Genomic DNA, 70717 nt, shown 5'->3' with positions numbered 1-70717 from the left:
TCAGGTCATGATCCTAGGGTCCTGGGATCGAGCCCCTCACCCCTCCCACATAAAGCTCCCTGCTGGGCAGGGAGTCTGCTTCTCTTTCTCCCTCTGCCTGCCACTCCCCCTGCTTGTGTGCTCTCTCTGTCTCCTTCTTCCGAATAAATAAATAAAATCTTAAAAAGGGGGAGGGGGCATGGAGGTCTGAGTTAGCCGCCGTGGGGAGAGGGGAGATAAGGAGAGGTGACGGCATTGGCGGGGAGCGAGCCTAGATAACTCCTCTTCTGCTTACGATACCCAGTTCAGGAGGCGTCCTCGGCACCCACGCAGTACTGCCTACTTCTGGGGTCCGCAGAGACCAAGCAAACCTGCTCAGCTGCGCCCAGCTGGGAGCCCCGGGAGCAGCTTGCATCACCAGGGGAGGGGGGCTGGGCTGAGCAGCACCGCTGTCCAGATGGGGAGCCCAAGACCAAAGAGACCCCTCCGCTCCTGCCCTCTCTGGGCTGCTCAGACCCCTCTGCCTGGACCTTGGCTTCCCTTTCCCCCCGCGTGTCAGCCGCATCTCCTCCACTTGAGCCGCCCTCCTTGGCTGTCCTGACAGGCACGGACCGGCAGAACGCTCTGATTTAATCAGGGCTGCAGACGGGGTCCCCCCGCTGCCACGGCGTGTACTGCCCGAGGGCCAGGACGCTCAGATTAATTCGCAGGATGTCACAGACGCTGTTCTGCCGTGTTTGTCATCTTCCCCAGCCAGGTGTGAGGTTTCCCATGGCCCTAGACACAAGGCCTCGCCGTCCGCGCCCAGAGTGTCCACCCCCACCTCCCCACGGCCTTCACACAAATTGCCCCCAGCTCAGGAGAGGGGTTTGGGGTCAGACCCTACTTCAAATACCTGGATTTGGAATGGGAGAGAGAGAAGAGAGAGAAGAGAGAGAGAGAGAGGCTGGCCTGGGGGGCAGAAGATTGAGATCAGAGGTAGAATCTCAGGAGTCTGGGCTCCAGCCCAGGGGCACATTAAATTGCCCTGAGTCTCAGCCACATCCCCTGTCTTTTCCCTCCGCTTTCTACCTTCAGATCACAAAGTGGTCCCTGATCGCGTACTATATGCCAAGGTCTAGGGACACTCTGGGAATGAGGCGCGGTCCTACATTCAGGCAAGGTTCTCTGGGACTCAGTCTCCTCATCTGCAGAACGGGGCACCCTTGTCTCCCTGGATGTCTTCACGGGGCAATTCTGAGGGTGCTGGGATGTTGTTAATGTGGCCATAATGGGGAATCAGTGGAAAGAAGACCCAAAACAGAGTCAGGGGGTCTGGATTCAAGTCCCAGGCAGGCACCGCCCCTCCGAGAGCCTGTCTGTCCAGCTGAAAGATGGGGAGAGTATAAAGATTCCAATGATGAGCTCTTTGTCAAGCTCGGCTACAAGCCAGGCAGGTACTAAGCTAAGTGTGCTAAGCACTCTGCTTTATAGATATGGATTAAGTTGCGTCCCATCACCTCCCGTTTCCCAGACGAAAGAAGCGAAAACACAAAAGGTCAAATATCATGTTCAAGGTCACATAGTGTGGGTCCTGGAGCCAGGTACGAAGCCAGGTTGTCTAACTCTCTTAAGCCTCCGTGTCCCACTGCCTCTCACCACAGCTCAAACCCAGCCCAAAGGAGCACCTGCCGCATTCGTGGAAAACAAACATCTCCAGTGCTCCCTTGGAGTCCTCCGCAACCAGGTCTGATTTCTTCCATAAATTTCTTGGTATGTGTTTTTAGGTTTGTTGGTTTAAAATCAGACCGAGAACTGTCCCAGGGTAAATGCCTTACCTGCCTGGTCACGGTCCGCTGTGTCTCTCTTGTCAGGCAAGGGAGTTCCCCAAAGACAGGGCCTGTCTCTCCCCATCATTCTTGGAGTTCCTGGGGTGAGGACAGGGGGGGAGCTCCGATTTTCCCCTCAGGTTGGCACCTGCTTGTCCTTTGAGGACCAACCATTCCTAGAGACATCTGGTCTACCTCCCGAGGGGACCCCACCCACTCACTGACCTTCCCCATCGCCCTGGGAGAAATGAAACGCTCTTTCCTAAATTTGTGCCAGGGTTGGCTGAATGTGAGAAACCTAGAGCTGGGGGCCTGGGCTGCTAAAGTGCGAAGAGTTAATTCAATTAGTCAGGACGTGTGAAGCCCAGACGTCAGGCTTACCTGCAGCCAGAGCCCAGCAGGCTTCCGGCTGGACTTCCCACACCTGGGCCCGGGCTGCCCAGCACCTAGCTACCCCTCCTACCACCATAGTTTTCACTGACACAAAAGTAAGGCTCGGAAGATAAGCAAGTCCAACCCCGTCAGGACAGCGACGGCCTTACCCAAAGCCACTCAGCAAATCGCGCAGAGTCTGGCTTCAAACCCAGGATTTTCGACTCCAGCTCCAAGTTCTGCTTTTGCACGGGCCCTTGCCTCTGCCTGGAATGCTCTTCCCTTAGCTTTTTGCTTGGTTCCCTCTTTTTCATCCTTAAAGTCTCAGCTCAGGTCCTCAAGTCACCTTTCCTCAAGCCTAGTCCCAGCCCCCCCCCCACCCCCAGAAATTCCCACCCACTTCCCTGCTTGACTGGCCAGGAGCACTTCTCACCAGCGGACATTGTCTTGGCTACCAGTTACCATCCGTCTCTGCTTCTGGACTCTCAGCCCCGTGAAGGCAGGACATGGCTGGCGGCTGCCCCAGGTCCTCACCCAGCATGCAGCTGCCCCCGTATATCTTTGTGAAATGAATAAATGAAGGTCTGTGAAGACCCTAGTACCCTGCTACGTGGGACTCAGACCCTCCTCCTCAGCAATGGCGGGAGAGATAGCGGGGGGGACCGGCTGCAGACTGCTGCCCTCCCACAGCCCAGCTGTGGCTTCAGCCACCTCTGATTAGGCCCCAATTAATAGGGAGGCCTTTCAGCCATCAGCTTCCATTAGTCACTCAGCGTTCAGTTGTGAAGTCTGGCTAATGGCCAGTGGAGAAGGAAATCTGGGAGGTCTCAGCGGTGTGACTGTCTGAGCTCTGGCGGAAAGGCTGGGGGTGACATGGGGAAAGGGTACAGGAACCAAAGTCTAGGTGTGGTCAACAACCTGGAGTGTTGCTTCAGTCTTCTGTCCCAGGGCTGGGAGCTCACTCAGGAAGGTTCTTTAATGAAGAGTACATAGCAAGCAAGTGGGGCTCAGAGAGGTTAAGGAACTTACCCAAGGTCACACAGCAAGTGGATGGCAGAGGCAGGATTTAACTTCCAAAAGCCTGGCCCCAGGGTATGATGTTTTGAGAATGTTCTGTGCTCCCCTGGGTTCTAAAGCAGTTGTCGCAAGAGGTTACGGGGAAATTGTCCTCCCACAGGAACGTTTGGTGATGTGTTGCAAAGCCTAGAAAATGGACCAATCAAAGATCTTTGGATCTTTGATCCATTCCTTGATTCTCCTTCAGGAAATCTGTTTTAGGGGAGTGACGTGGTATGTGGACCATGATTTATGCGCAGTGATGCTCATCACAGAATTATTTACAACAGGGAGAATAAGAGAATGGTGGAATTAAATCTGAGGAAGGGTTACGCGGTCACCACGAATGACGTTTTGGAGAGTTTGCAAGAATACAGGAAGCAAAGGCTAACGTTGGGCAAAATACCAGGATTTGGGATGGCAAGTATGCCCATGAAGTGTTGTTCAACATCCCCAGTCCTTGGGGAAATGCAAGCAAAGGCCACGATGAGTTATCACTCCGTGCCTATTAAAACTGCTAAAATAAACAACAGGGACAATACCAAATGCTGGTGAAGATGATGAGAAACTGGATCTCTTGTACACGGCTGCTGGGAATGTAAAGTGGTACAGCCACTCCAGAAAATAGTTTGGCTGTCTCTTTAAAAGCTAAATATACACTTACCATACAACCCAGCAATTACCGTCCTGGGCATGTATCCCAGAGACATGAAAACTGATGCCCACAGAAAAACCTGCGCGCAAACGTTCATAGCAGCTTTATTTGCAATAGCCAAAGGTTTAAAATAGCCAAAACGTCTTTCTGTAGGTGAATGGTTAAACAAAGAAGAGTACATCATGCTCCCCAGGGAGAGAAAGGAATGAAGTATTGATAGAGGCAGCAACATGGGTGAATCTCTAGAGAATTATACTGAGTTAAAAAAAAAAAAAAAAGCCAAGCTCAAAAGGCCACATACTGCATGATTTCATTTATATAACATTTTCAAAATAACCCCGAATTATAGAGATGGAGAACAGAGGAGTGTTCGCGAGGGGTTTAGGGCTAGTGGGTGAGAGAGAGGTGGGTGTAGCACAAGGGAAATCTTTGTGTTCTGTACCTTGATTGCTGTGGTGGTTACGAGAACCATACAGCACAGTGCGCCCATATCAGTTTCCTGGCTTCACTCTTCCACCAGAGTTTACAGGTATAAGATATAACCAGTGCGGGGTATGGGGCAAAGGATACACAGAACCTCTCTGTCCTATCTTTGCAATTTCCTATGGATCTATAATTATTTCCAGATAAATTTATTTTTTAATTTTTCAAAATAATCTCTACACCCAGGGTGGGGCTCAGACTCACACCCCCTCAGTCTAGAGTTGCACGCTCTACCAAGTGAGCCAGCCAGGTGCTCCAAGAAGTTTTTTTCAAAGCAAGATTCAAAAGCACATATGGCATGATCTTCGTGTTGGAATGGTGGTTGTGGGGAACAGGGATCCCCCCTTCTATAGTGACACCCCAGGAAACTTGGAGCTCGGACCACGCGTCCTGTGGAAAGTGCTTTTCTTTCTTTTTTTAATTTTTTAAATTTTTAAAAAATATTTTATTTATTTATTTGACAGACAGAGATCACAAGGAGGCAGAAAGGAAGGGAAGCAGGCTCCCTGCTGAGCAAAGAGCCCGATGTGGGGCTCGATCCCAGGACCCTGAGATCATGACCTGAGCCGAAGGCAGACACTTAACCCACTGAGCCACCCAGGCACCCCATGGAAAGTGCTTTTCAATCATCTCCTTATCCCCACAATCTTCCCATGATATTGAAAGTTATTATCATCGCCATCTCACAGAAGAGGAAACTGAGTCACGGAGAATTTGCTTGCCTGTCCCAGGGGCAGAACAAAGACTTGAACTCAGAATATCTGTCTCTCAACGGCTTCCCACTGCCTTCCCTTTGGCCCGTGTGTGCCATTGGGTGGTGGTGTTTGTTTTCCTCTTTGTACATCTCTATATTTTCTCTAATAAGCATGTCTTACTGTAATAATCAGAAGAAAAAATAAGCAAACACTAGAAAGTGTTCCTTGGTGGGTTGCCTGTTTGTTCTGGAGCCCGTGGCCCACGTCTACAATTTCTGTCTCAAAGACACTCTATCCTGGCTGCTGGCACGATGAGACCCCCACGTCCCCCTTGCAGACAGTGGGCTCTGCAGTGAGAGACCCAGGTCTGCTCCACACCATCTCGGAGCCCTCAGGCAAGAGCTCAGTTTCCTCACCTACAAAATGGGAATCAGTAACACTTGCCACTTTTCAGGGCTGTTATGAAGACGGAGTGTGACGCTGTATCCTACCAAAGCTTATCGCAGACCTACTACGTGAGGACACTCCATCACTCGCAAACTGAACCCAAATTTCAGGAGCCGGCTCACGTCCCTCCTGGAACACAGCGCGGTAGAAGTAGCTAAGCAAACAACATCGCGATTGCTACTGTGTTGTTGTCTCTGGCTGGCTGGCTGCAGCCGAGTCCATGCAGACGGGCGCGGTGCCTTGGGAACTGGGCGGCCCCGGCGGGGGTGGTGGGGAGTGGAAATGGAGCCTCCCTGGGAATGGCAGCCCCAAAGGACGGAGGGGAACGCACTACAGCCGCAAGCCCCAAGGAGCCCAAAAGACCCCACTTCACCCGTCGGTTTGCCACACTAAGAATCGATTTTGAAGGGTGTTTCCCAGCAGCGGTCTGGCCTCCTGGTGTCCTTATTCATCTTACCCTGGCCGCCAGCCGCCTCCTGGCCAAACCCTCTCCACCCTCACCGCCTCCTGCATCTGGGAGCTCCAACAGGACTGAGATGGGAGGGCAGCTGGGGCAGGAAGCCGGTTCCCGTAAGCACCCCGACCCCCTCCACATCCCACCATGGGTCTGGATGCCAGCACCCCACCCACCCACCCCCTAACCCAGCCTCCACCAGCTGAGCCCCTTGGCAAGGCTGGGTCAGGAATGTCGCACCGAGGCCAGGGGACTCTTTCCCAGGCTGGGGCTTAGATGAGAGGGGTCCAGGCCAAGTGGCCAGAACTGGGGCTTCGGGGGGAGGAGAACTTCCTGCCCCCAAGGGGGAGACGAGACCACTGCCAGCTTCCCATGGCCGTCTCAGCTTTCACATGTTCTGAGGGAGTGTTCGGGAAGGGCAGGGATTAAGGCAGGGAATAGGGAGCTGTGCCCAGGGAAGATGGGAGAGGTCCCAGGGGGCAGGGGGAAGGGTATGGGGCAGAGGACACAGGCCACCTCTATCACTGACATGCTGTGCAACAGGCCGTGTCCCTCTCAGGGCCTCACTCCTCCGTCACATCCCAAGAGGGCTGGCCGAGCTGGTGTTACCCCACGGTGTTCACCGAGCACCCCCCCGCCCGGGAGCTAAGGGTCTGTGGGGAGGGCAGGCGTCAAAGGATTTCAGTAAGAGCAGCGGGACCAGGGAGGGAACAGACCTGAGAGGAAGGTCCAGGTGCCGTGGCTGGGAATGGCAGGAGGCAGGGCCTCCCTGGGGAACCGGGGTGGGCTTCCCTGAATGAGCTGGGGCTGGCCTGGTGGCCCAAAGGAGGGAGCGGTGTGGGTGGGACAGAGCATGACTCCTTCGAGGACGAGGACGCTGTGAGGGAGGGACAGCTGCTCCGTGGTGAGGATCAAAGGCTCCCGGAGCTGGCACGGGGCGGGTCCATCCCTGCGGGCGGTGATAGGGATTTTGATCGTTATCTTTAAACCAACCAGCAGCCACTGATGGTAAAGACAGGCTAAGGTCTGCATTTTTGAGAAGTTCCCACCCAGAACCCACATGGATAAACCAGACAAAAGAGGTGCTGCTGTGCCCGAGCCTGGTACCCCTCTTCTTCCCAGAAATGCCACTGGAGAACCCCAAGGCTCTGAGGAACCCAGTTTGGGAACCACCAGGCTGGACAACCTCTTAGTGCCCTTTTAGCACTGCCGTTCTAGGCTCTCTGAGGATTTTAAGACACCCCTAAGCAGCAACCTGCCCACACTAACACCCTCAGGCAAGGCTTTGGCCAAACCCCCACCCCACCCCACCCTCCCAGGAAGGCAGCTCACCAGCCCTCCAGCCCAAGACCTCCAGCAACAGTCTCCGGAAGAGGTCGGAGGAGAAGTGAGGGTGGGCGGTACCAAGTCAAGGTTGCTCCTTCAACTATGGGGTGGTCCTTTACCAGTACTCACATTAGCAACGTTTCCACCAACACCAACACCAGAGACGATGTTAGGACCAACACCAGTACTCACGTTAGTGATGTCTCGTACCAACACCGCCACCAGCAGTCATTGTTTCAGCCATTCCATCGTCCAGACCAACAGCACCAAAGCCAGTAACAATGTTAACATCACCATCGTCAACATCCACACCAACACCACAAGGACCAATGTTAATACCAACACTGATACCAGTAATCATGTTAACACCACCAACATCAACACCAGCAGGAACAATGTTAATACGAACACCAACACAGATACAAAGTCCAACACTATCACTAGTAATCATGTTAGCACCGCCATCATCAACCTCAATACCACCACCACCAGTAACAATGTTAACACCAACACCAACATAATGGCAATACCACCACCATTACCAGCAATCACGTTAGCACCGCCATCATCAACCTCAATACCAACACGAACGGTAACAATGTTAACACCAACATCGACAACAATACTGGCAATCATGTTAGCACCAGTGTCAACACCAGCCTCACCAGCAACAATGTTCACACCACTAATAACACCAATACCACTAACAATATTGTCAGCAGCGACACCACTAACTCCACCAGCAATAATGTTAGCATCGCCACTCACAACACCAATACCACCAGAAGTAATATTAGCACCAACGACACCAACATTAACGTCACGATCCCTGGTAATGACACAAAGCACAATCTCATCACCAGCACCAGTTACTTTCACACCACCAATACTAACAATACGATCCCTAACAACAACAACACTAATCACAGTGTTAACAGCAACACCATCCCGTCTACGCCATCAGTATCAACACCACCCATTCCGACACCAGTAACAAGAGCCTTGTCACTACCAACACTGCCCCCGTCACACCAGTAACACCATCTCCAATGCCCTATCACCATCACCAACAACAGCAAAAACTATCCCAACTACAGCCACTCCGACTACATCCACCCACCACCACCATCTTCTATGCTAATAGAAAACCCAACGATACCATTAACATCAACAGCACAAACCCCCATCAACACTCCCCAACCAGCAGCACTCCAGCTTTGTGCCAGACATGGTGCCAGGCGCTCTGCTCCCATGTTTTCAGTGACGGCTCATCCCAGCTCCCCACAGAACCCATAGTAACACCTCTGCTTTAACAAAGAAGACGGAGGCTCCAAAAGCTTATCCTCAGTGTGTTAGAGCAGGAATGCCAGCTCCCGACTCCCAGTCCAGTGCTCTCCCCACTGTATCCTTGTCCATCTCCTTGACCTGGAAAGGGCCCCCGAGCCTGCTCTTGGTGTTCTGTGAGGTTGGCTGGAAATCTCTCCTCCCTGGCACTTACTGGTTGCAAGGACTTAGGTGAGTTTCTATGTATCTCAGGGACTTTCTTTCCTCACCTGTCAAAAGGGGACAGGAAATCATTATGTTCCAGATTGGTAGAGAGACTCCCAAGATAGAGCAAGCCATCAGGCAGGGCACCCAGCACTCAGAAGTCACGGCATGGGTAGCAGCTGTTAGTTACTGTTATGAGGGTTGGCAAGGAAAAAACGGATGTTCTCATTCTGCAGATCGGGGCCCAAAGTTGTCCCATGCTGTTGGTAGCAACAATCGTAATAATAACCCCTGGTGCTCAGCGCATTGCCAGGTCGTGTCCTAAGTGTGGTGTGTCAGGAAATCGGGGTTCAGGAATGGTCGTTAATTCACGAGGAGGAAGGGGCAGAGGTGGGATTTGAACCCAGGCCATCAGTCTGGATCTGTGCTCCTGATCGCTATCTATATCCCCTCCAGTAATGTAAGTACCAGCTAAAGTACCTACTGTGTGCTGGTGCTTCCCACAGCATCCCCGATCTTCACAACCCTGCAGAGCAGATAATACTGACCCTGAGATGAACTTGAACTTGGGCTCCTCACTTTGGCCAAATCCAAAGTGAGGCTCTTGTGGAGCCTCCCTGTCTCCCAGGCTGTGACACCCCAGCTAACCAGGAAGAGGTGGCAGATTCCAAGCCTGCCCTCCCGGCTTCCGGGGCTCTAAGAGGCCCCCCTAAGACTGATGGCCCCCGGGGAGCCCGGGGGTGGGGGCAGGCATGTTGGGTTCTTGGCATCCCCACGAGCAGCTGCCCGGGCAGAAAGGTTTCATCTTTCCAGACTGAATGGGGGACTCCTGCCCCCCTCCCAAGTTCTCGTTCCCAGCAAAAGACCTTGGCAAGACCCCTGATCCTCTCTCCTTCCCTGGGACGGATGGCTTCCAGCTGCCTGCCGCCCTGGCCTGGGAAAATTCCTAGGAGCTCTGCAGGTCCCAGGACCTCTGAAACCTGAGTGGTCCCTGCAGAACCCCAGCCCTCCCACCCCGCCCCACCCAGGGCTCCCTCAGGCACCACCGTCCTTCACTGCCCACTCCCCGGTTTTCCCACCAAGTCCCCAGGGAGAGCAATCACAAAAAGGGGGACCTTACACCCTGGGAGGGGCTTAAGCAGAGGAAAATTTCCATCACTGATCACCCGGTGATCGCCAGCTAGTGTGGGTCCTCTTACACGTGGTGAGTCATGGCCCCCAACACCCTTGGAAGCTGGCATCTTACAAACAGGGAAACAGGCCTGGGGGCATCAGATGCTCATTCCCAACGCTGATGAACAGCACAGCTGGGGAGTAGCCTGGGTTGCTCTGAGGTCCTCCCCGCCTTGCCTGTCCATCTCCCTCACTGCAACGGTGGGGAAACTGAGGCCAGAGCAGAGGCGGCTTGCTAGAGGGACACTGCCAGGAACAGCACGGCTGGGCGTGTCTGCCCCTGGAGATGGCTCTCAGTCCAGTACCCCTCCCTGCCTTCAAGTCAGGATGCATTTCCGGCTTCACCTACGCTGCCGAAGGCTCCGGCCCACTGGTCAACCTCATCCCCTCCCCCGTGTGGATGGCAGAGAGGTCCCTCGTGGAATGCAGGTCTCGTTCAGGACCAGCAGTGACTCCCATCACCTTCAAGACTAGTCTGAGTGCATGGCCCTGCCTCTGTGATCGCAGCCCCGTCCCCATCCCCTGCGAGATGCTCCCCTCCCAGCCTCATACCTTCCGCGACGTTCCCCAGACATGACCCCCGCCCCCCCCCTTCCGCTGTGCTTCAGGTCACCGCTCCTTCAGCCTGGCTCACTCTTGCCCTCACTGCCTGAGCTCGACACAGCACTGTGACCGCCCCCTGCCTTGCCTGCCTCCCCTACCAGGCCCGGGCTGGCTCCGTTCCTCTCTGGGGACACCCTGTGGGACCTGCCACCTCTCCTGGGAGCAAGGCACAGCAGCCAGAAAGCCCGGGCCTCAGACAGACCCTCACTCTTATCGCAGCCTCGTCACCCCGGGCGGCATCGGTGGTGCTCCAAGTCTGCAATGATGCCAGGGGTCCCCCCAGCGCCTTCCCCCATCACCGCCTCCACGAGGGACTGGAACGACCAGCTTAGGAAGAGTGAGAGCAACAGGTGCTGGGCCCCCCTCAGCGGGGGCCTTTCCCACACACGGCCGCCAGCTGGGGAAGATGGATGGGCCCTCCCCGGCCAGGGCCTAGGAACAGAGGGCTCATGTCACAGGAGGCTTCACGTCCTCGGCTGGAAAGGGCCATAAAACGTTCCAGAGCCAGACACGGATTCAAGCCATTTTTCCAAGTCATGGGAGATGGGTTGTTTGTTGGAGATTTTTTTTTTCTTGAAGCAAAAGAAGAAAAAGAGAATCGGAGGAAAGACTTTCCGTAGCCCTGTCCTCAACTCCAGCTGCCTTGTCGCAGGCATGGCCAGGAGACACGAGCCAGCTCCGAGGTGGCTTCCTGCTCTGGCTTCGTCAGCAACCTGCCCTCCATGTCCACCGGCCCGTCGAGCTCGGGCCGGGCTGCAGCTCTCCCCGTCCTCGCTCTGCCAGGTGGATGGGTGGGCCGCAGACCTGTCATATAGGCCCTTTTAGCTCTCCTTCCTACCAGCCCAGGGTTATCACAAGCAGAGGCGGGGGGGGGGGTCCCCTGGGGTTTCTGAACAGCTTGGTCAAGAGCAGAGAAATGGGACAGAGTGGGCTTCTGCCCCGACACCCTCCCACCCCTGTGTGCGACTTAGTGGGACACTCAAATCAATATTAAGTAAAGGCAGGACCTCTCTCTGGGACTCACTGTTCCCTGCTGAGACACGGGTATGAATGTTCTTTCCATCGTGTGCTAACTACATGGCAGACGCAAGCTCCCCCCAGAGCTGACCTTCCAGTGGGAGGGACCAGCACGGATAGAGTCACCGGAGATCATGGCACTGAGGGCCAGCTGGCCGTGACGAGGGAATCAGGGAACCTCTGGCGATGCGGTGGTTGGAGGGGAGGGGCGTCTCTCTCGTGTTTAAACTGAGACCCAAAGCATTAGGAGAAGCCAGCCCGGGAAATGAGGGAGATGTAGCCCAATGTCCTCTGCTTACAGATCGGGCAACTGAGGCCCAGAGAGCTCACCCAGCCCGTTAGCAGCCTAGTTGGGACGAGGCGCCAGATGGCTTGACCCCTGTGGACGGCTTGGGCGCTCGTCTTGCCCAGGAGCCCAGGACGGAGACAGGGGCGGTGTCTCCAAGCTGGAGGCACAGCCTGGGGAAGGGGCAGGGGAGGTGACAGGGAACTGGAACTGTGGGGGGGGTGGGGCTGGGCTCCACCTGCTGGGCACAGAGCTCCTCCCCGAGCTAGCCCGAGCCTCCCCAAGGCCCACCTGCCCACCCCACTGACTGGGCTTCAGAAAATTGATTTTCTAACAGCCATCCATCAACCCAGCACACCCAGCTGTTGCTGTGACACCCGCGTCCCCAGAGCCTCAGCCACCTGAGGAAACCGCTCCTGGAGCGGCCGCCGCCTTGGAATGACCTCTCCAATTCCAAGAGCTGGTAACCGGACACCAGAAAACGCCTCCCTTGCCACCCTTCCCCCACCCCCCACACCCCTGAGAGGAACCTTTACGGCATCTCGCTTACCCCTCTGCCAAGATGCTTCTCTGATCTGACAACCATGGGTCTGCTTGAATGCCCCTGAGCAATGGGGTGCTCAGCCCCTCCCGGGGTGGCCCTGGTGATGACCCGGGCTCCATGAGACAATGAGGCAAGTTGATATCATCCTTCTTGTTCCAGAAATGACAATATTGGGCTCCAAGGCGACCTGGCCAAGTTTCCACTCAAGGACCAGCTCGCCCCAAAGCTGGGGGTGTCAGTCCTGCAGCACCAGACCTCCCGTGTGGTGTCAACAAGCTCCTTCACCCACCAAAGTTTCTCCCGCCAGCCGTGGCCATCCCGACCACACCTGGCAGCTTCCCCCTGAACTCGAGCCTGTTCTCTTCGGCACTGACAGCCATCCAGCCCCCAGGACGGCCCGTTTCCAACAAGAGGAGAAAGGGAGAGGGGAGGAGAGGTCAGTCCTGGGGTCTGCAGCAGAGAACTAGAGCTCCAACCTGATTCTACAGCCATTTGTTGAGTGACTGGGGTCATGGAAACATCTGTCTGGGCCTCAGTTTCCCTGTCTGTAAAATGCAAACACCAATTCCTAGGAGAGGTAAGTCTTATTGTGGATCAACTATTTTCAGTGGAGAGGACCCAGTGACAAAGACAGAGGGACCTGAGGCCAGGAATCGCATTGCACCCATGTTGAAGGCTATAGGACAACCCCTAGGAAGATAAGCAGGGTGCCGTTAGGACTCCAGGGTTGGAACCAAGGAGTCAAGCCCAGAGAGGGGAGGCAACCTACCTGAGGTCACACAGCCACAATGGGTAGACCTTGAGCCAGAGCCTACGTTTCCCAAGTGTTAGGCCAGAAGCATACTCTGCACCCTCCTGCGGGTCCCTGCGAGCAAAGAAGACCCCAGAACACATATCCTCCTGCCCTCTGTCACCCCCTGAGGGGCTCAGTTTGGCAGGGCCTCGTGGGACAGATGAGCTGGGCCCACAGCTGGTAGGAACGGGGTCACAAGGAGTTAAGGCCCTGCCGGGTCTGCCTTGATCCTCCTAAGCAGGCAGGGGGATGGGGGCTTGGGTTTCATGCCACCCCCCACCCCTGCCGGGCTATAAAATACGATCGTGTCTCACTGCTGATTGATGGTCTGGGGAGAACCTTGGGGAGGTGCGCTGGGGCGAGATCAGATTTTCAAGGGCTCAGCCACTGATATTCTATCCGAGGCCTCTGGATCCCGCCACGGGCCCATCTCCATGGACCCTGTGAGCCCCGGAGGAGGCTGGGTGGTGGAAAGGCCAGACAGATTGCCGCAAAGCAGAGGGTTCCTGGGCCTGGCACCTGCCCTGAGAACGGCCCTCGGGGTCCCCTCCAGTACTCCCGGGAGCCTTGGCCTGGGCGGCCGCTTGTCCATTCATTCATTCATCTCCCAACTATCTACTAGATGCTGCAGAAGTGAACAGAATGAGACAGAGTCCCCGGCCCCATGGATCTTTCAATCCAGCAGGCCCACGAAAGAACAAGTCTAGAATTTCGTTCCCGCCCATGGTGTCCTGGACTCACGACCAGGTCAAGGGTTAAGTGTTGCCTGGGGCTTGGGCTCTCCCTCCAGGCTGACCTGGGCCTGAACCCCAGCTCTGCCCCATATGACCCACCCTTCCGTGCCTCATCTGTCCAGCTGGCCTGAGAACAGGGTTTCCCGTGTGGAGGAGGTCCAGTGTGGAGCAAAAGAGGTCATGAACATAGAGCTCTCAGCATGGGGCATGGCGTTGAAGAAGCCCGTTATGATCTCAGATCCTGGAAGAGGGCCTGGCATTCTGTGTGAATGAGGGAAGCAGGTGTGCTGCCCTCCCTTTTCCACAGGATAGTTCGTCTGACTCCCACCGTGGTGGTGTGATGTGGGGAAACCGAGGCCCAGGCAACAGCACTCCTACCCTCCGGCAAGCCTCCCCTGGAGACTTACCCCTTTTATCATCACTGACCTCCCAGCCTGACAAAGAGGGTCGGCGAGGGTCGGCAGCCCGAGGGCCTTTGCTGGAGGTGCAGCTCAGGGAGAAACAGTCTTTACAGACCAGTGCGGTCCCTCTTTTCACCCCCAGTCAGCGAGAATCCCACCTGGGGACACCTGGGAGCTGGCCCCGCTCAGCAGTAGCCCGGGTCAGGTCAGGTCAGCCTCCAAGGAACTGAGCTGGGAGAGAGCTCTTTAGACACAAATCAGACCCCACCGAAGACCCTTCATGGCCCACCACTGCTCCCCGAAGCTCCCCAGGGCCCCGATGGGTGCCGGCTCCCATGGGAAGACCAACCCTCCCCCCCACCAACACCAGGCCCCTCCGACCAGAGCCTGGGCCACACCCCCTTCGGTGTCCATCACTCTTGGGTTCTGCCCCCAGTAATGGTCATGTGACTGCACAGGTGTTAAAAATGCAGGCTTGAGTGCCAGGCTACCCAGATTCAAATCCCGCCATCATCTAACAGCCACATGTCTCTTCTCTAAGGCTCAGTTTCCCCCTCTGTTAATTGGGGGTGACAGTGGTGAGAGAGTGCAGACTATTGATTTCCTGTCTATCTTGGCACATAGTAGGTGCTCAGTTAACATCTGAGCAATGCTGACTTCCAAGGCCCCATCTGATCGCACAAACAGACTCTGAAGAGACAAGAGCCCCCCAGCTGGCAGCTGGCCCTCAGCCCTGCCCCAATCTCCCCGCTTCTCAACACCCCGAATCCCCTGGCCCAGGGGACCCTAATCCACCCCAGAGCGACATGCGGCAAGTGCCCCGACCCAGCGCCCGCCTGGCACAAGGGGCTGGGGATCCTGTGGGCCGGGAGAAACCCAAGCCCCGAGGCCCAGAGGAATGTCATCAGCAGATTAGACCTCACGCTATTCCCAGGACCAGAGCTCTCCCTCACCTTCTGCTCCAGGCTCCACCCCCAAAGCCAGGAAAGCCAGGACTGTTGATAGAGCCCATTCCCTCCTGTCCCGGAGGCTCAGAGAGGGCAAGGGGCTGGCCCAGGGTCACACAGCAGCCTTGTCCTAAGCCCAGGCCAGATCCCTGGCTGTCGTCTTCCAGGCCTCGCTGCTTCCGGAAACTTGTGCTGCCTGTGAGCTTGACCAGGTCAACAAAGCTTTTGTCCCTCCTTCACTTGTCGGTTAACACTCACCGCCTCCGACACCCGGGACTGACCCATCCCCCAAGCCCCTCCCCACTCCACTCTCCCACACTCCCACCCCAACTCCCCGCACATCCTCCCAAATCTCGTCAGCCTGGGGCTCCTACAGAGGGTTTGCAAACTGGTGGGCTTGGGCCTACTGCGGTTTTATTCAGAGAGGAGGGGGATGTTTACCCCATCGCTGTGGAAGATTTCACATTAAAACCCGTATTTCTAGGGGCGCCTGGGTGGCTCAGTGGGTTGAGCCTCTGCCCTCGGCTCAGGTCATGATCTCAGGGTCCTGGGATCGAGCCCCGCATCGGGCTCTCTGCTCAGCAGGGAACCTGCTTCCCGCCCCCCTAACCCCGCCTGCCTCTCTGCCTACTTGTGATCTCTGTCAAATAAATAAATAAAATCTTAAAAAAAAAAAAAAACATATTTCTGGGCTCTGTTGAAAACAGTGTTAAGGCAGCTTCCTTCCCCACGGTCCCCTAACAGGCTCAGCCCAGCCCCCCTGGGTGATTCAGTTTGCAAACCCTGAAGGTGGGGTATCCCCTAGGGTGGGGAAGGGTTAGGGGGAACACGGGGACTAGTGTTTACCGAGTGTTCCCGCTGTGCCGACCGGGCCCCGTTCTGGGTGCATCACAGACATGAACGCTCCGGTCCGTTTCACGACGGGAGCTCCCTCGAGCCTACCCGTGAAGAATCCACACTCAGCTGGACGTCAGGCTTACGGAAGGTCACAGTCCGGAATATGGACTTGGACCTCAAGCCCAGGTCCGGCAACCCCCAAAACCCGGAGCTCCTGCCACTTTGCATTCAAAGCAGACGGGCCCCTGCTTCTTGGACCTGCGAACTCGAGTCTCAAAATGCAAAACCCTCCAACTCACACCATTTTCTTTTCTTTTTTTTTTTTTTTAAGATTTTATTTATTTATTTGACAGATAGAGATCACAAGCAGGCAGAGAGGCAGGCAGAGAGAGGAGGAAGCAGGCTCCCTGTTGAGCAGAGAGCCCAAAGCGGGGCTCGATCCCAGGACCCTGGGATCATGACCTGAGCCGAAGGCAGAGGCTTTAACCCACTGAGCCACCCAGGCGCCCCCTCACACCATTTTCATATTGGATTCTCCTCTCCTCCCTACTCCCCCCAAGCTGCTCAGAGAGACTCCCTCCCCACCCCGGGCATCCGGTCCTCTGGACCCATGGGCTGGAGAGTTTCTGAGGTTCCACTTCAACCCCCCACTCCCCTTGGTCGCCCCCCACTGCCATCATGATGCTAAAATAAATAACGAGGGGCTGGCCAAGCCACCCTCCTTCCTCATCTCCCTCCCTCCTTCTTCCCACTGCCCTGTGTGCCCCAGGAAAACCAAGCCACGTTTTGGGTTTTTTTTAAAGAATTTTTATTTATTCATTTGACACAGAGAGAGAGCACAAGCGGGGTGGGGGGTAGCAGGTAGAGGGAGAGGGACAAGCAGTCTCCCTGCTGAGCAAGGATCCTGACATGGGGCTCAATCCCGGGACCCTGGGATCATGACCTGAGCCGAAGGCAGACACTTAGCCAACTGAGCCACCCAGGCGCCCCCAACCCACTCTCTGATCCCATGACCAGCCCTCCTCCCTGTCTCCCTGCCTGAGCTCCCTGGACCCCCACCAGGAAGTCCCTGTCCCTGGGGCCACATCTGAACTGACTTTTAGACTCAGCTCCATTGTGTCCTTCCCAAGACCAGGCACACTTGACCTCTGCGCTCTCACAGGCATACCATTCAGAGTCAGGCAGACCTGGGTTTGAACCCAGCTCTGCCACTCACCTGCAGGGCACAGTTGGGCGAGTCACTCTCTGCACACTTTACCTTCCCCATCAGTAGCACAGAAGCCAAGGGCCCCGCCTTGCTGGGACTGGGTGAGGATTTATCCCACCCTCCACCAAAAGCTACTGATTCCCTGAGGATTCCAGATACAAACGTCTGCAGAGCACCCGCCACACAGTAGGAGGTCGACTACGCTGCCTCCCCTGCATTTTTCTGCCTCTCTTATCAGGCTCTACATTTCCAGCACCTGGATCTTACTTATGCTCATTTTTTTTTCCACTTCTGGGCCCAGAGGGTCACCGGCGGCATCCCAGGGAGTCCACAATTTGAATATTAAGTGAAGAAGCTTGAGTCCCAGTGTGCTAGGGTCTGGGCCCGAGTGTCCTTTGCCCTCTGGCTGCAGCAGTGACACAGGGAGAGGGGTCCCAGTTTGGGAGTCAGTGTCAGACAGCAGGTGCACTGATTGGGAGGAAACATACTCCGTCTGAACTCACAACAGCCTGAGTCATGGGGCATAGTCGGTTGGCGCTTACATAGTGAGCACCTACGACGTGCTGGGTTTGTCCTAGGAAGTGGGGTCACAGCAGTCAACAAAATAGATGAAGTCCCCGCTCTCAGAACATCTCCATTTTAGCATGGAGAGACAGATCCCAAACTCAGGAACAAAAGAAATAAGCGAGATGATTTCAGATGCTGGAAAGTGCTAGGGAGAAGGTCAAGCCCAGTGATGCCACCGCCGACCAGCTTATCCAGAGCAGTGAGCAAAAGTCAGTGAAACTGGCAAGAAGACGGCCATGCATAGATGTGGGGGGGAGGGCACCAAGCAGAAGAGGGAAGAGCATGTGCAAAGGCCCTGTGGTGGGAACAAGGCTAGTGGGTTCAAGCAAGAGGAAGGATGATCGTAGGGTCTCGAGCAACAAGGCAGTGAGGAGAGTGGAGGGAGAGCCCTGGGAGATGAGATCAGGGCAGGGCCACAGTGGGGCCTTCGACCTTTCTGGGAAACCGGGAGCTTCTTCTAGGAAGGAGAGCTTCAGCTCCTTCACTGCTCTGGGCATGACTATGTAAGTCTCTTCAGCTCTCTGAGCCTCAGTGTCCACGTCTGTGGAATGGGAGCCCACACATCTTACGCGCAGTACGGTGAGGACCTGATGATATAAAAGATACAGATGGCTCAGGAGGTGGAATAAATGATAAAATCAAAAGCTACAATGTAATGCCAGTGCCATCACCCCTGTACTTAGGGGGGTGGGCACAGGACCCCGTGCGGGGACACCCACTGCCTAGTAGAACTTCTGCCGTGAGTCAGGACGGAGGGATGGATGGGGCACAACCCAGGCTGCCCACTCCTGGCTCAGCCACTGACTTCTGTGTGAGCACAAGCTGATGGCCACCCCCTCCAGGCCTCAGTTTCCCCTTCTGTGAAGCAAGGGGACTGGGCTAGCTGACCTTTGAGGGCCCTTCCAGCTGTGACCCTGTTAAAGACCTATTCTTCCTCCTTTGTGAGGCTCGGGAGTGGAGTCTCCCGCTCCTCCCTGGGCGGGCCAGCTGGCCACACCTGGGGAAGGGCTCCCTGGGGCGGGCTCCCCCGCAGGCCCGTCTCACCCCCAGCCTTTCTCTCCCACCTCCTGGCTCTGGCCCTGCCGGGGTTAATCAGCCAGCAGCCTCTCCCCCCATCCCCCTTGCAGGAGAAACAGAGAGGGGGGGTCCAGGTTCCCGGAGCCTCCTTCCACCCTGCCCCCAGCACACCCTGCACAGCTGTCTCCTGCATCCCCGCCCCAGGATTCCCAGGCCCCCCGGGGGTCCAGGAGGAAGTGGATTGCATTCTTGAGGGCCTGTGTCAGGCTCTTGGCTTCCCACTCCCTGCCCAGAGCCCCCACCCCGGCTAGTTCGGCAGACCCCCTCCTGCGTGTCCCCCTGCCAAGGCGACTTGGTGGGCATGGGGCCAGCCAGGGCTGAGCACAACCCCTGAGCCTCAGTTTCCTCCCCTGCAATGAGGACAATCCCTCCCTCAAGAAGGACATTCAAGAGGCAAGTCCGTAGATAGAAGTGCGGGCTACCTGGTATTAGCCACCATTACCACTGGCAGGCCTGTCCCCCGGGGCAAGATACAAACCAACTTAATCCTCACAAGAACCCTGAGGGAGGGTTTTCTCCATTATAGAGACAAGAAAACCAAAGCACAGAGAGGTTGAGCGGATTGCCTGAGGTCACACAGCTAGCACATGGGATTCAAAGCTGGGATTCAAACCCAGGCCTTTCTGGCCCCAAAGTCCACAGGCTTAATTACCCCTAAAGCGTCTGCTAGGTAAGGGTCAGCTCTGTTTGTCCCTAATTCTCTAGCCTCCACCTGCTGTCCACCTTTGCAGTCTCTTCAGTGTGAGGAGCCCTGAGTAAGGCGGGAGTCACAGCCCGGCTCGCCCCTGCACTCCTGGGGCTGCCACTCTGCCTCGCCTCGCTGTGTGTTGCTGGGCAAGGCACTGCCCTCTCTGGTCATGACTCACATCTTGGACCCTAACACCAGAAGGGGGGGATGCTGGCGGGGAGGGACAGGCAGATGGGCTTTTCTGAGCTCCTGTGCACGCAGAGGTCCCAGAGACGTGGACAGAGCAGGGAAGCAGGCCGCTCCCCCAAGACACACCCGCGGGCATGTTTTAGACCCACAGGTAGAACAAAGCGAGAGGATGGAGTCCAGAGGAATTCTTCCTCACAAACTGACCCAACCCTGCCGGGACACGTGCCAACCCGACGCCCCCCAGGCTGCCTTCTCCAAGGTTGCCCCTGCTCCGTCAAGTGAGAGTCCAAACCTACTCCGTGTGCCCATTGTACAGCCGGAGCTAAGTCAAGAGCCCCGGAGTCACAGGAAACCCAGGGCCTATTTCGAGGGAAAGTGCGTGCCCAAGGTCACCCCGGGGGCCGGGCCATGTGGCAGAGCTGGGACCAGAGCCAGGACCCCAGATTGGAGGTCGGAGTTCCTCGTGGGGCACCGGGGGCCTCATAGGGACACGGAGCACTGTCACCCTTCACACCTGCCACGGCTCCTGTCTCTGTGATGCTCTCTCTCTTCCTCCCTCTCCAGCACCTCTGCTCCCTGCCTCTCACCCCCACCCCGGGCCCTTGGAGTATATCTGTGCTCACACCTTTCCTGGAATGCCCAGCCCCAAACCACCTCCCCTGACGTCCGGTCACCTACCATCTTGTTTTCTACCGTGTGTGTGTGTGCGTGTGTGTGTGTGTGTGTGTGTTGTGTGGGTGAAATTGCTCTTTTACCGGTGATTCCCGACGATGAAAAACTGTATTTATTTTTGCACAAAAATTTGCTGACACAAAACCCACGCTGGTTGTTTAACGGACAGATTAGATCTCCCCTGCCATCCCTGCCCCCGCCACCCCTGCCCCTGCTTCACCACCGCCAGCCAGCCACCTGCGGCAGGAAAGGCACCAGCACTGCCCCTTCATCACCTTCGTCACAAACGCTTACCCGTCATCATCCGAAGCAGCGGCAACAGCCCTGAGGCCCTCATCTCGTCTTTGCTCCAGACCTGTCTACTCAACACCTCACCCGGACCAGGCACTGTGCCGGGAGCTTTCCGCACACCCTCTCGTTTACTCCTCCCAGCGAGATGGCCCTGCCCTGTGGAGGGAGTGTGCTTATCTGTTATACCCATTCTACAGATAAGGAAACTGAGACACTGAAGGGTTCCTTTCTTTACTTTTTTCTTTTTTCTTTCTTTCTTTCTTTTTTTTTTTTTTTTTTTTGCTTTTTGTTTGTTTATGCATTTGCTTTGTTTTTTTTTAGAGTTCACATAGGAGTGAAACCAGACTTGTCTTTCTCAGGCTGACTGACCTCACTTGGCACCCAGCCCGCTTGGTCCCGCCATGTTGTCACTAACGGCAGGCTCTCCTCCTTTCCACGGCCGCGTCGTATTCCACCGCACATGTACGTGTACGTATACATAGACGTATACACAGCCCACCTTCTTACCCACCCGTCTGCTGATGGACACCCAGCTTGCTTCCCTGACGGGTTTCTCGAATTCCTAAAGTGATGGAGTCAGGAGAGGAGCCCAGGCTTGTCTGACTCATTTTCTGAAATGCTTTACATCCTCTCCCCAAAACCCAGCAAAATGGTCATCACTTTGTATCATTATTCTTCAAAGCCCTCCCAGAGATGTTAGCCCCAGACAGAAGAGCAAGCCTGGGCGCTGGCCTCGGGCTCTCGGCCCCGCCCGCCACCACGGTCCCTCCTTCCTCTCCCCAGGTTACCCCCTTGTACAAAGGCTGCCCAGGAAGGAAATCTTTGCCCCAAAGGTCAGGCCTCCGTGTGAGTGACTGCATTCAATAAGCATTCCTGCAATTCAGTCTGCATTTATTGAGCACCACTGGCTGAGCCAAAGGGACACAGAAGGAAACAAAAGGGGAACAGAGCCTACTCAAATGGAATGTGGGGGACAGACTTCAAATCAATCATTCCAGGAGGGACAGAGCAACAAAGAGAGGAGCTGGTTGTAAAAGGAGAGTGGAATGGAACAACCTAACCTAGTCTGGGAAATCCAAGGGAACTTCCTGGAGGAAGTAACAGTTAAGCTGAGACCCGAATGGCAAGTGGGAGTGAGCTTAGGCAAAAAGGAGAGTATGTTGGGGCTACCAGGCAAGAGTTCTGCTGGAGGACACAAGGCGTGCAAAGGCCCTGAGGTGGGAAAGGCACCTCCTCTTCGAGGAACCAAAGGGAGCATCAGGCGACAGTGCAAGTGGACATGGGAAGGTGGGAGAGACCAGAAATTGAGGAGGTCGTACCAGCCTCATGGAGAGTGGAGGACAGGTGGTGGTGGGGACAGGGGGCAGTTCTCTCTGGCGCTGGGAAAGGGAGTGCCCAGTCCAAGAAGAGAGGGTCCAGGCAAGACAGCGTGAGGCCCAGAGCAAGCAGCCGGAAGGGCCGATGGGGTGGAGGAAACGTTATGGATGGTGCTTGGCGATTATGCAGGGAGAATCAATTGCACAGGCTGTTGCCTGCCTGGCACAGGGACATGAACACTGAAATGTCAGGCCTGTGATCTGAGAGCATCGCCCAGCAGCCGGCGAGGGAGTGCATGGCCCCACGGGTGCAGGCAAAGATGGGGAAATGAAAAGAAACCCCAGCACCCTCTCATAGAAACGGGGCATCCCAGATGGCGCTGGCATGGAAGGGCCAGGAGCGTGTGCTTTCCTGAGCTCTTGTGCACGCACTTCGCTCCACTCCCGGAGACGCGGGCAGGGAGAGAGGGAGGCTGGGCCGGGGACGCAGCGTGAGTCTGCAGATACATTTTAAACACGCAAATCAGGAGCAGGGAAGAGAGCGGAGAAACTGCCAGTCGTCTGCTCCCTGGGGCACACTGGAGGAAGAGGGAGGCCGCTGGAGGGAGAGCCCGAGGGGCCTGCCTCACCCCTGTCTCTGCTGCGCTGACTCAGTGCCTGCCTCTTCTCCCTTCCCGAAGCGGGTGTGATGTGCAAGGGGAGACGCTGCAGTTGGGAGAGAGAAGCGGCCCACGCAGGCCATCCGGGTGTCACAGGAATCGCCACCATACCCGCGGGGAGGGCTTCGGAGCCCCGACGCCGGGCCTGGCACCATCAGGAGCCCTCTCCGGGAGTCAGCACATCTCATCCTCGCTCCGAGAGGCATCATCATCCTCGCTGCGCAGACAGGGAAACTGAGGCTCGCAGGGAAGCGACGTGGCCAAAGTCGCCCTGCCAACAAGAGCCGAGCCGAGGGTGGAAGTCTATGCCAGGTGGAGGGTCTGCACGGCCCCCGGATCCACAGCGGCCAAGGAAACACACCAGGCCTAGGAGAACCGGCTCCGGGAAAGAGCTGAAAGCCCCGGACACGCAGTCCCTAGCGGAAGGAAGAGGCCAAGGGGAAGGCTTGTCCGGGATCCAGATTTCCCAGCCCAGTGGCCCCGTCCCCAGCGTCCGAGGCCCGGCAGGTTTTCAGGGAGCTCCTGCCTTCGGGGGGGACGCTCCTCTTAGGTTTGCTGTCGGGGCTCTGCCTGCTTAGACCTTCCTGTGGCTTCCCCTGTGACCTGGGGATAAAATCCCCAGAGCTCCGTGTGGCCTGGGAGGCCCTGCCCCTCGGCCCTCCTGGGGCACTGGCTGCTCCCACTGTCCCGTTCCCAGCCCCCGGCCATCCCCTGAGACCCCACCTGTCATAATCCCAGCACTCATCTGCCTGACGTGTCTCGTTCGTGCTTTCTCTTTTTTCTTTACCATCTCTCCTGCGTACGGGAATGTCGGCTCCCGCGTGCAGGGAACGCGTGTGTCCTGCTCCCTGCTACGTCTCCAGCATCCAGAACCATGCCTGGCACATAGTAGGTGCTCAATAAACATCTGTTGAAGAACGGGGGTGGGCAGTGCCCAACCAGGTTTCCCGCATGAGGTCAGGGCTCAGCACACAGGGAAACTGAGGCCCCCAGTGGAGGACAGGGGCTTGGGGGCGGGCTTGCCACGGAGCTGGGATCCTTCTGCTGCCCCGCATGCCTCCTTTCCACACCACGTGTCACAGTCTCCTCTCCCTCATCCCCTCATCCCCCTTTGCCCTGACACCTGCCCTCCTCATCCACCCCTGCCTCAGGCCGGACACTCCGGGGCATCACGGCCTGCTGGCCACGCTTGCTTGGGGCGGAGGTGATTTCATGACGAGGTTCAGTGCCAGACCTTTGTTCCAGACCCAGCTGCACCACTTCCTTGTCGTCTACTTCCAGGAAGTGCCTCGGCCAACCTGAGCCTCCGTGTCCTCACCTGGAAGAGGTAGGCTCTGGGAGGTGGGCAGGTGAGAGCAGGAGTCCAGGGCCCGGCTCGGACAGAGTACACTTCCCCTTAACTCAGAAGGACAATATGCTAGCTCTGCCCCCGCATCCCGGCTCTACATGACTGTTCTGTCCCGCCGGGTGTGGGCCAGGGTCTCGGGGCACTGGGTCCGCCTGCCTCAGCCCCTCTCTTCCAACAAGAGGCATATTTGTCCTTCCAGCCTGTCCGTCCACACCCTCTGCGTGGCTCAGACCCTGTGTCATTCCTTCCAGGCTGCTCGTCCCTCAGCCCAGGCTGGGGCTTGTGACCCCCACACTCACACACGTGCACACAGGTGCGTGCATGGGCAGCCTCGGACACACACGTGCACACACACAGCTGCAGAGCTGTGCTGGGGAGATGCGACGCTGGAGTGCTCACGCACACACATCACCCACTCACACTTACGCGCACGCAGACACACTCGTGCGCCCATGCCCGCGCACCACACCTCTCACAGGTGCACGCACGCACGGACCACAGGCGTGAGCGTCCACACGCGCATGCTCATCCACAGGAATGCACAACACCGGGGCCTTCCTTTGAGGCCTCCTCTCCCTCATGCACCGCCAGCCGGGCAGACCCTCGTGCAGGTCGGTTACGGGGAAGCACACGCGTGGTTCGTGAACGCATTCGGCACCACGCAGGTAGAGGTGAACAGGCGTGTGCACTCCATGTATCCCTGCGGACGCGTGCCCGCGGGTGTGTCTGCACAACCATGTTCCCCACTCAGCTGTGTGTCCCACAAGGGCCTTCCCCAGCGTGGTGATGGGCCACAGAGGGTCTGCCCAGAGTCTGGGCTGGACTCTGAGGAGAGGAGACCCCAAACCCTGCCAGGCCAGACAGCCAGACTGCCTGGAGCCAGGAGCCCCAGAGACCAGCAGCTGCTGCGAGGCCTTCCCATGCCCAGGACTGGGGTCAACAGCACCATCTGCTGTCGGCTTCTGGAACTGTCCTTCAGAGGGCCTCAGGCTGGCTGGCCCTCAGCTGGCTTTCCGGAAAGACCTGGGTCAGGGTCACGATCCTGAGAATAAGCTGGGGTTGAGGGGACATCCCGATACCGAGATCTAGAATAAGGCTCATCATCAGAACCTCCTGGGAAGGTTCGTACCCAAGCTGGGCACCACTCCACTTTTATGAATGGGGAAACTGGGGCCCCAAGTCAGGGAGTCATGAGATCACTGGTTATCCTGGGAAGAAAGGCACGGCAATGTCTTTCTTTCTTTTCTTTTTTTTTTTTTTTTTAATTTTACAGAGAAAGAGAGAGAGTGAGAGAGAGGGAACACAAGCAGGGGAAGAGGGAGAGGGAGAAGCAGGCTTCCTGACAAGCAGGGAGCCCGATGTGGGGCTCGATCTCATGACCCCGGGATCATGAACGGAGCTAAAGGCAGACGTTTAATGCCTGAGCCACCCAGGCACCCCTAGACAATTGCACAAATGGAATACTTTCTCAAATTCCTCATTTTGTCTCCCATCTTAAGACTGGGTTCAACAGACTTCTTTGGGGGAGCCGTGTGATGAGGCCAGCAGGCTGGGGTGAGGCAGCGGGGGACACACTGGGCCCTGTCCTCGCCAGGAAGGCCAACGGTGGTCTTACCCAAATGGTGCACACGCACTTGACCCCTGTGAAAGGAGCCGTGGAGGTGGGGGGCCCAGGCAGGAAACCGCGGAGGGACAAGAGATGGAAGGAAGGCGAGGCCACAGTCTCATGGCCCAGGACCCTGGCCCAGTGCAGGAGGCAATGTGGTCCCCCACTCGGCAGACCGGGAGCCTGAGGCCCATAGGGTGGAGCGGTTCGCAAGGTCATGGGAACCAATGGCCAGCTGGGAACTGGTCCATGTCCTCTGACTCCCAGCCCAGAGCTCTTGCCTTCCACATGGCTGGCCCCCTCCTTCCTTTGGGCTCAGAATCATCCATTCCGGGGACAGGCGGCTCTTTCCGCATCCCTGGCAACCATGGCTGCATGAGGCCCTGGAAGGGTCTGGCCAGCCTGCCCCCCAGACCAGAGGGCTTTAATGAGCCTCACGGTGCAGAGGGCCTAGAGACACGGTGGCCTTGAGTAGGTTTCTAAGCCAAGCCCTAGGCCAACCCATATCCCTGTCCTTGGCAGCCTCCTATGAAGTGGTCAATGTCACGGACACTCAGGGGCTCAGGGATTCTGAACATCGGTGGTCAGATCACGGTAGCTACTGGTTATCAGGGAATGTGGGGTTGTCTCCCCACATGTGTACCCTCCTATCCCACTTACAGACCAGGAAAGCAAGCCGCAGGAGCTTCAGGAGCCGCCCACCTGCACAGTACCCCAAGTGGCTGCACTAGGACTCAGGGCTGGGACCCTTGCCCCAAGTCCAAGCCCCCTTCCCCAGCCCTCTGTGCCAGACCCAGGCCAGGGCCATGCTTGCTTCTTTAAATCCATTCCGTGGTATTGATGCCCCACTGCCACACGGGTATGCAAACACAGAGAAGTTCATTAGCAAGTAGTTATTAAACACCTGCTGTATACCCAGTACAGTCCCACATGCTATGAATACAGCAGAGAAGTAAACCAATGAAACTCTCTTCTACTGGGAGACAGACATGCAAGATGAATCAGTGAAAGACATGCCCCATGGTGATACAGACCGTAGAGCAAAGCAGAGCATGGAGGCAGGACAGGGAGGACATGTATAGGGTATGGCTGTGACCCGACACAGGAGGAGGCTCGGGTGGTGCAACTGAGAAGGGACTGTTGGAGCAGGGACCCGAGGAATGTGAAGGAACCAGCCAGGCAGACATGCCTTCCAGGCTGAGGACCTAGCATGTGCAAAGGCCCTGAGGCGGGAGAACATGTGTGATTAATGTGCTCAAGAAACAGCAAGGAGGCCGGTGTGGCCGGAGCAGAGTGAGCAGAGTGGGGAACAGGAGGGATTGAGAGCAGGGGGAGCAGGTAGAGTCTTGTGGGCCCTCATCAGGACTCTGGCTTCCACCTTGATGGGATGGGGAGCCATTCTGAGCAGGGCAAGGGCAAGATCTAACTTGGGTTTCAAAGGGCACTTTGATATTGTGTGCTTAACAGACTGTAGAGGGAACACAGGTAGAAACACAGGTAGAAGGAGACTGCCCAGAAATCCAGGGGAGAGATAAGGTCGTATTCTGAAGGTAGACACACACACACACACACACACACACACACACACACACACACACTCATAGGGGAAGGCGTGAATGAAATCACCCTCAGCCCTAAAGGAACCAGCTATACCAAACCACTCGCTCTCTCTCACGTGGTCCTCATATGATCAAACTGCACCAGGACAGAGACCCAGCCAGGCAAGCTGATGGCAAGGCCAGGTGGGGTGACCAAGGGAGCCCAGTGTGGACTTCTGTCCACCCCAGAGATAGTCCTGTGTGACTGCAAGAAACAGCTTAAACCTTCAGCTCTTGTCCAATCCCCTCATTACCTAAGTGGGGAAACAGGCACAGAACGGCAAAGGGATTTGCCAGTCATTCAGGGAATCGGAACCAGGACACAGTCTCCTGGATCCTTGTCCAGTGCTCTCTCTCTCTCTTGTGCTGTGAGCCCAAGGTCTGCCCCAAGGACTATGGTGACAGAGGTCAGGGGCTTGGTCAGGCCTGCCCACCCTTTTCCACAGAAGAAGATTGAGGTGAGGACTGAAAAGGAACATAGCTTTGTCCACCAGAGTTCACCCTCATTCTACACCATCCATGGTCTTCGCCCCAGCCAGAATCTGGATGGATCTTCTAATGACCCAGATCTGACAAAGAGCAAAGTCTACACCCTGCCGGTGTAAGCAAAAACAAAGAAGTGACCTCGGACTTTGGCCCCTAAATCAGAGGCTTAATGAAGGCATTCAGTCAGAAAGAAAAGGATCAGCATTAACATGGTCTTCACTGTCACCACCACCACCACCACTGCCACCATCACCAACATCACCAGGATAATCACTGACATCACCACCACCACCACCACCATCACCAACATCACCAACACACCCAGCCCATCACCGTCACCAAGACCAAAACAACTACCACCACCACCCACCATCACCAATACAAGCAGCCCATCACCATCACCATCACCAATACCAATAAAGCCACCACCACTACTATCACCAATATCAACAACCCCAACACAACCAACCCATCACCACCACCACCAACACCAATACAATCACCACCACCATCACCAACATCACCAAAACAACCAACACCAACACCACCAATACAACCAACCCATCACCATCCCCCAACACCAACACCAATTACAACCACCACCACAACCATCATCAATATCACTAGGACAATCACTGAGGTCAGCAATACAGCTAACCCATCACCATCACCAATACAACCACGAACACCATCACCAACACAACCAACTCCTCACCATCACTGACACCAATACAACCACCACCACCACCATTACCAACATCACCAATACAACTAACCCATCACCATCACCACCACCATCACCAACATCACCAACACAACCAGCCCATCACCATCACTACCAATAGCACGACCACCAACATAAACACTGTCAACGCAACCATCACTGCCACCATCCCCTTCACCCCCAGCATAAACACCATCATGATAGTCATCTTCATCCTCATCACCATCCACCCCTTCCCACCATCATTGCTGAGTAGAACCGAGTTGGGTTGCACCATGGAGCTGAGGTAGCCCCCTGCAGGTGACATTGAACCCAGAAATCTAGCTGGAGAAGGGAGAGGGCTGAGACCCTGCCCCCCACCCCCAACCAGGGAGGGCCAGATGGCCTGATTAGTGGGAAAGAAAATAGAGCTGGGAGAACCGGAAAAGCTTAGTGCTGGAACTGAAGAGTAGAAGAAGACAGAACCTCTCCAGTGCAGGTGTCAGGCTGACCACAAGGAGGAAGAACTAGGAGTCTGAGTAACTAGAAAGCAGGTGACAGTGGTTCAGATGGAGAGAGGAGACCAGCCCCCCTGGAACCTGCTCATGAGGCAGGGCTCAGAGTGAATGGCTACTTGGTTAGGGTTCAGTGGGCAGGTAAGCCTATGCCAGGGGAGCGAATACCAACCTTGAATGATCATGGCTTTCTACTCCTATCATGGCCATAACCTGCACCATCACAATAAGTGGCCTTGTGACAGCCCAGCACATCTCATTACCCCGCCATGAAGCCCTAAGCTGGTTGCTCCTGCCTATCTGTGGCCGTTCTCCCTTTTTCCCTTAATGTACTTGATGGATGTCCTTCCAGCTTCTCCCGGGAAGCAGAGCCTGAGATGGACAAAAGTGGGCAGGTTTATTGGGCAAAGGCGTGGAGTTGGGCCCAAGCAGAGACTGGGCTGCAATGCCGGCTCAACAAAGGTCTCAGCAGACCCCACGAGGACCTCTTTGCAGCTGTCCTGCATCGCACGTGGGAGACGTGGCCTTGGTGTTCCATGGTACTCCCGCGGCATCTAGTCCCCGCGTGCAAGCTGCCCTGTGGGGAGGGAGCTCTCCAGCCCGGAGCCATTCTGGAGAGGGCTGACTATCGGCTGGCAGCCCTCCCAGCAGCTGCAGAAAGAAGTTCTTCAGTCCTAAAGGGGAATCTGGCTGATGCATTATAATGTCCACCACAGATGCCCACTAAACATGACATTCCCACCTTCCCTCGCAGCTGGGTGTCCCTAGGTGAATAAACTCTAGTCAATGGCATGTGAGAGAAAATTCTGTGTGTCCCTTCCAGGTTGTGCTTGAAAGGGAATTGTCATGTACTGCCCTTCCTCCTCTCCTGCTCCCTGGCTGGGATACAGCTGTGAGGGTGGGAGCTAGAGCAGCCACTTTGGGCCCAGGCAGATGCTACGTGTAGAGGGTGGCAGAGTCGCCCATCAGTTCTCCACTGCACACCTCCACATTGTTACCTATAAGAGAAATAATTTCCGTTGTGTTTAAGCATCTTGGGGGGTCTCTTTGTTGTAGCTTGTTGTTGTAGCCTCCCTCACCCTGTTTAAATAGCCACCACCTACATCATGACAGTATGACATGTGTTACAATGTGGCCATAAAGATGAAACAAAATCGTGAACAGATGACAGGATCAGAAAGTGTTGCCCTCCCTCACTCCTCTCCACCCTGTGGTCTGCCGTCTCCTTGGTGGTGGCTGTTGCTGTGGGGACTTTACCACGTTGCATGTTGCCCCTGCATTGCTAGGAGGCCCACTCCATGGGTATCCCCTCCCTGGTGACTAGAAGGATCGCTGCTCCTTTCATTTAGTCAGACCTAGATCCATCACCCCACAGGGACCCAGGACATCCCTGAGCCTCAGTCCTCTCATCCGCAAAGTGGGGATAAGAACCCCCCAGTGGGAGGCTATGAGATTAAAAGGGATGATGTGGGTGAGATGCTAGACGCAGCCCCTCCTCTTGGGACACACTCGTCATTGGCACCCACCGCCATTGTCGTGGTGGCTCCTTCCTGTCCCAGAACACTTGCGTCGATCAACATGGGAAAGCCATCCCTCAGCACCTTGCTGGGCCTTGGAAATGTGCCCGGGGAGGTGGGGGTCTGGAAATCCCACAGCTGGAGCCCACGCCTTTGTGTCACGTGACCCCCCATGAGTCCCCCAGGGAACGAGGACGGAGGTCCCCCCTCCACCACGCCGAGAATCTCTCTGACTCTTGGATGTCCCAGCCACGGCCACCGCCACCAGGAAGCCGCCCACCCGAGCACTCCCCTCTCCTCCTCAAGTCGGAGCTCGTGCGGGGAGCGCCGGGCCCCCCTGGTCGGTGCGGGGGGGCAGAGGCAGAGCCGCATCTGCCGGAGCTTCAAAGGTCTTTGACACTTGTTAATGTCTTCCCGCTTCCGTGCAAGAGGGTCTGGTTCGCATTAGCACCCCGGGCCCCGCGGTGGTCGGACGCAGGGCTTGGGCTCCGTCCAGAGAGTGTCAGACTCTGCGGGGGCTCCTCTGACTACTTATCTAACATGGAACATCGAGTGGTTTGATCTGCCAATTAGGCTCACCCGGAGCTGCTAACTGGAAGCAGATGGGTCTATACGTTACTGTACAGGAGCCCCGCATCCCCCTTCCCCCTCCAGAAGCCCTTCTCCGCCCGCCCACCCTGCACACACCTCCGGACGGCAGCAGGTCTGAGGGCCTCCTGGGGGGGTTCTGGGGTGGGACACCGGACCGGGGAGGGTCAGCCTCGCCGGCTGGTCCCAGGGTTGGAGGATGCTGTGGTTGCTGGACGGGGAGTGAGCCGGGATGAGAACCCACCCACGCGGCCCCCAATTCCCAGAAAGTCTACAAGTGACTGCCGGTTCCCTCCGCCCAGGGCTTTAGGGAGCAGGTCAGCCCCGGCCACGGGGCTGGGCGCCGGCTGCAAAGAGGCAGCGGTGGTATGAACGAAGGGGTACCCCCAGTGGTCCAAACCCACCCCCAGACCGCGTCTCCGGCCGCTCCTACCCACCCCAGGACCCCTCGAGGGCCCACCTGTCACCAAGGAGCACTGACACCCCAAGTCCATGGCACCACGGGTCCAGGCCACCGTCCTCGCTCAGCTGGACCTGGTGGCTGAGCCCCAAGCGGCCTCCCACCTCCTGTCTCAGACCCGCGCTCTTCAGTCATCTCTCTTAGAATAAAGTCCAAGTTCCTGACAATGATTGGAGCTAACACGTGACACTCGCTCTGTGCCAGGCATCCTGTGTTTCCGTGGGTCAGCTCATGTGCGACTTGGGAGGTGGGCACTGGGAGCATCACCGCATTCTACAGAGGAGAAAACTACAACCCAGGGCGGGGAGGGGTGTCCAGTGAACTCCAAAGTCATGCAGCCGGATGCCTCCCCCCTTCTGTCTCTGTCTCTCTCTGCCCCCTCTGTCTCCTTCCCTCCCTACCTCTCTCTTTCTCTCTTTCCCCCTTATATCCCTCCACCCCTTCCCCTCTCTCCCTTCATCTCCCTCCTTTTGGTGTCCTGAGTCCTCCACTAGGACACCAGCTGCCTGAGCACAGGGACCGTCCTCTTGGGCGACACTGTCTCCTCCATGCTGTAGGGGCCTGACCCTAGTAGGGCTCATGAACCACTAGTTAGTTGAGTGAATGAGTTAATGAGTGAGGGAATGAATGCACGGGGGAATGCCCCTTCCAGCACCCTTCCCTTGCTCGCGGACCTGGGCCACTCACCTTGACCATGACCTCCCTCCCCTCCCGACCTATGCCTGGTTCTCCTGGCTTCTGTCCACACAATCTGTTAACAGTTCTGGCCCATTCATTGATTCCTTCACTCAACCAGCATTTGCAGAGAGCCTTCTCTGTGCCGGGCACTTTTCTAGGTGCTCGGACAGCATCGGTGAACAAAACAGACAAAATTCCCCGCCCTCAAGGAGCTTATGGTCTACTAGGAGAGGAAAACAACACAGAAGCCAAGGAAGTAAAATGTATAGTGTATTAGTGGCGAGAGTTAAGGGAAAAGGCTAAGCAGGAGGAACCAGCCATGTGACAATCTGAGGAAGAGCATTTCAAGAAGAGGGAACAGTCAGTGCAAAGGTCCTGGGGCATATACATGGCACATTTGGGGGATGGTGAGGAAGCCACCATGGCTGCAGGGGTGTGTGGGGGGGGGGTGTCCACAGCAAGTGGGAGAGGTGGCAGGGAGACCTGTGGGTCTGATGCCAGCACAAAGACCACAATTCTTCATCTGAGACAGATGGGGAGCCTGGGCACTGGGCAAAGGAGGGATAAGAAGTGACTTAGGTTGTCAAAGGAACAGCCTGCATATTGCGGGGGCCAGGACAGAAGGGAGAGCAGCTAGGAGGCTGCTGCTGGAAGCCAGGCTTACCCCGGGATTGGGGTCTCCTCTGAAGGTAGTGCCAACCATGTTGCTGACAAGCAGGACACAGGATGAGTGAGAGGAGTCAGGCGTGACTGAAGTTTCTGGTCGGAGCAGTGGAGAGGCTGTCCAATCTGCTACAGACCTGTCTTTGCCTGGGACGCCCAGCTCCAGCTTTCTGCCTTCCCTTGGTCACCCTCTCCGTTCCCCCTGCAGCCCAGGCACCAGGGGAAAGCACATGTAGCCTGGCCCGGCCGCTGGGCCCCAGACCATAGCCAGCTGCCATCAGCTCCTACCAGCTCCCATCAACTTGGTGCCAGCCCTGCAAACGGCCAGGTCACCAAGTGAGCAGCAAATGTATTGGAGGGGACATGACAGGTGAGAAAAAGGCCACACAGAGCACAGCCTGCCCCTGACTCAGGTGGCCCAAACCAGAAAGGCACATCAGCAGGACAAACGGGAGTTAAACTCGAGCAGCTCCGGGAGCACCAAGGATTTCCTCTGCCCCAAGACAGGCAAGCCTTCCTCGGGGAGGAAGCACTGAAACTGGGTGTTGAGGGATCCGTGTGAGGCCAGCAGAGAGAAGAGAGAAGGGACAGATTGAGCACAGGGGTGAAGCCAGGCAGGAGCCACTGGGAGGAAGAGTCAGGTGCCCACCTGAGCCCCTGAGCGGTGAGGCTGGAGAGGCCAGCAGGAGCCTAGTTTTGTACCACCTGAGCGGCACACGAAGGAGGCCTGGGGGTGTTGTGTAGGCACTGGGGAGCCACGGAAGGGGTCAGAGCTGGGAAAGCCTGTGGCCGGGTGGGGTTCAGGGGACATCGCTCTGCTAGGCTGGTGTGGGAAGAGGGTCAGGGGCCCAGGAGGGGGAACCTCGAGAGATGTTTACAGGTCAGAGTGTGCCCGAAGGAGAGGACTAGGATGGCGCCCAAAATCAGGTCCTAAGAGCAACTGATGACCTTTAGGCAGAAAAGAGATGATCTGAGAACACAAAACCATAACCCCCCCCCCCGCCATTCTCCAATTCCCAGCTCCCCGACTTACAAGCTGGGTGACCCTGAGCAAGTGCATCAGCCTCTCTGAGCTTCAGTTTCCTCCTCAGGGGGGTAAAGATGTGTTGGGCTGCAGGGACAGAAGACCCACCTCCAACTACCAGAAGCAGTCACGCACGGGAAGGGACCCAGGAAGACTTCAGTGGGGTTGCTGGCTTCAGGCCGGATCCGTCAGCTCCAAAGCTTCCAAGGACCCAGCTTTTCCACCCTCCCACTTGACCTTAGGGGAGCAGAGTCCCGCTCCCCTCCACGGCTGACTTGCCCTGTGGTCCCACAGGAGCTGCTGTGTCTCAGCCTCACTAGTTCCTACAGAAAGATTCCCCGTCCCAGAAGTCCTGAGACTCCCTCTGATTAGAGCCACCCTCTGCCTGGGTCGTCCGCTCTACCCCCAGGAGCCAGGACAGAGTCAGCTTTCCCAGAACAATGTAGATCTCTTCTGGGAGGACAGGGGCGGTCAGGTAGGGCGGGAGAGAGGAGGATGCACCAGCGTGTGGCCACGGATGGTCCCAGGGACCCATCGGGCAGGGGCATCGCGGGGATTAGAGCCCGCGGTGTGAGGCACCTGTCACGGGGCCGGCAACCCTCGAGAGGCAATCATTCGTGTTGCCGCGACGTGCAAAAGACCATCATGGGAAAGAGGAATGAGATTGAGTTCGTGGTCCCCAAAGATGAAACTAAGGTCCATAAATAGAAATCCCAAAGAGGCGGGTTTGATTCAATCTAACGAAAATTTCGAGCAGCCGGCGTTGTCCTCTGTGAGCCTCCCGTCACTGGAGGGGAACAAGGAGGATGAGGAGCTCAGCTCAGGGCAGCTGCAGAACGAGGCGTGGAGCAGTTCTCTGAGGTCGGCGGGATTCCACGGTTCTCTCTCTAAGGGCGGTCCGCAAGGCAGAACCAGGAAAAGGAGGTCATTATCTCTTAAAAAAAAATTTTAAACCAAGGCATCAGAAGCACGTAAGAAAAGAGAATTAAGAGCTTAAAAGTCCCTGAGCCTGACAATCTGGTCCCGAGGGCGAGGGGAACGCGACACAGACACATCCAGGAGCAGAAGGCAGAGCGGCTCGCTGCAAGTTCGGGGCTGGGTGAGGTCTCCTCCTGGGACCCAGGAGCAGGGGACGGAGGAGGGATGGCACGCACCGCGGTCCATCCTGGGGGTCTTCCCCCTGCAGTCTCCAGCCTGGGAGACAGGCCAGGGCTCAGGACTGTGGGAAGAGGACAGAGGCGAAGGACAGCCAGGAACAGCCTCTCGGGGGACCCAGGACATCATCCTGTGTGCACGGACGCTGGCAGTGGGCGCCAGGAGGACAAGGTCGGATGCCCAGTCAGGGTCCCCAATATCTAGCCACAGCTAGATTTCCAAGCCTGATTCTCACACCGGCCACCCTCAGGCCCCAGCCTCCTGGCACCCCAGCCTCCTGGCACCCCACCTTTGTCCCCGCTGTCTCCATGAGCTATCCCCACACTCAGACTCCCTGCCTTCTGGGCACTGCTCTGCCCTCATTTCTCTTTCCAGATGCCAGCTTCCCCCAGGGTCTTCCCCGGGCACCACATTCACCAGCCGTCTCCCTAAAATCAGAGGCTCCCCAGCACACCATAACACCTGGTGGAGAGACTGCGTCCCCCCCAAATGTGATTACAGCCCCCTTCCCCTGCGCCAACTCCCCAAGCAGGGCGTCTGGGTCTTACTCTACAGACGGTCATCGCTCCGGGGATGGGCTGTGAGGGGCTGGGGAAGTTACGTGACCTCTTGGAGGGCCCTTCTCTCCCCATCTGTAAAACAAGGACTCTAACAGTATGGGACGGATGGAGTTTGGTGAGGAAAGAGTGAACGATGTAGCAAAGCCCACAGGGAGGGTAATTCACGTTCACTGTTGTCCTCATCAGTGATGAGCACAGGTGTTTGTTCTGTATTTCTCAGAGCCGCTCAGGGTCCGACACCCAAGGCCACGAGAGATGCATGGAATTTACGATGCCGTGGCTCGAGGGAGCGGTGGAGGAGGAGAAGGGCAGGGAGAGGAGTGATTTAGCTGCTCCGTCAATATTCATGGAGCACCTGCTACGGGCCAGCTCTGGCGAGAGAAACGGGGACTGTCCCCACCATGATGGAGAAGCAGCCCCACAATGTGAAGGCAGTTCCCCCAAACTCCAGGGGATTCAAACCAAAATCCCACCACCTCCTTGAAGCATGAAAGAGGTAAATCCAGGACAAGAAGAAATGGTCCTGCCCTCCTGGCTGCAAATGAGCTTCCAGAAGTTGCTCTTGCCAGGGACGGTGTGGGGTCCGTCCAGAAACTGCACCCAGGGGAGTTCTGAGACAGTCACGGGGTCACCCCAGTCACGGGGTCACCCCAGTCACCCAGTCTTCAGGAAGCCTGAGGCTCTGACACTCTGGCTCCTACCTTCTGGCTGGCCGCCCCTGAGCCGGTCACTCAGCCTCTCCGGGCAGCAGCTTAGAAGCCTCAGCCCTGACATTCTGGCTCCCTGGGGGGCCTGGGAGGCAGAAAAGTCGGGGCTCCTCCTGCCATTGAGGGTGATGGGCATAGGCACAGCCACACTCAGGACGGCACCTTCCCCAAGCTTCGGCAGTGCTGAGATGCCAGTGCCATGGCCCACCCTGGCTCCGGAGCACACGTGAAGCCCAAGCACCTGCCAGACAACACCCAGAATTTGCTGGGGCCAAACTAGTGTCCAACAGAGGCTGGTACCATAGGCTGGAGTGTGTTCCATGGACATCTGGGTGTAAAAAGGAAACACAGCCTTCTTTTGACCCTGATGGCTCAAGGGACATGTGGATTTGCAATGGTTGGCATTTATTGAGTACCTACTGTATGCACCCGACGCCCATTCTCTCTGATCCTTCAATGTCCCCACGAAGCAACTATTGTCCCTATGATAGAGACAGGGAAGTGGAGGAAAGAATAAATAATTGGCCCAAAGGACACAGCTCAGAAGCGGCAATGCTGGGATAGAAACTGAAGGAAGTCTTCTTTCTTGGAGGACCTCTGGAAACGAGAGGGAAACTCATTCACTTCACCCAAGTGCGTTTTATTCCCACACATTTATGAAGCAGCCCCCATGCCCAGCCGTTACTCAGAGAAGCTGGGTCCCGAGCTCTGAGAGAGTCTGGGGGGTGAGGCACAGACATGTGGGCAGCTAATGACTGCCCCCCCCATATCGGGGAAGACATCCCCCCACACCAGCCTCATCCCAGCCCCCCAGTGTGTCCTTCCCTCACTGTGCGAACAGGACTGAAGCGGAGGAGCCCGAACCTGCAGACGCCAACTGTGACCACCAGATGGCGACAGTCAGCTGCCTAAATCCATCTCTGCCCTGGCGACCAACAGGTCACCCTGGGTGGTCTTCCTAGAATGGGGAAGAGCTATAGGGAAAGCGGGTAAATGTGGCCGGGATGCAGAGAACCTGCGGGGAGGAGGTCAAATCAAAGCAGGGTGAAGAGGTGACTGTTAGAGACGGTGTCCCTGTGCCCAGCTGGGGTTGAGTAAGCAAGGCCCCCACCCGCAGGCTCTATCTCCCAGGGCTGAGGCCGCCGGCCTCCTGGGCAGCCCACAGTTGGAGCTAGTCCTTCCCCATGGTGTAGCCCTGAATCATGCTGCTGAAATAGACTTGTGTGTTGCGCTCCGGGTAGAAGAGGACCATGTAGCATTTGGGACCAAAGTAGCCCAAGCTGATGCCCAGAAGGTTGAGCACGGTGAACAGGAGGTCCAGGATGGTGACCAAGACCCCCTCGTAGACGGACATGAAGGTGCAGAGGGAGACGGAGGAGGTGAAGTAGAAGGTCATGCAGAAAGTGATGAACTTGGCCTCATTGTAGTTGGTGGGCAGCTCCTTGCCCATGTAGGCGAAGCTGAAGCCGGCCACGGACAGGAGCAGGTCCAGGCTGGTGTTGAACAGCAGCGCCTTGCGGTAGTTGCAGGACAGAACCATGATCTTGGGGTCATCGGGGTCGGGGCGGGCGGTAGGGTTGGCGCTCATGGCCAGCACGTTGCCCACCATGATGACCACCTTGAGCGCCGTGAAGGACGCCACGAAGACGTAGGGACCGTGGTAGCGCACCCAGTAGCCGTAGGCGCGCGGGAGGCGCCGGGCCATCTTGAAAATGCAGACGATCTGGAACGAGCGCACGGTGATGCAGGAGATGCAGATGGTGAAGCAGAGGGTGAAGAAGGTCTGGCGGCAGAGGCACGTGAAGAACGTGGGCCGCCCTACGTACGTGGGGACCATGGCGTAGGCCAGCAGCAGCGGCACCAGCATGAGGAAGCACATGGGGCCCCCGGCTGAGCGAACCATGGGCGTGTGCAGGTGTCTCCAGAAGACCACCACGATGGCCAGGGTGCTGAGGAATCCCAGGAAGGACAGCATGGCCACGATGATGGTGGAGGCCTCGTGCCATTCGAGGAAGGCCAGCCGCCTCTTGAAGCAGGACGTGTCGTTCCTATGGGACCACTCGTAACTTGGGCAGGACTGGCAGTCAAATTCATCTGCAAAAGCCCAGGGAAGCTTCCTTCAGCCACACTCACCTTGCTGACAGCCACGTCCTCTGCACCTGCACCAGGCCAGGCCTCAGGGATGGGGGCTGGGGGGTGGGCAAGCAAAGGGCAATGCCTACAGCCCTAGCCACCCCTCGCTGCGTCCCTTAGATCCACTAGCCCATCCACTCCTCACTGCAAGCCCATTCCACAGATGAGGAACCTGAGGCTCATCCAGGCAGCCACAAAAGCTGTGAGTTACAGCCGGTAAGTTACAGAGGCAAGATTTGAACTGAGGTTCCCTTGGCTCCGATCCTAACAACTGCAATTCCTTCCTTCCAGACCTTACCCTATGGTGGGATAGACATTTGCGCTTGGGCAAAGAATTCATTCAACCAATGCTTTCTCGAACACCCTCCACGGTGATGAGCGCCTGAGGTAGGAGGCCACAGACATGGGTAAAACCTAGCCTCCTGTCTTCAGGTTACTGGTCAACCAGGAGAGGCAAAGCCTGTGAAATCATCCAGCAAACGTTGGTTGAGCACCTACTCTGTGCCCTGGGTTCACTAGGTACATGATAAGTCCTCTGGTCGATGTCTATATCCACTCAATTTACTAATCAGGGAGGTCATGAACAAAGTAATTGGAGCCCCAACTGCGAACCGTGCTCAACACTAATACAGAGAGAAGACATTGTCCCTACCTTCCTGGACTTTATGGTCTATAGGGGGAGCTATTAATTTGTCTAACCAAGGATGTCACTTAACAAATATTCACTGAGCCCACATCATATGCTCTGAACTACGCTAGGCACAGGGAGGTCAGAGAGATAAATCAGATCCTATCCCCACCTGCTGGAAACATTTCTTCTCTGAACAGAGACATTCATTCATTCATTCATCCATCCATCCGATGGACATTCTCTGGTCTGACACCCCTGGGCCCTCGGTTGGCTACATGTGTGTGGAGTGGGGATCAGTGACAGCCTTGCCTGGTGGAGGGCTGTTCCTTCTCCCGCCCTCCCTAACAGCGTGCACTGAGGGTTTTTCTCTACACCAGCTCGTAAGGAGATACCCTGGAATCAGACGCGGTCCCTGGGTGAGACTCCAGAAGCCCTGCCGAAGATGAAAGGCCCCGAGAGCCCAGGGCAGGGTGGGACAGGGTGGGGCAGGGGTGCGGGTCTGCAAGTCCTACCTGCAGTTCGGTTGAGGAAGGTGCCAGGAAGGCAGTCAAGACACTCGAAGCAGCAGGGATGGATGCCTATGGGCTTCTTCCTTTGCCCGGGCTGGCAGTCCTTGGAACACATGGACACTGGGATCTGGAGGGAGAAGGACAAGAGATCCTGAGCCCAACTAGCGGGATGCTGAAGGGAGGGAAGCCTGGATCCTGTCTGGGATGGGGAAGGAGGGGGAACTGCCATTAGAACTGGACCTCTGCAGGGACCCTCTTAGTCTGGCCTGCCTGACGCCTAAGCCGCCTTCTAACAGCACCCCACTGTCGAGACGGAGAGTTCCTGAGGTTGCCGTGCAGATAGGATGGGACTCTGCGGCTGCTGACGGCCGCCTGTCTCCACGGAGGGGGAGCACTCCCAAGGAAGGAACTGAGATCTGGAGAGAGACCCTGAATCCAGCCGAGCCTGAAGTCCGCACGGTCTACCCCTGGAGTTTTCAATGATGGGACGCAACAGCTTCACGCCCTGCTTCCATCAGCTTCTGCCATGTGCGTCCAAGAGTAGCGTGAACACGGCCTTTGTGGAGGGGCAGGGTTTTCAGATGAACAGAGAACAGAGATGTTCCCTACTTCTAGAGAACAGAGGAGCCCCCACTGATGGTTTATGGAACACAGGAATGAATTACAAGCAGAGGGGACAGTAAGGGCAGGGGAATAGAAGGGAGTCAGGAGGTCCCGGGAGAAGGGTAGAGGGTGGGAGAGCCACATCTTGAAGTCTCGTGTGGGACACACTAAGAATGAAGGGGAGGTGGGAAGCAACGATGGCTCCTGGAGGGGGGCAGCCTGTTTAGATCCAGGTGGGACAAAAATCATTCTGATGCACAAATAAGAGGGTGTTACAAGAACACGCGTGTGAAGGGCCAGGGCCCAGACAAGGGGAGCCACAGTAGGACCACTTGGCCCCAGAGCCCCTCCCTTCTTGCCTCTGACAGGTCACCTGCCTTCCTGCTCCTCCCTTGCTGTCCCTCCTGCTCATGGCCATCAGGTGACGCCTCCAGACGTCTTGATCTCCTGCCTGAAGCTCCTTCCCGAAGAACCTCAGGGGCTCTCCATCAGCCAAAATGAAACATCTGATCCCCTGCCAGCCTCTCCAGGCGGTTGGCAGTCTTCTCTGCCACCCGCGGGACCACAAACGTGCACCCCAACGCACATGCGTGCCTTATCCGGACCTACAGCTTACCACCCCCTCGCCATCATTGGTCCCCACCACCACCTTCCAAACTCATCTCTTCACTATTCCCTAAGTAACCAACTTCATCCTACTCTTACTTGTGGACTCTCAACCTGCCATTGGCTCATTCATTCATTCATTCATTCAAAAAGGTACTGAGCTCATACCGATGCCAGGCACTGGGAATAGAGCAGTGAACCCGATGAGGCCAAGTCTCTGTTCTTAAGGAATGAATAATTTCATGCAGAAAAGACACCATATACGTAGAAATATGTAACTTGACAGGCGGTGATCAATACTGGGCGGGCAAGTAAAGCCGTGCAGTGGGGATGGAAAGTGATAGAGAGGTTGAGTGCACATTTGAAGGGTGAGGGCAGGGATGGCCTCACTGAGCAGCTGACCCTGGAGCAGGAAACCCAAAGGCTGTGAGGGACCAAGCCACGAAGAGGTCTGTGCAGGCCGAGGGAACAGCATATGCAAAGGTCCTGTGGCAGGGGGCACGTGGCATGGTCACTGAGCAGGAAGCCCCATGGAAGTTGAGTACAATGATCACGAAGGATGGGACAGATCGATTCAAAGAGGTGGCATCAATACTCGGGCTTTTACTCCAAATGAAGTGAGAAACTATGATAGGATTCCACGCAGAGGAGCGGCGGGACCCGACTTCCTTTCCACAGGACTGTCTTGGGTTCCTTGTTGACCGTAAACTGTGAGGGACGAGAGCGGAAGGGAGGGCGCAGGTAGGATACCGTCCCAATAGCCCGGGAGAGAAACGTTGGCCGTTCTAGCTAAACAGGCAGCCGCAGAACAGAGGAGAAGGGAACAAAACACTTGCGAAAGAGACGAAGACCTGAGTAAGCAGGAAGACGTTCCACGTTTATGCCTTAGAAGACTTAACACAGTGAACATGTCAATACCACCCAAAGCAACCTGCAGATTGAGCGCACTCCCTATCAGAACCCCAGTGACTTTAATTATGTATGTATTTATTTATTTATCTATTTATTTTTGCAGGAATAGAAAAACCCATCCTGAAATCAGATGGAATCTCAAGGGACCCTGAAGACCCAAAGCACTGAGAAAGAACAAAGCTAGAGGACTCACATTTCCTGATTTCAGCACCTACTACGATACTATAGTAATCAAAGCAGTGTGGTGTGGACATAAGAACAAACATACAGACCGATAAAATAGAACAGAGTCCTGAGACAAACCCTCACCCGTAGGGTCAAGCGATTTTTGACAGGAGTTCTAAGACCATTCAGTGGGGGAAAGATCGTTTTTCCCATGAACGGTGCTGGGAAAACTGGATATCCACGTACGAAAGAATAAAGTTGGACCGAACCCCGTATACAATTACCTCAAAATGGATCCGTGACTTCAGTGGTAGATGTAAAACCACAGAAACAGTGAGAAGAAAACATAGGGCACAAGTTTCATGAAGCTGGACCTGGCAATGATGTCCTGGATAGGATCTCGTGAAAATTTAAAAGTTCTGTCCATCAAATGACACTACTGAGAGAATAAAAAAGCAACCCACAGAATGGGAGACAACACTCGTAAATCCTATGTTTGACAAGGGATTAATATCCAGAATATAGAGACAACTCCTAGAACGTAATAACTCAATCAAAAATGGACAAAGCACCTGAATGGGAATCCCGCCAAAGAAGAGAGAGAAATGACGAATGAGCACTTGAAAAGATACTCAGTCGTTAACCCATAGAGAAATGCAAATCAAAACCACAGCGAGAGATGCCTCACACCCATTAGGATGGCTACTTTGGAAAAAGCAAAAAACCAAAAGAAAACAAAAAAAACAGAACACAAGCGGTCTTGGCGAGGACGTGGAGGAACCAGAACCTCTTGTCCACAGCTGGGAATGTGAAATGCTGCGGCCATTGTGGAAAACAATATGGCGGCCCTTCAAGAATTAAGAAGAGAATTAACACATGACCCAGTTTCCACTTCCGGGTCACACTCAAAAGAATTGAAAGCAGGGTCTCAAAGAGATATTTGCACACCCATGCTGACAGTGGCATTATTCACAATAACTTAAACGTAGGAGCACCCCGAGTGTGTCCATTGATGGATGAACGGAAAAGAAAAATGTGGTATTTTTTATTGGATTACGATTATTCATAATCATATAATCATAATCCATTGATTGAATGGATTATTTGGTCTAAAAAGGAAGGGAATTCTGACACACACTACAAAATGGATGAACCTTGAGGGCATGATGCTGAATGACATAAGCAGGTCACAAAAAGACAAATACCGTGTGATTCCATTTACAGGAGGTTCTTAGTCAAATTCACAGAAACACAAAGCAGACAGGTGGTTTCTGGGGCTAGGGAGAGGCGGGAATGGGGGCTTGGTGTTTAACAGGTATAAAGTGTCCATTCTGCAAATGACGAGATCAGGAGGTAAAGGCTGGTGGTCCTAGCACAAGAATGTGAATGTACCCAAGACCACCGAACTGTGCCCTTCAAGACGGTGAAGATGTAAACTATTTATGTATATCTTGCTGCAATTAAAAAAAAAAAAACCTTTGGAAAAAACTGGACAAGAAGGTGAATGTTATGTTATAGGGTTTTTTTTTTTACCATAATTTAAATTCTTTTAAATCAATATATACCAAAGCGAAGGGGCGCCTGGGTGGCTCAGTGGGTTCAAGCCTCTGCCTTCAGCTCAGGTCATGATCCCAGGGTCCTGGGATCGAGCCCCACATGGGGCTCTCTGATCAGCAGAGAGCCTGCTTCCCCCCACCCACCGCCCCAGCTGCCTCTCTGCCTGCTTGTGATCTCTGTCAAATAAATAAATAAAATCTTTTAAAAATATATATATATATATACACCAAAGCTTGTAGAACACAGTGAACATAGCACTTAGAGGGATAGATATAGCTCTAAATGCCTACTGAAAGCAGAAGAAAGGTCTCAGATCACTAGCGTTTACTATCTCACAGCAGAGCTAAGTTTATGCTTCTGTCAAGGTTTGGTCTACATGGAACTGGATCACTCTGGCTTTCTGCAGAACATCACGCTGGTCTGCTCTACCGACAGCATCATACTCATTGGATCTCATGAGTACGAAGTAGCAAGTGTCCTTTATGCCCCTCTAGGATGTGAATCCTTCAGGATAAAGGTATATGATAAACCCTTCAAAGATTCAAAGGGGGCCTGCCACACCGGTGATGCTCTTAGGGGTCCTGTGGTCTGGGAAATTCCAGGACATCCTCTCTATGTTAAAGGGTGAGTCATTACATCTCACATCTCCTACCATTAAAGAAGTGGAGCACTCGAGGAACCTCCAGACACGGGGGACAGCATAAATTGCTCTTGGAACTCCTGTTCCAACCCACACTTAGCCACGACTCAGAAGGCTTCTGGTTTCAAGGTAAAGAATGACAAGCCTAGAAAGAGCCTCTGAAGGAGGGCCTGGCTGCAGGACGAGCTTTCCTTGCCACTCAGGCCAGATGGCCAGGCAGATGTGCTGACGCCAGCGCCACCTGCAGGGGACAAGCTGTGCAACAAGAATGTTGCACAACGCGGCTACTACGTGCTACAACGTGCCTTCCGAAACAGGGCATCTCGCGGTCTGCAAATCAGCTCCTGTGGCCTGCTGGGCCTCCTTGGAAAATGAGCACGTGGCCTCAGGACCTCAAGGGACCCTCAGATGCACGGAGTCGTGGGGTTGGGCAGGAAGAGGGACAAGTCCCCATGCAACGAAAAGCACTTGGGATCAGACCAAAGCAAGCCCAGGGGGAACGAGTATGTTCCTCAAATCCGTGATAACGACCTTTGTGTCTCGCGTGAATGCCAATTCAAGAACGCAGGGAGTGATAAAAACCAGACGGAAAGGTTGGACCTCCAGCACAGGTCAGCTGGCCTCTGACCTTGGCCCCCCAGGGCTCGCCCAATGGGCCATGAACAGAGTACTCACAATGTTAGGGATGGAGGCTGTGGCGTGAGCTCGGCAGTGTGGACCCCTCTCTCCATGGTCGGCGCAGATACGGCCACGGATGAGCACCTAACCTCCAGCCCAAAGCCCGTGCTGAGCTCTGGATTGCTTCCGATCTACGCAGACCCTGGCACATCTACCATGTTGGGTGTCTTCTTCCCTGGAGGGAGCTCTGGTGCGTCCATGCAAGAACTCACCTCCCCCATCCACAGGACAGTGCCGTGATCCAAGGCTGGACGGACCAAATAGGTTACCAACCTGGGTCCCCCCAGATCCTCACCTCAGAAAGAGACTCCTTGTATGGCAAAGGGAGTGTGACGTGGGCATGTGACCCCAGGATCCAATAATCACAACATACACCACGTCACCTGGAAGTACCCAGCCTAACAAGATGATGGGATGGTGCTCTAAGGGTTCAGGTGACGTCCAGCTTGGGGACAACCCCTTGAGGGTGGAACCACTGCCCTTTAGGATGATGTATAAGCACTGAGTGGGAGGCTGGTATGTAGCACTGTGGCCCCAACAGCTAGAATACAGAGGTCCAGCAACCATGGGGCAGAAGGATTGGCCACACTCACCATGGTTCTCAGGGGTTCCCTGTGGGGCTGTGAGTCTCATCCCCAGAAGCCTGGACTCTGCTAGAACACAGGTTCTGGTCTCCAAAGAGGGACCATTGCCACCAGCAGACAAAGGAGGCTGTCTGATCCCTCCTCAGTCATTTCAGGGGCCTGATGCCAGTGAGCAAGACGGCCGAGGAAGGCGGAGGTAACCGACTTCAATGAGTGTGAGCAGCTAGGTGGCCAGACCTCAAGGAGACAGGAGGGACTAGGTCTGGAATCCGGGAGATTGGCCATGGTGGCCCAGTCCTCACAGCTGCTGCACACCTGCCACATCGACAGGCCAGCGAGCTCAAGGCTACCACGAGCTCAGACACCTGGGGACCAGTGTCTGGTTCACCCCAGTGGCCAAGTGGCTGAGGGTGAAGGACTCCAGGATGGGTGACAGAGGGAGACACGAGACGTAGGGCCTCCACCTGGGACACTGCTGCAGCAAGCAGGGGCTGTGGGGGGTCCGCCCAGTTCCCGCAGGAGGGACTGGGCTGGCTGCTGCCCTCCCACCGGGCTGGGGGAAGGACAGCATCACGGTGAGCGCAGCGAGAGCGGATGTCCCTGTGGCCTCCCTCACGTCTTCTCAAACCTCCTTTTAGTCCTGCCACAGCCACAGTGACAGCAGCGTGTGGGCGCTGCCTGTTGGCATCTCACCTAAGCGGCACTCAGTCTCTTTCGCTCTCGGCCCTGGGGCCAGGGTGTGAGATGCTCCTGGGAAACTGCTGGGCACTCATGCATGTGTGACTCGGAAGCACAAGGGAGTTAACGCCCCATGGGGTGACCCTTGACCACGGCAGAGAGTGGTGGGGTGGTACAGACCCATGGATCCATCCCATCCTCTTCCCGCCCTTGGGGACAATTCTAAAGTGGCAGTTCAGAAGGTCCTGGTAAGACTCAGCTCACAGCACAGCCTGAGAACATTCTCTTCTACTGATGTTCCCTGTGTCCCTAATGAACTCTCCCCCATCACCTACTCCTGTTCCCCGCGGAGCATATCTTGGAACAAACTGTCTGTGCATAAACCCTTGCCTCAGGCTCTGCTTTCCAGGAGAAACCCAGGTGAAGACACTGTTATTTGTTGAATTGCCTCCCCTCAAAATTCAAATGTGACCTTATTTGGAAATAGGATCATTGCAGACATAATTAGTCAAGATGAGGTCCTAGCAGAGTCAGGTGGGCCCCTACTCCAAAACGACCAAAGTCTTTATAAAAAGGGACATTGGGAGACAGACACACCCACAAGGAGAAGGCCATATGGAGGTGATGGCAGAGGTAGGGGGAGACAACCCCAGCCAAGGAAAGCAGCAATGGCCAACCAACCACTAGGAGGTGGGAGAGAGAGGCCCAGAACATTCTTCCTCACACCCTAGAAGGAACCAACTCTCCTGACACCTTGAGCTGAACTGCCAGCCCCCAGAACTGGGAGAGAGTACATGTCCGCTGTTTCAGCACCACCCCCGACCCCGACTGTGGTCTCTTGGGACCGCAGACTCCTAAATTAATGGAGACACCAACCCAACTGACTGCATCAAAATCCACACGAAGTGCAGGAACCAGCAGCACCCAGCATCGCAGAAACAGGATGGAGAGTGTGTGGGGGGTGGGGAGGATGCCGATGAAGGCCCCTCAAGCTTTTATATCCCCTCCCCCTCCACACCAGGCTGGTCTCCGTCCCTCCCCACACCACCGCCATCCTGACAGCTTGTCTAAGAGGGTAAAACAAAGGAGATTTCAAATGACAGATGGCAGGCACAGTGGAGGGTCCGGGGACCACACCAAAAGCGTGAGCATTGGTTGATACGAGAATTGACATCCTTAGCACACGCGTGGCCAGCAAACGTTCACTTGGCACAGCTCCTGAGTCCCTGGGTCCAGAGAAGCCAGAAAGCCCCAGACATCCCCAGTGCTTGGTCACTGGGAGGCGTAAGGCCCAGACACTCCCCCCACACACAGAGCCCCCACCGGCTATCGATAACAGATCTCCGGTCCAAAGGGCCCCGGCCACCCCTAGCCCGAGCCGGTGCCCAGCCCCAGGCCTCAGCGCTCCCGCAGCCATCCGAGAGCTGACCGTGTTGTTGGCGGTGTGCCAGGAGACGCTGTGGTCCATCCTCAGCTGCCGCAGCGCGGGGTAGTAGGAGGCAATGCTCAGGAACGGGTTCCGGCTCAGGTCCCATTGCCATTGGATGACCTCCAGGCTCATGAGCAGGTCCCCTTGCTTGTCAAAAAAGATTTCGTGGCCCAGGAGGGTGAAGTTGACCTTCCAGATTTCCTGAAGTAGCTAAAGAGGCCAAAGGGAAACAAAGGGAGGCTGGTGTCAGAGCCTGGGCCAGACCTGGGGCAAATTCTCCCACCCCACTAGCCTTGATTTCCATAGCTGCACAAGGGGGCCATAGGACTGTGCAGGTGGCCATCGGGGGCAGTGGCTGAGAGTGTCGGCTCTGGTCTCAGTGACCTCTGGGTTTAGACACCAGCGTTGCCACCTGCTTGGCCTTGGACCTGCCGCTTGACCTTCATGAGCCCCGGTTTCCTCTTCAGCACAGTAGGACAACACAAACCATGTCTCCTGGGCTCTGAAGCCATCAGTGAGTTTACCTGTATTGGGAACTTAGCACAGTGCCTGAAAACTAGTAAGTACTAGGGGCGTCTGGGTGGCTCAGTGGGTTAAGCCTCTGTCTTTGGTTCAGGTCATGATCCCGGGGTCCTGGGATGGAGCCCCGCATCGGGCTCTCTGCTCAGCAGGGAGCCTGCTTCCCCCTCTCTCTCTGCCTGCCTCTCTGCCCACTTGTGATCTCTCTCTGTCAAATAAATAAATAAAATCTTAAAAACAAATAAACAAAAAACTAGTAAGTACCTCCCGCCCAGGTGTTGATAATATCCCTTCTCCCTGGAAGTCACCTCGGCCAACCCTCGGGGACCCAATATCTGGGCCCTAGAGCCTGCTGCTTCTCTTACGCAAAAGGGTCAGCAGCACCTGTCCCTGTCCCCTGGATGCTTCCTGCCTCCCCACCATTTGAGGCCATTTGAGGCCACTCTGCAATCTCTCTCCGTACCGTCCCCCATCACTCTGAGTAGGCAGAAGCTGGTACAAACAAACGTGCTTTGGACTGGGGCATCCTGGGGCCTGAATTCCAATCTGAGCTCTTTCCTCAATTTGCTGTGTGACTTTGGGCAAGTCACTGAACCTCTCTGGGCTGACCCCAAAAGAACTTCCAGGTTAGATACTCCATCAGTCTGGCTTCTAGATTTCCCCTCCATAAATAAGAGAGTCTATTGGGCTATATCTCAGGGGTCCGGAGCTCACCTCCCCTCTGGGACTGACAGACAGATAGCCAAGGACTTCGGGGCCCTAGCCTTCTCCCCACCCTGCGTGGGGAGTGAGGTCCTGGCTCTGGAAGCTTCTCTGGAATTTGCTCATGTTGCTAGGACTGAGGGCAATGGTTTTGGGAGTTGAGAGGAGGGAGGCTCCTCCCAAGTGGTCCTGACTCTTTGGACTGGAGTCAGAATGGCAGAGGCCCAAATCTCTGGTGTCCAGGTCACATTCCCACACTGACCTGGCCAGGCCTGGCTGAGCAACCTGGGATTCCAGGGCCCCAAGGTAAGGGGTCACAAAGGATTGTCCCTGGGACATCTGGGTGGCTCAGTTGGTTAAGCATCTGCCTTGGGCTCAGCTCATGACCTGGGTCCTGGGATGGAGTCTCGAATCAGGCTCCTTGCTAATGCTTCTCCTTCTGCCTGCTTCCTCCCCCTGCTTCTGCTCTCTCTCTCCCTCTCTCCCCAACAAATAAATAAATATATCTTTTAAAAAGGAAGGAAGGGGGGCGCCTGGGTGGCTCAGTGGGTTAAGGCCTCTGCTTTCTGCTCAGGTCATGATCTCAGGGTCCTGGGATCGAGCCCCGCGTCGGGCTCTCTGCGCAGCGGGGAGCTTGCTTCCTCCTCTCTCTCTGCCTGCCTCTCTGCCTACTTGTGATCTCTGTCTGTCAAATAAATAAATAAAATCTTTAAAAAAAAAAAAAAAAGGAAGGGAGGGAGGGAAGGAAGGAAGGCAGGCAGGCAGGCGGGCAGGCGGGCGGACGGGCTTTTTATAAAACAAAATGATTGGACCTGAAGAGTCTGAGAAGTCCTTGCAAGTCCCACCCTCTGTGATTCCATAACCTTCTGAACGTTTTCCCTGGGACTGCCAAAGCCCCCCGCCTTTCACCAGCCAGGATTTCCCCAGCCTGCCCTGAGCACATCCCCACCCCCCATGGCCACAGGCGGTCCATCCCCCCAGCCTCCACCCCCAAGTCTCCCCATCACCCAAGGCCTCTCCCTCTGCCTCATCCCCCCCACCCCAGGGCTGCCCTCCCCTCCAGGCCCCCTGTCCCTGCCCTTGTGCATCGCCACCCCCGGCTGCTCCCTAGCTAGATGATCATCACTTCTTTGAACCCGTCTGCAGGAGAACCATCATCGACTCACTGTGTCTACTCACAGCGTGTCTGGGGATAGGCGGCAACTGACATAAAGGAATTAGTTAGCACACAGTAAGTGCTCATTCACTCGTTCCTTCAGTAAATATTCACCAAGAGTCAGCTCTGAGCCAGACCCCAGCAGCTGGGGAGACCGCACTGAGTAGGACTGAAAGATCCCTGCTCTCTCGGGCCTACATGTGGGGGGAGGAAGGAGGCAGGGTAGGGAGTAGCCAATAAACCAGAAAACAAGTAAATAAACACAACAGAAACAATGTAGGGTAAGTGTTATGACAAAAGTCAATAGGGTGGCTCTCCCAGCCATAGTGGAGGGTCCGGCACAAGAGGGTCCATTAGGGCAAAGGGGAGGGACAGCTGGAGCCCAGCTCACCCTCCCACCCAGCCACAGGCCCCCAATACGGCATCGTGGTCTAACATGTCCGCACAAAGGGCATCATTCCCTAATTCCCACAGTGACACCGTCCACGCCCTTGAAAGCCCTGGGGGACATTCGCACAGGCTGTGCTGGGCTCCCTGCTCCACCGGTAGGAGAGGAAAGAAATCGACTGGTCCTTCCTCACAGCTCTTGGCACTCACGGCTGGGGGAGCTGAAGAGTGTGGTGGGGGCGGGGGCCAAAGGGCCGATCAGCGTTCAAAGCCACAGTCTGCCGCTTACCACTAAAACCATCCCCGATGGGTCCCCTTGACTCCCTGCCTCAGTCTTTCTCTCTGTAGATTACCAACCTCCTGGGATGGCCACGAGTTAGGGCGATGTATACCAGGCCCTCGGTGCCTACTGAGGCTCAAAAAATGGTAAAGCATGAGACACGTGATAATTATGTATATTATCAACATAGCAGCACATATAATAAAATATAATATTTCGCTGGCTGGCACTAGAATTTCTTTTTTTTTTAAAGATTGTATTTATTCATTTCACAGTGAGAGAGGGAACACAACCAGGGGGAGTGGGAGAGGGAGAAGCAGGCTTCCCACTGAGCAGAGAGCCCGATGCAGGGCTCCATCCCAGGACCCTGGGATCATGACCTGAGCTGAAGGCAGACGCCTAACCGACTGAGCCACCCAGGTGCCCCTAGAACAACTTTTAAAGAATAATTGCATTTTTTCAAAAAAACAAGCACTTAGGGTTGCAAGGTTGGGCTCTGAGATTATGGGGTAGAGGGATACAAATAAAGAGGTTAGGAGAAGGGGGAATTTTTTACAGAATTAACTAAGTTGCTCTGTGAAGGAAGTGAACAGATATTTGGGAACAGGGGATCCAGAAAAAAGGGAGGAAGGGGAGAATAAAGACAGAATATAGGCAAAGTTTGGGGGAGCTTGAACGCCAAACTATGAAAAAGCCAAGGAACCATTCAAGCAGAGAGATGCTGGAGAGCGAGGTGTGAAGTGAGTATCTCTGATGTAAATCCCCTCCACTCCGACAGAGCCTCAGGAAAACCTTCTGGCCCCATGAAGATTTCCTGGTTTGGGGGCTGGGGGAGGTGTGTGTGCGTGCACACGCGCACACGCACATCAGAAAAACACAAATTGAAACTCCAAGTCTGAATCCAGACAACACAAACCTGGGACAAGAGAAGATACATAACCCTGAAGCAGGACCTCAGAGAGCGGAGAGAATACACCAGTCCACCCCCAAGGTCTCCAGCCCAGAGGGAAAAAGAAAGACAGCAGGGACCTGGGACACCTATGGCCTGCCAGGCTTCCTTCCAGGGGATTTCACCCAAATCTCCTCCCAGCACGGGCCATGTTGGATGGCAATGATTACATAAATCAAAAAAAGGAATTTTGTCACTGTCAAGGACTTCTGTCCAGCTCTCTGTGTCTGGAGGCAGGGCGTGGTCCCATGGTCTCTCCCACCAATTTGCCCAGAACACAGCAAGAAACGGGAAAGCTAGCGCTGAGCACGGGCACCAGCGGTCTCCATGGCAACCACTCCATGCCTGCCCCAGGGTGGGGGGCCCTGACTACTCACAGGCGGGGCCTCACCTCCCAGGGGTAGACCACCCTCTTGGAGCAGGTGGTCTGGGTGCAGCGGAGGAGACTATGTAGAGCATGAGCCACGGCGTAGACAGCCGAGTACACGCTGTAGACCACGCGCTCGCCAGAGAGCGTGAGGATGGTGTTAAAGGACGCGGTGGTGTCCTGGCAGGTGTCGCACTCCTGGTTGCAGGTGGCCCCCAGGCTGGTCCTGTTGGGTGCGGGTGGCCCAGCCTGGGGGGGGCGCATGCGGAACTCGCTGAAGCCTGGGATGGGCACGCTCTGGGTGGTGATGCCCAGGAAGGTGCCGGTGTTGCGCAGCTCCGTCAGGTTGTGCAGGACCGGGTCGATGGCCCAGGACTCGGAAGCGATCCACACAGCGCCCGTGAAGTTCTGGCGGAGCACCTCGCGGAAGAAGTTGTGCAGGGCCAGGTCGGGCGAGAACAGGACCACGATGCGTGCTGAGCTCTGCTGTATCTTGTCCACGATGGCCTCCAGGCGCTGGCGCTCCCACTGCGTCACCTCCTGGTTGGGCTGCGGCGTGGGCAGCGTCTCCTGGAAGGCGATGCAGATGTCGCGGGTGGCCAGGCGATCGTTGAGCAGCTGGCCGTTGTAGCGGCCGTAGTCATCGCTGCTCACCAGCAGGATGATCCAGTTCCAGCGGAAGTAAAGCATGAGCTGCACCATGGCCTCGATCTGATGGTCCGCGCCCGGCACCGTGCGCAGCAAGGAGGGGAAACGGTTCTTGTCGCGCAGCTCGTCACTGATGGCGCTGTAGGTGATCTGCCAGACGGGACCGCCGCCACCGTGAACCAGGGGCTCCCCAGGCCACCGTCGCCCCACATGAATCCCCACAGCATCGCCCCCATCCCTCCCCCTGCAGTCGCTGCTGACAGTGGCAGCCGGGGGACCCAGCACACAGGTGTCAGTCCCCTCACCCCTCCGCTCAAAACTCTTCAACAGCTCCAAAAGTCACTCAGGGATAACCAGAGTCCTTACTGGCCCCCAAGGGGCTCCATCACGGACCCCAGCCCTCACCTCTCTGATCTCATCTCCTCCTACTCTCCCCGGGGTCCCAGTTCTGCTCACGGGTCCTGTGAACGCACCAGGCACCAACCGGCCTCTCCATTCTCTGTCTCCTTGTCCCGGAGGGCTCTTCCAGACACCCGCATAGCTCCCTCCCCACGTCACCTCCCTCGGGTCTTTGTCCAATGGTCAGCGAGACCCGCCCGACCACCCTGCTGGAAACTGCAGTCCCCCTCTACCCGTTCTATCTGCCCACAGGCCGGTCCAGCCTTCCTCACCCTGCTTGCCTTTTGCTTCTGTGCACTGCCCTCCCCACTTTCCAGCAGACTTATCATGTGGTTACTGACATGGCCTGTCTCTCCCCCAGGAGATGGGCTCTTATGTTTTGTCCCCTGCTGTATCCCCAGCCCCACAACAGCACCTAACACAGGAGGTTCTCAGTAAATACTGGTCAAATGAATGGAAGAATGAGTTACGTCCTGAACTAGATGCCTCACATAAGTACATTAACATCTACTAAGCACCTACTATGTGTCAGACCCTTGGTGTTTACATAATAAAAATGACGGCAAAAATGACAGTATTTGTAACTATCTACCTGCTGTGAGCTGTCTTCTTATGCTAGCTGTTCTTCAATGCATGAAAATTTCAGGCCAATGCTGGTCACAGCATTTTCAATCATGAGGACAATGACACAGTAATAATACCCATACGAATGGCCCTTTTTTGAGGACCTACTGTGTGGCAGACCCTGTGCTAGGCAACCCTATGGGATAATAGCACTTTCTGAGTCTTCCTTTTTGCACAAAGTACTTTACACAATGACCATTGCATCATCGACGAGCCACTGTACCCCACAGACTCCAGCAGAGGTTAGACCCTTTAACCTACAGATAATCCTGGGATGGAACTCTTAACTCTTATCATCCTATTGTACAACTGGGGAAGCTGAGACTCAGCAGGGTTAAGAGATTTGCTCAAGGCCTCACAATGACCAAGACTCAGAGCCAAGGTGCACAACCTGAGCTCTTAACCAATCAGCCGGGCTGCGTTCCCAGGGCTGGGGTTGACATCCCAGCCCTGCTTCCTGCCTCCTCCTACCCTCATGACTATGGGGGGAAGTAAGCCCTCTGGACAATCACTTCTCCGCACCCTCCCCACCTCCTTCCCCCAGGAGCCAGGGGCCTCACCTGGGGAAGGAGGAAGAGGGAGAGGAAGTGGGCCACGATTGTAGTGGACTCGGAGTTGTCGGGGCCAATGACGGCCACCACGCGGGGCACATAGTAGCTGTAGTCCTCCTGGATGGGCAGGGAATAGTCTTCCCGAGCCAAGAAGTAGAGCACGGGCTGGATGTTGTTGGAGATGTAGCAGACGTCCACCATCTCGTAGCCCAGCAGCACGCCCGGCAGCAGGCCACTCTGGTTGTTGATCTCCTCCACCGCAAAGCGCATGGCCTGCAGTAGGTTGTAGCCCAGCACCTTCATTTCATACCTGGGGGTGGGGGGGCCACATGAGGTGGGGTGGGAAGCACGTCCAGAGTGGGAAGGGGAAGGGATGCGAGAGCCAGCTTGTCTCCTCTGCCTCCCATAGGAAAACCCAGGATCTGTCCAAGAAGGAGCCGCTCCAGAAGATTCTGGGATTTTTATCACATCACGGTCCCCATACCATACCAAATCTCTAGAATCACTGTCATCCCTATGACCACCTCTGACACTGTGATCTTTGTGGCTACCATCAGTCACTACCATTGTCACCACTACGGCCTTCCCTATGATCTCTACCACAACTCTACCAACACCCACCAATGTGATCACCATTACCCCCTACAATCTCTGTCATCACTATAGCCTTGGTCACACCTACTATTCCTAGGAACAATATCATCACTGCCATCACTAAAACCATGTGTCTGTGACCACCACTACGAATACCACCATCACTGCCAGCACCATCATCTTCATCACCATCATCGCCATCATCATCTTCACCACCATCATCATCATCAAGTGCATCACTGCCATCACCCCCACCATCGTTACCATCATCTGCATCACCTCCATCACCACCACTATCACTATCATCATCTCCATCACCGCTGTCACCACCACCATCATTATTATCATCTTCATCACCATCACCCCCACTGTTATCACCATCATCATCTTCGTCACCATCACTGCCACCATCTTCACCACCATCACCACCATTGCCACCTCTACCACCATCATCATCTTTGTCACCATCATTACCACCATCTTCACCACCGTCACCACCACCACCATACTCACCACCTTCACTATCACCACCATCACCACCACCACCATCATCACCATACTCTTCGCCATTTGCATTATCACCAGTATTACTGCTACCAACATCATCAACATCACCACCCTCACCACTGTCACTTCACTGGACTCCCCACCATTATCACAGGCATTGGGACATTCAAGAATGTGCCCAGTACCATCCCTGGCACCATCACCCTCCCATTCTCAAACCAGCATATAACCTCCTCCGCCATCGCGTACAGGGTGCATTTCTTAGAGTCAGCCCTTTATCATCTTTTGCACACTCTTTCCTTTATCCCTCTCTCTCAGATTGCCTTTGCCTTCTCTGCACCAAGTCACTAATTTAAATCTCATGCTTGCATGAAGGTGGCCCACTTAATCTTGAGTGATGCCACCACCCCATGGAGCTCACAGGGGAAGGGTGAGCGAGGGAAACCCCTTGCAGTCCTGGAAACACCCCCCGCCCACCACCACCACCACTGCCTAACCACAGTTCTAGGAAAATGCAAACCTTTCCCTCCAGTCTGAGAACCTGCTACAGAAAAATCACATTCCTGCCTTCCAAAGGCGTACCCGTTGGTTTCTAGACTGGGCCTTGACACAGACTCCCTTGCCAAAGTTGGTGGGGGTGGTTTGGATTGTCTCTACAACCCCCACCCCCAGGCTCAAGTATCCTCTAAGTCTTTACTAAGAGATGTGACACTGGGACACCCAGTTCTCCGTGTTTCAGGACTCAATTGCCGAAGATCTTGGTAACGTGAACTGTGTGGGTTCCCTCTGCGGGCCAGTAGGGGTGATCCAGGACAAGGGATTGGCAATGAATGAGGAGGAGCATTTTGAGGCCTGGGTCACGGCCTGGTCCCCCAAGGACCACGGGACCAGCTCAGGCTCCCACCCCAACCCCATCGCCACTTCCAGCCTCACATGGGAGACTCACTCCTTGCACTGGGGCACCTGCAGGAAGTTGAGGTGGACGATGCCCTTCACGTTGGCATGGAGGGAGAAGAGACCACCCAGGAGGTAATCCCCAGCCAGGTAGAAGTCTGAGTTCTCAGCCGGCGCAGCCAGGACCTGCAGCAGGATGAACAGGGAGCAGACCGCCCTCGCCCGGGGTCCCATGGCTGGGAAGTGGGGGTCCCCGGAGGTGGCCCTGCCTCATCAGAGAGCTGGCAGCTTGACACCAGGGGATTTGCACAGACATTTACATAGTGACCGCCCTGCCTTGGCCCTTGGGGGCGGGGAAAGCACCTGGGACAAGTAGAGAGGTCTAAGAACTCAGCGGGGAAAAGGAGGAGGCTGGAACTAGGATGATCGCCTCCCAGGACATGGTGGGACCTGGGTGGTCTGGGAGAACCCCATCTGGAAATAGAGAAAGCACGTCCTGCTAACTTGGACACTCCCTAGCCTGCCACTTGTTGAAGACCAGTCTCGTGCCCCTAATGTTTGCAACATTTGGGAGTCAGGGACACAAATACTCACCCAGGAGACAGAGTAGGCTGACAAAGGATCCCAAGCTTCAGACCCTGATCAAGTGAAGGCTGGCATGTGGTAATTCGTATATGGCATCTGACCCATAGCAGGTGTTTCAGAAGTAACAGCCGTTGTCAATAAGAACCAGGCGTCGCGCTGCGTGCTTGCCATTCACCGTCTCGTTCAGTGCTCACGATAACCAGGACCATTACCGGTCCCATTTCACAGATGAGGAGACTGAGGCACAGAGAAGTCAAGAAACCCACCCTGGGTTGCACAGCCAGCAATGCCAGGATTCAAATCCCACAGTCAGATTCTCGGGCCTGGCTCTTCGTCTCCAGATATATTACATCGTGAAGTTACTTCCTTTGAGAAAAAAACAGAGCAGCGGCAAAGAGAATGAGGGGTGGGCAGCTTCCCTCGGCCAGCCCAACAATCTGTCAGTCAGCTCTGCTGAGTGAGCCCCCTCGGGGCACTCCCTTTGCACCCAGCCCCAAGGGGCGGGGTACTGTCAAAAAGGAAAGCTGAACATTTCCAAAGTCCAAGGTGACTACCCCAAGGGGGATGGAAGGGGGATGGTTCCAGCAAACCAGGCACCCATTTGAATCAGAGACCCTGTCCATGTAATGCCGTGTTGGTCCTTGCCGGCCCAGACGATGCGTGGCCCAGCGGGAGCCTGGGGGCACCAGGGGGCTCAAAGCAGACAGGTCCCATCAGGGCCCCTGGGGTCCAGGGCTATGAGGAGAGGAGGCTTCGAGGCACCAACAGCTGACCCCAAACCCCACCGTCTTGCCCTGTCCCACTCCAGCCAAGCCCGGCTCCTCCTTCCGGGGCTTCATCATGGGGCACGGATCCCAGTCGTCCCGGGGCACGGCTCACAGCCTCACGTGGCTAACAGGTTCCCACCGACGGCTACGTCCACGCTCAAGGCAGCTTGAGATGACACGACTCCGGCCAACCTGGACTGAACTTCAGCTGTTGGCTGTGCGCTCCCAGATGGTACTAACCTCTCCGAACCTCTGTTCTCTCCCCTCCTGAAATGGGGATAATAATTTCAGCCTGCTGGGATGGGTGTGGGGATTACGTAAAATGGCACGTGGGAACCGGGGGCTGCAGAGCAGACCCCAGAGAAAGGTAAATCGACCAAAGAGCAACATTTTCTTTTCCCGTAAAGGAGGGAACTGCCATGGGGTTGGCGCGGGGGCGGGCACCACGGACGCCGTACCTTGCGGGAAGAGCCCAAAGCTTCACGAAGCTCCCCTGTAAGGTGCTGGGTATCTTTGGCAACTTCAGGGGGAGCACCCCTCCCCACCCGGACCCCTCCTGGGGTGGAGTCATCCCACAGACATTTAGAATGACCGGGAAAGCCTCCTGGTGCTGTGGAAACGTGCAGATTTGCTGCGTGATCTTGGGCCTGTCCCTGCCCCTCTCTGGGCCGATGTCAACCAGTGCTCGGGAGGGGAGACCCAGCCCATAACACAAAAAGAAGAGCCGTGCCTGGCTCTCTGGAGGGGTGGGTCCTGGGCCTGGCTCTCAACTCTACAGGCCTCAGTTTCCTCGTCTGTACAAGGGGAAGCCCTCTTTGGTTTACCCTTATCCTCCATTCCCCCCCAACCCCGCCATCAGCAAGTCAAAAGCCCCAGCCTGATTTCATCCTCTGTCCCCCGACCGACCCATGGGGTTCTCTCCAGACCCCTCCCCCTCTTGCCACACCCAAGTTCAGACCCACCTCACCTCCTTTCTAGACCTCTGTCACCCCACGCTGACAGTTCAGAACACAGCTCTACCCCTCCTCACTCTACCACCTCCTGGACTCCCCATTGCCTGCACAATCACGGCTGGGCTCCTGGCCTTGGCATTGGAGGCCTCCCCAGCCTGGCCCCAGCCCAGCCATCCTCTGTGACCCTGCATGTGCAGCCTGCCCCAAACCACAGTGGCCTCCTGGGAATGGGGTCCCCAGAGACTGTTCCCAGGATGGCCTGCTGGAGCCTCCGAGACCAGTCACCTGCCAGCCGGACACTTGGGCAGTGGGGAGGGTAACAAAAGAGCACATTTCCAGGGTGTGGTATAGGCCAGGCATCGTGTCAAGCACTTTATGTACATTACACAATTTAATTCTCTCAAATACTCTCCGAAGCAGCCATTATTAAATCCCACTTTAAAAACAAGGAAACTGGGGCACCTGGGTGGCTCAGTTGGTTAAGTGACTGCTTTCGGCTCAGGTCATGATCCTGGAGTCCTGGGATCGGGTCCCGTATCAGGCTCCCTGCTTGGCAGGAGTCTGCTTCTCCCACTGATGTCTCTCCTCTCATGCTCTCTCTCACTCTCATTCTCTCTCTCTCTCAAGTAAGTAAATAAAATCTTCAAAAAATAAAAAAATAAAAATAAAAACAAGGAAACTGAGGGGCACCTGGATGGCTCAGTGGGTTCAGCCTCTGCCTTTGGCTCAGGTCACAATCCCAGGGTCCCGGAATGGAGCCTCATGCCAGGTTCCCTGCTCAGTGGGGAGTCTGCTTCTCTCTCTCCCTCTGCTCCTCTCCCTGCGCATGCTCTCTTTCTCTCTCAAATAAATAAATAAAATCTTAAAACAAACCAACAAACAAGGAAACTGAGGCTGAAAGGTTAATCAACTTGCCAAGAGTCACACAGCTAATAGGATTTAGAGACAGGCTGGTGCTGGAGAAGGATCAGTCATTCCAGGGCACAATGACTACACACGGCAGTTTTGAGGAGGGACAACCAAGATGCTGGTTGCTGAAAGACTCTGGAACATTCTGGAGACTTCCAGCAAAATCAGCCAGGCTGGGGGGTAAGCAGATGGTAGAGAAAGAAATCATCCCTGGGTGCAGGCCATTCACCCAGCCAGCACTGGGGAGCCCGCCATGTGGCAGGACTGGGTGGGGTCCAAGGGACACAGCAAGGACACACAGGGATATGGCTTCTGCAGGGGAGGCAGACTCTGTGCCACATGGCCTAGGAGGACAGTGGTGGCAATGCGCACGGTCACCTCCTTTGCTAACATGTTTGCGGGCTCACAACGTGCCGAGCACTGAGTGGAGCCCTCCCTATCTCCGTCATGCTTCCGATGTGCTACTGTTATGTCTCCACTTGGCAGATAAGGAGGATGAGGTTCAGAGAGGGACAGTAACTTATCCAAAGCCACACAGCGAATATGCGGACTGGAGAAATCCGAGACCCTGGTGGGGGCCGCAGGGGGTGGTGGCACCTGAGGGGCTCCAATGAGAAAGGAATAAGGGGCCCCCTTGACAGGGATGATCTCTCTGAAGGCCAAAGTCTGAGGAAGGAGCACTGGACAGAGAGTCAGGAGTCTTGGCTTCCGGGCCCGCTCTGCTCAACTACCCCTAGGCAAGTCACCACCACTCTTGGGGCTGCAGTCTCCCTCCCTGTAAAACGGACTCAGGGCTTCTTAGCATTTCAGGGGCGAAAATCCCTCTGAGATTCTGATGAAAGCCCCGGACACGGATGCATACAAAGGGGCAAGCAGGTGAGGCTGGGGTGCTGGCCGCCCGGAGGACAGGTGCCCGGGGACCCTGAACCACTGGCACTCTCATTCGGGGTGCACACACTCCGAGGTGGCCAGGGCCCAGCACGACTGAAGCCCTCATGGCCCAGTCCAGGCCCAAGTCCCCTCGTTCACACCTGCGTGGCCATCGGTGGCCAGGGTGGCAGAGACCATGACAGGTTTATGCAAAGGATGTGGAGGAGAGGGGACAAGGACATGGGGGTCAGGAAAACCTGCCCATTTGCCTTGCATCTGCTTCCCCCAGGGCTCGCAGGAAGAAACTGGCCACATTTGCTTTGGGTTGGAAAGAGCTCCCCGAACTTCCCTCCTCCCCCCACCGTGGTGTCTGGCGGGGGGATGGAGCACAGGGGCCTCCCCGAAGAGAGGCCTGACCCCAGTGACTGGGGGGCTGCCTCGGCTCCTCCCCTCCACCTGACCCTCCAATCTCTCTACAGATTTGCACATCGTTCCCCTTGCTGCTCTGCGCCCCCCAGCCCCCTCCCACCCCCTCTCCCAGCATTTTCCTTCTCTTTCTTTCCTGCCTATGCCGCCTCCTCCAGGACAAAATTGGGCAGCTGGAAACCTAGCTCAGCAGGGGACACGGGCGTCAGGACCTCCGCCCCTGGGAAGGTCTGGCGGATGGGTGGCCCCAGCCAGCCTGGTTCAGAGACAGCCCGGGAGAGGGTCCCTGGGCAGGGGGGCCTTGGAGCCGGTTCCCAGGGACCCCAGCCTTATCAGTCACTCCTCTGAGAGACGTTTCAAAGGCAAAAGTAGAACGAGCAGATGGTGTGGCCCCTGGAGGAGGCCACCGGGTGGAGGAAAAAGCAGAAACCGTGTCCCGCAGGAGCAGATGAAGGAATGAGGACGTTGAGCCCGGGGAGGAAGCTCTTGCCAGGAGTGGAAAGGGCCGGGATGGGGAAGGGGGCGGTCCCGTTCCTGCGCCTCTAAGGGTCCAGCCCAGCCCGGGGCGCCAGGGGCCAGGCGGCGGACTCTGACTCCTCTCTGCTTCCTTGCCTCTAAAGCGGCCACAGCCACCCTCGGTCAGGGCGAGTAAATGAGACGAACGTGTCAGAAATCTGCTCGGTGCACGAGAGCAAACACCATAACCACAGTGTCAGTGGCATTCTCAATTTTAACCCGGATAGAAGGTTGGGCTCTAGGACTCTGTACGACCCTCCCAGGGCTCGGATCTGCCCAGCCTGGCTGCCGATCCTGGCTCTGCCTCTTACTGGCTGTGTGAACATCCCAGGCACGTCCCTCTCCGAGCCCCAGTCTGCTCCCGATGCCTGCTTCGATGCGCACCATGGAGCAGGCACCCAGCAGGACCTCAGCTCCCTCGCCCTGCCCCGGCCCCTTGTGCCGAGTGCTCCAGGGGCTGAACATAACTGCCTGGGCTCATGGGGCCTGGAGGGAGGACATGGCAGAGCCCTTCGGCAGAATTCCGATGTACGCCGGACACCGAGGGGTCGTGTGGCCCCCATTCCACCATCCAGGGAGGCTGCCAACACCCCGAGAGTGGAGGGGCCACTTGTGCTTGGAGACACAGGGACGGCTGTGCCTCATCCGTCCCTTCCCTGGATGGTTCCCACCCGGAAACTGCTGGGTTCCTACAAGGGACCAGGGCAAAGGGACCACAGGGTGCTGGTATGGTCACCGGAAAGAGTTCCGTCCCTGCCCCGTACTGAGCGGATCTCCCTTCCCCAGGGCTGTTTCCTCATCTGGGAAATGGCTAGAGGAACACTGCCTCCCTCACCGGCCCGTATGGCTCCAGGTAACCGGTGGGAGTGGCTGACCCGGTGACAGGTGCTCGGTGGCGCCTGGGCACAGGAAACCAGGACAGAGGTGGGAGGCAGGAGTGGAAATAACAGGTACTTATTCACCCAGCACCTCAGTCTGCAGAGAACATGTCACGTGATCCTCAGCTCCCCGAGAAGTGTCAAGCCTCAGGGTGGGCGTAGGGGCCAAGGCTCAGGGAACGGGCACTAAGACGGGTCAGGAACCCGAGCCCACCTGACCCCAGGGCTATGTGCACTCCCGGGCGCCACCGTGGCACTTATGAGCAAAGGCCTGGCAGGCGGACACGGGGACCACGTCCTGCTGGTGTGTAGTTACTTCACCCACCCGTGCCTCGGTCTCCCCGTCTGTAAAAGGGGAGTAGCACGTGGACCTTCAGGGGCTGCAGTGAGGCTCTGAAGACATGGCACAAGGCCTGGCGCACAGGCTGCAGCCACATAACGTGGCTCTTGCTAGTTCCCCTGCCGGCTGACAGACCACGTGCAGGGACCACGTCCGTGGCGGCTTCATGGAAACAAAGACACAAGCTTGTGAAGAGGGTGGGTCTCCATCCTGCCTCTTCCTGGAGTTCCCCCACCCCCAGCCCATGAGCTCTGGGTCAGCCTGGCGGCTGAGAGCCAGCACAGGTGGCTCATTTCCCTAGAGCGCACGCCCGGCTGGTGGCCCGTGTGACAGCGGTGGCAGGGACATCCGGCCTCAGTCAAATGGTTCACGCTCCGAGCCCGCACGGGTGGCAGCCCCCAACCACCACAGGGAAATGAAGAGGCTCCTCAGGTCACTGCGGACATGGGCACTGGCTGGGGTGGCCATGCCAGGAGGGTGGGCACCGGGCTTTAGGCCCCCGTCCCCATTAAAAGGAGGCAAAGGCACCCGGTAGGGGGTTGGGCCGTGGAAGACAGGCCGCGGGCAGGGAACAGGGCCTGTGGGCACCCACCCACCGGCTCAAACCCCCAGTCCCCTATGAACCAGACACGTGACCCCTACTAGTCCTTCCACAGAAGACAGGTAACAGCCAGTAAGGTCAATGTCAGGCTAGATGAGACCAGGCAGAGAATGCCAACTCGGCCGCGTCCGTGTGACCTTGAGCAAGTCAGTCCATTTGCTGGAAAACATTAACAGCTCTACCCTTCGTCTATAAATGCAGCTGCCACCTCTGCCACCCAGGTGTCCCAGCCGGGGCCCTCTTGGGGCCGCCCCATGTCCCTGAGTGAAGCAGCCCCCTCTGGCACAAATCACTGGCAGCCCCTGGGGAAGCCAGGTGGGGGCGCTGCCAAGGGCAGAGTCTCCATCCCTCCCCACAGCTCTGGGATCCTGACCCCAACAGCCCCGATCAGTGGGTGCTGGGACAGGGAGGGGTCACGTGGCCAGGAGCTCTTCCTCTGTCCTTTGCAGGCAGCCCAGGACAGTTTCCCCTCCAAGTCAGCCAGCCCACGTGGACTTAGACCCACAGACTCTGGGCGCAAGCTCGCTGGCCGTGGTTGCTTGCCGCTCCCCGCCCCCCCCCAATTTGGCCAGCTGAGGTCTTCCCAAGGCAGGTCAGTGCCATGTATGGACATCTGGGGGGAGGACAGGGAATGGGTTTGGGAATCAGAGAGTCCCCACGATAGGCCACAGCCTCGGCAAGTCCCTTCACTCCCCCTGCACCCGTTTCCTCTTCTGTGAAATGGGAGCGTGGCAGCGTGTACTCCACCCAGCTGCTGTGAAAAAACAAAGTCCCCCAGAGAAAACCGAACAGAATATATACTTATCGTAAGGAAACTGCTAACACAATCTTGGAGGCGTGGTAAGTACAAAATTGGCAGAGCAGGCCAGTGGGCTGAACACCCAGGGAAGAGTCACAGCTGAGTTCAAAGGCTGTCCGTTGGCAGAATTCCTTTTTGCTTGGAGAAGGTCAGTCTTTGTTCTATGAAGGCCTTCAACTGATTAGATGAGGCCCACCCACAGTACAGAGGACAATGGGCTTTAGCCCAGGAGTCCATTGATTTAAATGTCAATCTCATCCAAAAAGCACTTTCACAGAAATATCCAGAATAATGTTTAACTAAATACCTGGGCACCACAGCCCAGCTCAGTTTTCACATAAACTTTAACCATCACAACAGGGTAACAGTGGCTGTTACAATGTATACATGGCTGAATCACTCGTTCTGTATTTGTCATTGTTCTAAACAATTACGTGAATTAACTCACTCAGTTGTCAGGACAATCTGCGTGCATGCGCGCACGTGTGCATGTGTATTATTACCCAGCTCACAGAGAAAAAGACAGATCAGAGAGGTTGAACAACTTTCTGGAGGCAGAGAGCCGGGACTTGAACCCACCCGACTCCAGAGTTCTCATACCTCCAGCCCACATTCTCAAACCTCAGTGCCCGCCCTTCCCTCCATCACACCGAGGCCCCCGCACTCCTGACAGCAAGGGCACAGGAGCAACATACATCCCACGCATCAGCCTTTGTCGGGAGAAGCTGGCCCCCCAGCCCCTGCCAGAAAGACCAGCGATCTAAGTAACAAGCATTCATGAGGGTGTCTGCAGAGAGAAGCCCACCGCCACCTCAGTGTCACATTCGTGGAACCAGGACCACCTCCAGCACCTCCCCCCAGGTGACGGCCCCCGCCTCTCCCCGCAGCCATGAGGAACTTGGAAGGAAGCAGAACTACGCCCTGTCCCAGCAGCATGCCCACCAGACTGCAGGCCGCAGTGTACAACCACGGTGCTTGGGGGACAGCCCCACAGGGGACCCATGCCAGCTGTTCTCGGCGAAGGACCAGGAGCCTTAAAAACTATCCTCTGAAGTCACCCCTTATCGGTCCCCTGCCCCCTGCGATCCAGTGCAATGTCCCCCAATTCAATCCAATTCTGAGTGTCCCCCAGCTGGCTGTGTCGAAGAACGGGCTGCCTGGGGGCTAGTCCCCACCGAGCCACCTCTGTGCCAGGAAGGGAAGGTTCTATGGGGCCATCCTCAGCCTGGGCTGGATGGGAACCCAAGGCTAGTTCTTGGGGCTGGGAGGAGGTGGGAGCAGTCTCCTCAGGCCTGTTCTACCATAGCTGGTGGGGACCGAGCTCCTGCACGAAGCCCTGGGCCCACACAGGCGGGGAGCCGTGAGCCAACAGCAAGCTGAGTTGGCATGAAGGCCCCGCCAGGGTTTTATGAAACCACAGCCCAAACGGGAGGGCCCACCAAATCCTGTGCCTTGACAGAGAGCCTCTGCTAGCCCCCCAAGCCCACACAAACACCAGAGACTGCCAGGAGTCACATGGGCCTCCGGAGAACACAGGCGCCCTGGACAAAGGCACAGGGGTGTCTAAGGCACCAGATCAGGCCCAGGTACCCGCTGGCCCAGGTGGGCATGGGCCAACCACTGGGGAGGAAGGTGGGCAGCCCAGAGCAGGGAGGGTCAGGCAAGCTGGTGCCCCCATGCCCTGCAGCCACCCTGGGTCATAGCTAATCCTGGAGCCCCGGAGGAGCCAAGGCCAAGACCAGGAGTCTCTGTGGATGCTCAGGTTCACCAAGGGGCCCAGAGCTGCCCCCTGGTCCCTAAGGGATCCTGGAAGGCACTCTACTGCCATTCCCCAGGTGCCCGAGCCACTGGGCCACAGTGCAGAGAAAGAAGACAGGCAGAGAACCTGGCAGATAGTATCTCCAGGACAGCCGTGAGAGAAGGGGCGGCAGCCCCGTTCCCCTCCAGCAGGTCTCAAATCAGAGCTGGCAACTGCCCCTGAGGGGTGTGGGACAGGCCAAGATAAAGCCCAGTCAGGGCAAGGGGGCAGTCTCGGCCCTGGAGAGGGGGCCATCCCATGGGGAGCAGGTCGAAGGGGCTGGAGCGGGGCGAGGGCTCTAAGGTGGGTTGTCCGGACAGACCGGTGGACAGACAGCAGAGGCACCAGGTGGGGCTCACTGCATGTAGGCGTAGCGCCAGTCCCCCAGGGGCTCGTGGGTCTCCTTGATGACCTGGGGTGACGTCCACCGCAGCACGTAGTGAGGCCCCCCTGGCTTGTCATTGGTTCCTGTGGAAAAAATAGCTCTGCTTGCCTCCGAAAAGATACGGCAGCCCCGGGCAGAAGGGAAAGCGAGTGGGTACAGCTGACCGACTAACCGGGCACCAGCAATGGCAATGAGCACCTCAACAGAAACTAGACGTGTCCATGAGGCCAGGGCTCCTGAGCGCGGCCTGGTGAGGCAGGACCCACGCTCCCCGGGGCCGTGCGCTCTGCCTGCAAGGGGGTGTCTGGGAGCACCATGGAGAACGCGCTCCACTGGGAGCCGGGAGCCCTGGGTCTGGCCCTGGCTCTGCACCAAGGCAGCTGGGACCTATCGTGAGCCACCGCCCCACTCTGAACCTCAGTTTCCCTGTTTGTAAACAGAACAGACTTGCACAGAAGTGACCTGGAGCACAGTGGTAAAAGGCATGGGTCCTGGAACCAAAATGCCAGCTCTGCCACTTCCCAGCCAGGGGCCCCTGAGCAAGTCACTTCACCTCCTGGTGCCTCAGTTTACCCCTCTGTCAAATGGGAAGAACTACCTTCCTTAGCTCCAGCCCACAGTGTTGGTTATTACTCTTAACACTCCTGATGTGAGGGCTGAAGAGTCTCCTGACAGAACTTGCCCCCGCTTTGCAGAGGAGGGACCCACTCACCAGAGGCTCGGGCCCCCCCAAAGGGCTGCTGGCCCACCACCGAGCCAGTGGACTTGTCGTTGATGTAGAAGTTGCCGGCTGTGTTCCTCAGCAATGTTGTGGCCTCCTGAACAACATCCCTGCACGGCAGGGCAGTGGTCAGAGGGGAGCCGGCTCGCCTGCCACCCCCCCCCCGCCGCCCCAGGTCTGACCACCACCAACCAGCCCAGCCTGCAGTGGCTCCCTGCTGATGGGGACCAGCCCAGCCCATACCAGCTGCCCAGCTGACGGGATCTGGCCACGGGGCTCTAGACCCCTCGGGCAGGGTCTGAGAGCCTCTGAGCCCCCCTGTTCTGGGAAGTGGTTAGTACACCTCCCTCGAAGGGCTGCCGCAGGAGGTGAACGGGCAGGAGAGGGTCCTGCTGCGGGCACTCAGGGAGTGGCCCATCCTGGTCCCATTTTCCTGTCCCTTCCTCTGCCCCGGGGAGCTGGAGGAACCCCCCAAGACCCTCCCCCCCGCCCCAAGGTCCCAATCTCATCTCCATGCTCTCAGAGGCAGACAGGGCAGCAGCTAGTGCACGGAGGAAGTTTCCGTGGCCAAAATGGGACCCCAGAATGTGCATCTCAGTAAAGAGCCCGTGTCCCCATGCTTGGGAGGCCCGCCTGCTTGCCGGCTGGGGCTGAAGTGAGGGGAAGGGACGGCATTAGGACTAGGATCCGCATCCAGGAGGATGGTCGGATGGTCGCGGGATGGGATGGGGCAGGACACCAGGCCAAGAGCAGAAGGGTGGTGGCCACTCACTTATCCTGGGCGAACACTGCCCCCGTGAGGCCGTAGCTGGTGGTGCTGTCGACCAGCCGCAGCGTCTCCTTGTACTCTTCATCCGGGTAGACGTAGACGGTCAGCACAGGCCCAAAGATCTCCTGACACAGAAGCCCAGGGTCAGACCCACCCTGGACCTGAGCCCCAAGGTCTCCCAGTCCCCCTTCTCTGGTCTCCACCTCTCCCCCGTCTCCCCGGCCTCGGGCCACAGCTCAGCACCTGTAAGAAGGGCCAGGTGCCTCCTGCTGCTGGGCTCCCTCCGGAGAGCAACACACTGGTTCCTGCCCCGCCGACCCCATCCCAACCTGGCAGGAGGTCCCAGGATACTTTCTCCGCGCCAACCAAACCCACACCCTGGCAGTACGCGGCACAGGAACAGTCCGGCAATATCACTGTCCTCTGGGCCACCCCTGCACTGCCATCCTGGGCAAGTGCTTTCAGCCCTCGGAGCCTCAGTTTCTCATCTATAAAAAGGGTATAACACTTCTTCTCTCAGTCCAGGGCCCAGCTGTGGCCGGCCCAGAGTTAAGATGGGGACTGTGGCCTCGGTGGCCACGGGCCGTGGAAGTGCTAGGATGCCACCATGCTCCGCAATGTCAAAGACAGAGCCCTGGATTTGGGGTCAGGAGGCTGGAAAGCCAGGCCTGGCTCTGCTCTCACTCGGAGGGAGACACTCCCTTTCCAGAACCTCACACTCCAGCTGTGGATCTGGGTAGCACCACAAGCGGGAAGCCACATACAAGAATCCCACGTGCACTGGACTCAGGGAGAGACTGTGGTCTGTGCCCCCAGCTGCCCGCCCCACTCACTTCCTTCATGATGGGCTCCTGAGGGTCCTGGCTCTCAACGATGCAGGGCTCCACGAAGTAGCCCACGGAGTCGTCACACTTGCCCCCGGCCAGGATGCTGAGGCTGGGGGAGGAGCGGGCGTGTTCCAGCCATTTCTTGATGCGGCTGAAGGACTGAGGTAGGGGGGAGAAAGGGAGGTCACAGACTGGCTGGGAGACCATGCCCAGCAGCAGGGCCCCCAACACGCTCACCCCAGCACGTCTGTCCCTGAAGGGCCCAAATTCTGGCATGGGGGGATGGGGAGAGGGCTAAGCCAGGGTCCGGCCGAGGCATGGCAAAAACAAGGGCAGACAAGCATGCGTGTCTGTGTGTGTGTGTGGACCACAATTACACTTATAGAAACACAACACACACAAAAATGTACACATGGGCATGTGCATGGCCACAAGCCTTCATGCTGAAGTACCTGTGTATGGGCACGCCTGTGTTACACACACACGTATGAATGCAGACGACGTCCATCTATACACATATGGATACATGTGAACACACGTGTACATGTATGTAGTGTATCATGTATGTGGGTTTGTCTGCTCCTGCCGCTGACCCAGGTGCCTGCCTATGCACCGAGCCCATCCGTGTTCGTGGGCACACACGCACACAAGTATGTGGGCACAGGCTGCGGCCCCACAGGCCTGTCTGAGCACACGTGTGGACCCGCACTCAGCAGGGGCTGGCCGAGCCTGGCCGCAGGGCGCGCAGGGAGCAAGCTGTCTGCTTACGGATGTTTCTGCAGGTTTCAAAGCTTGGGGTTGGGGTGTCCGTGTGGCCATTGGACTGCCTTGCCTGAGGCAGTGGGGCTGGGTGACCCCTTATCAAGGCCCCCACATCTCCTCCTCCCTCTCCCACCCGGGCCAGGCTCTGCCCCCTCAGAACACCTGCTTCTTGCCCGTACCTTGGCGTCGATCACGGCTGAGAAGAAGGTCCCAAAATCCTCTGCTGGCTGGAGGAGGGGAGGCCCCAGAGGAGCTCGAGTGAGTCAGAGTGAGTCACCATAGGCCCGAGACAAAGGGAGCCCCTTCCCCGTGCACCCCAGCCCTGCCTCCCCACCCCCCCACCAGCATCCAATCCCATCAACCTCCCACTGGGCTGCAGCAGGGAGGACGCCACTCACATCGCCCACTTTGATCCTGCCGTGCTCCTCCAGCAGCCGCCCTTTGATCTGCGGCCACAGCGACCTGGGCACGTAGAGGCGGGAGCAGGCGGAGCACTTCTGGCCGCCGTACTCGAAGGCCGAGCGCAGGGTCCCGCTCACCACGCTGTCCACATCGGCAGAGCGGTGCACGAAGTGGAAGTTCTTCCCGCCACACTCTGCAGGGGAGAGGGGTGTGAGGGGAGCCGGCTCCCCGGCTGGCCCGCCATACCACCTGTGCACAGGTGTGCGCAGCCCCAACCCCAGGTCACAGCTGGACAGCACCCCGGAAGCGGGAGAGCAAGACCCATCTCCCACCCCACGGCTGGGGAAACCAAGGCTGGGGCAGGGACGTGCCCACCATCAAGGCAGAAGGACCAGGATCCGAGCCCCGCAGGAACCAATCCATTCCCAGAAGCACACACAGCTTTCTCGGCACCTTCCCAACCCCCAGGCCGGTGAGAGGAGAGGGCAGGGCTCCTCCACTCCACACTGGCTTCCAGGGCTGGTCCCTCTTCCCTACTCATGGGAGCTAACCGACCCCCCCCCATTTTCTCAGCCCCTGGGCCCTGGTTCCTCCCTCCCTGAAACACCAATGACCAGCAGCTCCCAGTCACAAAGCACTAATCACCTGCCAAGCTCTGTTCAAAACACTTCCTGCTTTGTCTCAGGAAAGCCTCACACCAACCATCTTATCCCCATTTTAAAGACAAAAAAACTGAGTGCCTGGCTGGCTCAGTTGGAAGAGCACGAAACTCTTGATCTCTGGGTCATGAGGTCGAGCCCCATGTTGGGCGCAGAAATAACTTAAATAAAAACTGGGTGGCTCAGTGGGTCAAGCCTCTGCCTTCAGTCCAGGTCATGACCCCAGGGTCCTGGGATCCAGCCCCGCATCAGGCTCTCTGATCAGCAGGGAGCCCGCTTCCCCCTCTCTCTCTGCCTGCCTCTCTGCCTACCTGTGATCTCTGTCAAATAAATCAACAAAATCTTAAAAACAAAACAAAACAAAACTGAGACACAGAGAGATTAAGTCTGGAGGCTGGGAGGTGGCAGAGAAGTGGTGGTCTCCCTTCCTCGGGGCACAGCAGGAAGGGGGCAGGGAACAGAAATCCAGACCCAGCGCACTGTTCCCACCTTGTGAAGGGTGGATTGGGGTGGATATGCCACCCCCATCAGAGGCCCACCAGCTCAGGAGTGGGCTCAGTTTCCCCGTGGGCCCCACTTCATCCATTGGAGCAGGAATACTGAACCACCAGCCCCTGCTCTGTGGCTGCTGTGCTATGGGACCCTGGACAGCCCTTTCTCAGGGGCTCAGCCCTTT

The 70717-nt window shown here is 56.4% G+C and overlaps 2 protein-coding genes across 2 annotated transcripts in view; both read right to left on the bottom strand.

Moving 5' to 3' along the window:
- Nucleotides 1–36994: 36994 nt before the first annotated feature.
- On the bottom strand, nt 36995–56308 carry TAS1R2 (taste 1 receptor member 2; the record flags this gene model as incomplete). The annotated part of the gene is made up of 6 exons (XM_080802882.1): nt 36995–38466; nt 39649–39772; nt 47498–47707; nt 51882–52655; nt 54089–54389; nt 56127–56308. 6 exons carry the CDS (start codon nt 56306–56308, stop codon nt 37544–37546), a joined length of 2514 nt encoding a protein of 837 aa, XP_080659008.1. The 3' UTR covers nt 36995–37543.
- Nucleotides 56309–63698: 7390 nt separating this feature from the next.
- The window catches only part of ALDH4A1 (aldehyde dehydrogenase 4 family member A1), a 26673-nt gene continuing 19654 nt past the window's right edge, over nt 63699–70717 (bottom strand). The window contains exons 10-15 of the mRNA XM_080802424.1: nt 69379–69575; nt 69160–69207; nt 68225–68377; nt 67395–67516; nt 66614–66732; nt 63699–65984 (exon numbers count right to left, since the gene is read on the bottom strand). Coding sequence (XP_080658550.1) covers nt 65872–65984; nt 66614–66732; nt 67395–67516; nt 68225–68377; nt 69160–69207; nt 69379–69575 — 752 coding nt within the window. The 3' untranslated portion in view covers nt 63699–65871. The remainder of the gene's footprint in view (nt 65985–66613; nt 66733–67394; nt 67517–68224; nt 68378–69159; nt 69208–69378; nt 69576–70717) is intronic.

This window comes from Martes martes, assembly GCF_963455335.1.
Source record: "Martes martes genome assembly, chromosome: 4".
Lineage (NCBI taxonomy): Eukaryota > Metazoa > Chordata > Mammalia > Carnivora > Mustelidae > Martes > Martes martes.
The sequence above is the reverse complement of the archived record's forward strand: the minus strand, read 5'-3'. Positions and strand labels throughout refer to the sequence as shown.